The 72,089-nt window shown below is 38.1% G+C and overlaps 1 protein-coding gene across 7 annotated transcripts; it reads left to right on the top strand.

Annotated features, from left to right (window-relative positions):
* Window positions 1-17,348: 17,348 nt before the first annotated feature.
* On the top strand, window positions 17,349-42,615 carry LOC111023227 (uncharacterized). 7 transcript variants are annotated; one of them, XR_015793029.1, is made up of 9 exons: window positions 17,384-20,371; window positions 36,193-36,274; window positions 39,906-40,009; window positions 40,087-40,331; window positions 40,417-40,626; window positions 40,694-40,786; window positions 40,857-40,958; window positions 41,038-41,340; window positions 42,396-42,615. XR_015793029.1 is itself a non-coding variant. In XM_088128023.1 (8 exons), exons 2-7 carry the CDS (start codon window positions 36,071-36,073, stop codon window positions 40,585-40,587), a joined length of 726 nt encoding a protein of 241 aa, XP_087984149.1. In that variant the 5' UTR covers window positions 17,349-20,371; window positions 36,033-36,070; the 3' UTR covers window positions 40,588-40,626; window positions 40,694-40,786. The 7 variants fall into 7 exon arrangements, 5 of the variants coding, with proteins under 5 accessions (XP_087984149.1, XP_087984148.1, XP_087984152.1 ...); XR_015793030.1 differs by having other exon boundaries at window positions 17,386-18,639; XM_088128023.1 differs by lacking the exons at window positions 40,857-40,958; window positions 41,038-41,340; window positions 42,396-42,615 and adding exons at window positions 36,033-36,107; window positions 39,285-39,371 and having other exon boundaries at window positions 17,349-20,371.
* The last annotated feature ends 29,474 nt before the right edge of the window (window positions 42,616-72,089 follow it).

Below are 72,089 nucleotides of genomic sequence, written 5' to 3'. Positions count from 1 at the left end.
GCTTTCCTAATGAGTTAGAGTATCACCAACTTTATGTTCAGTTTCTAACTCATCCTATTATGCAACGTATAATTCAATATTAATGATATACGGAAAATGAAATTATATAGATCACTATTTAAAAAACAAACAACTTACAAATTTTCTTGCAACATCTAGGGTCACATCACCATGATAATAATTTATTATTCTATTCAGACGTGCATGTTTCAATAAACTTGCACGATTTGTTGACTTACTAGATTGTTTCTATTTGGCAAAAATAATTGAGTACATTTGCATAACCTTTACATGATAACAAATGTAGTAAATAACATAAACAAAAGCTTGAAAGACTTACCAACTCCTTTACTAAATTTGCATACATTTCCGTGATATATGATGATGATATTTGTTGTAAGCTCTCTTTTCTTACTGTGCATAATTGAGATTCTGCACAATAATGAAAATCACATTTTTATATAAATATAGTTGATAAACTTATACTTACATTCAATCGAATTGAATTACCTTAATTCTTTTGTCAATCTAGCTCGAATAAAAGCATCCCAATGAACCTGCTCGATATGATGATATTTTTGCCGATGGATTGGTGGATCAATGTGGATGATCTTTATATGGAAGAGTAAATTTTTGAGTTAGTGCATTTTTCAAAGTTCTATATTTTCTCTCAACAAGCATACGGTTAATTGTTAGTGCATTTTTCAAAGTTCTATATTTTCTCTCAACAAGCATACGGTTAATTGTTCCAACAAGCATACGTAATAGAAATTCGGTTCCTCGTACAAACCCCCATATAATTATATAACATCGTATCTTCTTACTATTCTCTCCAATATGTTGACGTTCGCATTACAACAATGCCACTATTCGCTCCCCTTCATCCATATTGCATGCTAATTCAAGCACGGTTGTGGAACCCCTATACACCCACACGCTTGAAGAATCACACACAAAGATGTTCTTTTCCTCAATCGGTTAATTTTCGCTAAAATTGTTTGTTGAATCCATTAATGAATAAATCTACACATAAATATAGAATTCTACATTAGGTGTAATTCTTAGGAAGAAATAAATTTATACATAAAAATAATAAAAGATATGGATACGTAAACAAAATAAAAACAAAACATACACCCGTTTAGAAAATCAATTGTCAATTCATGTAGCATCACAATCATTTCTTGCATATATATATATCTTCATCCATGTCATTAAGTGTATCAATATTAGACATTGATTTCAATAACCTGTAGTAATCCATTATTGTATCTCCCAATCCATTATCATTAGATTCATCTTTAGGATCTCGTTGAGGAGGTGTGAACACTACTGACCAACATGGATTCATAGGATTGCTAACATAAAACACTTGTGTGTTGACTGCGATGCAAGAATAAAAGGATCAGAAATGTATCCAATTCTATTCAGGTTCGTGATTGTAAAACCAAGCTCATCTATCTTATAACCCTTGTTCTCAACCCAATCATATTTCAATAATACAAACCTAAAATCATAGTAACCAAGCTCCCATATTTCTTGAATTACACCATAAAATGTCATGTCTGAAATAACAAGACACTTATGTTTTATGCTAGCAACTTGCATAGTCTTAGCAACTAACTTAACACCACTATTTTGGACATTTCTTATTTAGTCACATTTTTCGTGTGATAGCGACAACCCCATCAACCATATATCCAACATATGTGGGAATGTCTTGACGAGGACCATTAGATAACCATCTTAAGTATATGAGATAGAGTTGTTTGGGATCTCAAGTACAAGTGCAACCTATATAAACAGTTTAAAATTAAAGCCTAGATAAAATAAATTCATACCTTTTAAAATATATTAACAAAATGTTACCTGCTCATGTAGTCAAAAGATAAGTGTACGATTGTGCTCATCTTGTAAAAATTTCGTATTCTTCGATATCGTTTGATCAACTGTTTTAAAAAATTTCATGTGTTGCCTATTCCAAATGACGTGTGACCAATTTATCATTCAAATAAATAAACACAACTTAATTCAATTTTAAAAAATGAATACAAGTTTATATGTACTCGATAAATGGAAACACATCAGATATATTCTCTAGAACATAGAAGTGAGATAGATCCTGTTCATGCAAGGATATGCACAACAGTGTATTTCAGATTGCAGCTCGAACTCGGCCTCCGGACCGATCTGAATGCTTGGACGGACCTGCACAAAAAGGTGAGCACTCTGACGATCAAGTCAGTATAGGTCGGATTCCCAGTTTAGTTCGAGGTCAGAAATCATCGTACCTGATCGTGGGGTGAAGTCCTCTACTTATGGGTGGTAGTTCCGCTAATCTCGCGACGGTTACACCCGGTAATCTCGGGACCGACGGTTACACCCGATAATCACGCCGCTGACAGTAGCTCACATCGGCCCCCACCGAGCTTCCCGGTAGGTCGGACCTCGGCTAGGTTCACCTCAGCCCTTATACTTAGCATCTGTCAACGCTAGTGGTGGTGATCTCGGCGGTCCGAGCTGGGGCATGACTCATGGGTCACCCTGGAGCACCAATGACTGTCCTCCACGTGTCCAGGATATTTTTTCCCCCAAACATTGGCCCCCTCTCTGTCTGGTCCGATCTCGACCTGGCAGAGAAGTTCATTCGATTCGCTTCGGACACGTGGCGACTTCTTATTCATGGGAAAACATAACCGTTGCGGTGGATTTATCATCGGAATATTCAAATATTCCGACGCTTCGGATCTTCGGGAGGATCCTAGCCGCTCGTTGATTACACGTGTACGGTGGGGAAATTTTCCGACGAGCTATAAATACCCCCAACCCTTCAGGTCATACCTTACGTTTCCTGAATTCTTGGAGTTCGATCTGAAGGCAGCTCGAACCCTTAGTAGGTCGGTCTCTTCTCTCACTTTCTCATTCGAACGTAGTTGCCATGTCGTCCTCTTTTAGCAGCGACTTAGGATCCGATGAGGATTTAGCTCGTAGGTTAGAGTCCGAGCTCGAGGAGATAGAAAACTTTAGGTTCTCCGATGACGGGGAGGATAGTGATGCCTCCACCTCAGGTCAGGGTTTGGAATACCCTTCTAGGATACCTGAGCACTACCTCAGATCGCTTCGTAGAGGGTTCGCTATCCCTGAGAACATCCTCCTTAGGATTCCGGAGGAGGGGGAGAGAGCTGACAATCCTCCAGAGGGATGGGTCAGTCTCTACTTCAAAATGTTTGAGTACGGCCTCAGACTTCCCCTTCACCCTTTCGTCCAAGAGTTTCTTTTCCGAACTGGGCTGGCTCCGGCTCAAGTGGCCCTCAATGGGTGGGGTGTCATTTTCGCTTTGGCCATCCTCTTTTGGCTACGAGCTCGGGATAGTGAAGAGGCTGAGCTGTTGGACGTAGACCAGCTCCTCGCGTGCTTCGAAGCGAAAAGGATAGCTAAGAAGCCTGGTCGGTTCTATATGTGCGCAAGGAAAGGCGCAGGCGGTATAGTTAAGGGGCCGACCTCCATCAAGGGATGGGTGAGGAAGTGGTTCTACGCTTTTGGGGAATGGCTTGCAAAGAACGAGTCAGGTCGTTCCTTCTTTGACGTTCCCACTAGGTTTGGGAACCTAGGTACGGAGTAGTTCTTACTTTTTGTGATTTTCTTTCCTGTCATTCAGGTCTAACTCGGATTTTGTCTTTGTGCGGTTTCAATCTGACCAGTCCCCGAGCTTACGCAAGCCTCCTTCGACACGTTGAAATATTACAAGAAGCATTTTCCGAGGGGTAGGAAGGTCGGAACCTTGGTGACCGACAAGCTGCTGCTTGAGTCCGGGCTGCTAGATTACAACCCTGCAGTTCGTCCCATTGAATCTTCAAGGCCGAACTCCGAATTAGGTATGCCGAGCTTGCTACCCCCTCTTTTTCCTCTAGCTTTGTGCTGATTTCTTTCCTTTGTTTTGCAGCCATGGTTTGCGGGTTTGCGAGTAACGTGAAACACAAGTCCAAGGGCCGAGCCCATGCTCTTGAGGCCGCCCAGAGTTCGAAACCTGCCACTCCTGTTGTGGTAGGGCCAGCCTCGGAAGATCCAGCCCCAGTGATCGAGCTGGAGTCTTCTGGGGGTCCTTCGAGGGAGAAGCGCCCCAGGGATCAGACCGAGGCGGTGGACGTCTCGCCTTTGGGCGAGGAGATGAGGGAGGAAGTCCCTCTGAAGCGAAGAAGGAAGAAGAAGAAGACCACCTCCCCCTTGGAGGTCGGAGCTCGTGGGGTCTTGCCTGCGAGCTTCGCAGATCGGGTGGACGATACTGAGGCCAGGATGGGCGGGACGTCCGACGTGACTACACGGTTCAGAATCGAGCCGTCAAGTTCTGGGGTGAGGGACCAGGTGTCCCGCATCTCGGCTGCAAGTTTGGACCGCTGCCTCAGAAGAGCGTCCAAATTTGTAAGTGACCCGGGGTCCGTCCTGCAGAGGACCATCTACTACGCCGCTGAGGTAAGATTGGTGTCGTCATTTTTGCTTAATTTATCTAACAGGTAGCTCGGTCGAACTTTCTTCTTTGTACTTTTTCTCAGGCATTTGTTGCTTCCATTCAATCGGCTCTGGCCGTGAAGGCCGAGCTGGATGGGAGGGAAGCTCTGGCAGCGAGGGAGAAAGGGGAGTTCTCTACTGCCTTGGAGGCTGCTTCCTCCACCATGAAGGATGAGCTGCTGAAGGTTCACTCTTAGGTGGAAATTTTGAAGGCCGAGGTGGAGACCAAGGCCGAGCTGCTGAAGAAGGAAGAGGACAGACGCAAGGCCCAGCTCCGAGCTGCCCATGCTATCACCAGAGGCTTGGAGAAGGAGAAGTTCCAACTCCTGAAGGAGAAGGACGACATGCTCCAGGCGCTTGAAGCGAAGGATGAGGAGCTGAAGCATGCGACTGCCGAGCTGGAGACGGCGAAGGAGCGTCTCAGCAATGGAGTCTTATTGGAGGAATCGTTTAGGCAACATCCTGACTTCGATGGATTTGCCAAAGACTTCTCTGACGCGGGCTTCAAGTTCCTCATGAAGGGCATTGCTTCCAACATGCCTGACCTTCAGATCGATCTTAGTGGTCTGAAAAAGAGGTATGCCGAGCAGTGGGTGTCTGGGCCTGGCGGCACCCCTGGCCCCCAAGCGTTGGTGGATAAGTATGTCAGAGATCTGGACTCTGACTACTCCGATCTCGAAGAGGACCAGGTCGGCACCACTCAGGAGGGCGCTCCTCAGGCAGACTCTTAGGCGATCATCCTTCATGAGGCCTTTCTCTGCCTTTCTTCTCTTCTCCTTTGTTTGTAAGTGTCAGGGCAGAGCTGCAAGGTCTATAAGCCTTGACTCTGCTCTCCATTTAATAAAGAAGCTCCCATTTGTTTTTACTTTGTTGCCTTCCTTTTTTTGCTTTTTCTTTAAGCTAAAGCCAATGTCACCTCGCACCTCGTACTTTTGAGGTCGCGCCTTCAATTAAAATAATTGAGAGTTTGAATTTGAATCTCTGTCTAGTGTTCAATGCATTGCACCAACTCTGGATTTTTTAACATCGCACCCTTAACTTAAAAACGTTAAAAGGCTAAAATCCTAAGTCCGTAGCTGTTCTTCATATCGTACATCGTACCCTCAGGTTCAAAGGCTTGATCATTTTGAACTTTTCACATCGTCCATTTACCTTGAAGGTTTGAATTTTAAGTTCATCAGTGGTTTTGGCATCGCACCTCGTACCCTTAGGTTTTGGAGGATTGAATTTGAACCGACTGCTGGAATGTGATCGTGTGGGAGTCCGTGGCCCCCATTTAATTTCTGGTCGAACTCGGAATCATGAAATTAAATCATCACATTTCCGATTGAAACAGTGTGTACAGATCCATTGAAAACCATTTCGGCATTTCAAGGATAATAACGCTTCAGGTGCTCCGCGTTCCATGGGTGCGCGAAGACGTCTCCTTTCAGATCGGCCAACATGTACGTCCAAGGTCGGACTATTCCCTTGACTTCAAACGGCCCCTCCCAGGTCAGGTCAAGGGCACCCACATGGGTTTGGACCCTCCTTAAGACCAGATGTCCGACCTGGAAGGTCCGAGGTCGAACGCGGGTGTTGTAATGTCTGGCCATTCTGCCCTGATATTCCGCCAGGCGTAGCTGGGCCATTGCTCTTCTTTCTTCCAACAAGTCGAGGTTGAGGAGCAGCTCTTCCTCATTTGCTGTAGGCTCGTAATGCTCTACTCTGTCAGATGGCATGCCGATCTCAACCAGGACTACAGCTTCGGAGCCGAAGGCCAGGGAGAACGGGGTCTCACCCGTCGATTCTCTTTGGGTGGTCCGGTACGACCATAGAACCTCTGGTAGCTCCTCGGCCCACCTGCCTTTCTTGGAGTCCAGTCTAAGCTTGATGCCTCGCTTGATGATCTTGTTCACTGCCTCCACCTGCCCATTTGCCTGCGGATGTGCGGGGGACGAGCTAAGGTGACTTATGCCAAGCTTGCTGCAAAAGTCTTTGAACTTGGCGTTGTCAAACTGCTTGCCATTGTCTGTCACAATGGCCTGCGGTATACCAAAGCGACATATGATATTTGTCCATACGAAGGACGTGACTCTGGATTCCGTTATGTGGGAGAGCGCCTCGGCCTCGGCCCACTTTGTGAAGTAATCCACAGCAACCACAGCGAACTTGGTTTGACCCTTGCCCAAAGGGAAAGGACCAATGATATCTACCCCCCACTGCGCGAATGGCCACGGGGCCGAGATGGGGGTGAACAGCTCGGGAGGTTGGTGGATTATGGTTCCGTAGCGTTGGCAATTGTCGCAGGTTCTAACGAACTTCTTGGCGTCCTGGCTGAGGGTCGGCCAATAGTATCCTTATCGGATCACTTTGGCTGACAGCGACCGGGCGCCTGAGTGATTGCCGCACACTCCTTCGTGGATTTCTCTGAGGACGTACAGGCCCTCTTTAGGGGTTAGGCATCTCAATAGAGGCAGGGAAAAGTCGCGTCGGTACAATGCTCCACCTCGGACCACAAACCGAGCTGCTCGCCTTGCCAACTTTCTACGCTCCTTGGGGTCTTGTGGTGAATTGCCCCTAATAAAGTCCGCAATCGAATCCATCCTTGAGGACTCTGGAGCGCCGATCTCCATCAGATCTAGCTCTGAGATGGAGGGATTGTCTAAGATCTCGACGGGGACCGACATGGCCAGGTCGGTCTCGTACGTCGATGCTAACTTGGCCAAGGCGTCAGCATTAGAATTTTCTGCTCGGGGAACCCGGCTTACTTCGTAAGTTCGAAACTGGGCGAGGTACGATCTGACCTTGCCCAAATACTTCTCCATTCGGGAGTCTTTGGCTTGGTACTCTTCCTTGATCTGGCTCACAACCAGTTGGGAGTCGCTGAAGATCTTAACACAAGAGGCCCCCAATGCTCTAGCGATTCGCAGACCGGCAATAAATGCTTCATACTCAGCCTCGTTGTTAGAAGTCCGGAAGCCGAACCGCAAGGTATACTCAAATCGCTCGCCTCCTGGTCCGAGCAAGAGGACCCCGGCCCTGCACTCCTTCTCATTGGAGGATCCGTCGACATAGATTGTCCACGGTAGGTCGGACTCGCTCAGCTCGGAAGGTGGTGTGAGCTCGGCTATGAAATCTGCCGCTGCTTGTCCTTTCAACGCAGTTCTGGGTTCGAACTGGATGTCGTACTCACTTAGCTCCATTGCCCACTTCATCAGGCGTCCAGAAGCTTCTGGCTTATGGAAGATGTTTTTTAGGGGCAAGTTAGTGAGCACCACCACAGTATGGGCTTGGAAGTATGGTCTAAGCCGTCGGGCCGAGGTGACTAAAGCGAGAGCCAACTTTTCCATCTGAGGGTATCTGGTCTCGGCTTCGGTCATAGCCTTGCTTGTGTAGTAGACCGGGTTTTGCCGCACTTTCTCTTGCCTGATTAGGGCCGAGCTGACGGCACTGTCAGACACTGCTAAGTACAACTGGAGCTTGTCCCCTGGCAGAGGTTTGGCGAGCAAAGGTGCCGAGCAGAGGTAACTTTTCAACTGCTGAAATGCTTGCTCGCACTCCGCTGTCCATTCAAACGGCCCTTTCTTTCGCAGGACTTTGAAGAAAGGGAGGCACTTATCTGTCGATCTTGAAACAAACCGGTTCAGGACCGCAATCCTGCCATTGAGGCACTGAAGCTGCTTCAGCGTCTTAGGTGCCTCCATCTCGAGCACGACTTTAATCTTTTCGAGGTTGGCCTCGATTCCCCGGTTGTTCACCATGAAGCCAAGGAATTTTCCCGAAGAGACTCCAAAGGCACATTTAGCTGGGTTGAGCTTCATTTGATATGTCCTCAGAACCTCGAAGGCTTCGGTCAGATCGGAGAGATGCGACTTAGACTGCTTGCTCTTCAAAAGCATGTCGTCCACATACACTTCCATATTCCGGCCGATCTGCTTGGCGAACATTTTGTTCACCATTCTCTGGTAGGTCGCTCCTGCGTTCTTTAAACCGAAGGGCATGACCTTGTAACAGTACAGACCTTGGTCTGTTCTGAATGCGGTATGATCTTGATCTGGGACATGCATCTTGATTTGGTTGTACCCAGAGTAGGCGTCCATGAAGGTGAGCAGTTCGTGCCCGGCTGTGGCGTCCACGAGCTGATCAATCCTTGGCAGTGGGAAGCAATCTTTCGGGCATGCCTTATTTAAGTTCGAAAATCTACGCACATTCTCCACTTTCCGTTAGATTTTTTAACTAATACAACATTGGAGAGCCACTCGGGATACAAAATTTCTCTTATGTATTCAGCTTTCAAAAGTTTCCTAACTTCCTCAACAATTACATCACTCCGCTCTTTGTTTATAGGTCTTCTTTTTTGCTTTACAGGTCGGAATGACGGATCTATGCTGAGGCGATGCGTCATAATTTTCGGGTCAATGCCAGGCGTGTCCTCATGGGACCACGCAAAGACATCCGAGTTGGATCTGAGGAAGTGGATTAGCTCCTCTCTGTCGGTGGCCCTCAGCTTGGTTCCTATGCTTACTTGCTTCTCGGGACTAAGCAAAGGAACAAGCTCGAGCTCCTCAGTGGGTGCGGCAAACTCCCTCCTCGGCAGGTCGGCCTCGAACTCGAGCGTCCCATCCCTACCGGCGAGAGTTTCGAGGGCGCAGACCGATGAGCCTTTGAGTGCGGAGGCATAACACTCCCTCGAAGCGGTCTGTTCTCCTCGGACCGTGCCCACGCCATTGGGGGTGAAATACTTCAAAACTTGATGAAGTGTCGAGGGAATGGCCCGAAATGAGTGGATGATGGGTCTCCCAAAGATGGCGTTATAGGCCGATCTACCGTCAATTACCACGAACTCGGCCATTTGGGTGACCTGAGTTTGGTCCTGCCCAAGTGTGACCGGCAAGTCGATGCAACCCTCTGGGATGACCGATTCTCCAGAGAAACCAACCAGCGGTGTCGGGCTTTTCGTCAACTGCGACCTCGTCCATCCCAGGGCGAGGTAGGTCGGTAAGGACAGGATGTTAGCAGATGCGCCTCCGTCTACCAGCACCCTCCTGACCACCACATGATCAATCAAGGGAGCGATCACAAGTGCATCATTGTGGGGCAGGTGGACCTCCTCCAAGTCTGCACCGTCGAAGGTGATTGGGCAGGTCGGCCTCTGCTCCCTGATGATGCACACCTCGCGCCTGGCTGCACGAGCTAACTTCTTTCTTTTATGTCCGGACTGACCCCCGCTTGGCCCTCCGAAAATGGTATTGATGACCGCAGGTCGGTCAGTGCACCGGGGCGGCGTCCTCGAACGCTTCCGCTCTTCCTTTTTTTCTACCGAGCTGGTCCTGGGCTTTCCCACAAATTTCTTGAAGTAGCCATCTTGAATTAGATCCTCAATTTGGCGCTTCAACTCCCAGCAGTCCGACGTGTTATGACCGTGCTTCCGATGGAAGCGGCAATACTTGTCCTTGCTGCGCCTCTCCGGGGCTCCCCGAAGCTTCTCAGGACGCTTGAGTAGTCTTTCCATTCCAGACTCCTCGATGTTCGTTAGGATCTCGGAAATTGGAATCGTGGTCGGGGTGAAGCGTTCGTAAGGTCGGCTCCTGGTAGGTCCGTTCTCCGCCCTTCGATACTCAGCTCGGCCGCTGGAAAAGGATCCCTTGTCCTTGGACTTGGGATCTACCTTTTCTATATCTTTTCCACTTCTCCCCCGACCGATCTTTCGTTCTGGTCGGCCGGTTTTGGTTCGGAGGAGCTCTTGTCCATCGATGACTTTCTTCGCCTTCTGAAGCACCTCGGCGAGGTGGCCGGGGCCTCCTCTCCAAGTTTCACCGTGAGGGCTTCGTCGGCTAGACCGGTGAGAAAATAGCACATGGCCGAGTCATCGGAGCAGTGTGCGACCTTCAATTGCTCCTCATGAAATCTGGTGACATATTCTCGCAGCGTCTCACCCTCCTTCTGTCTGATGGTGGCGAGATGGGTCGCTGTCTTTTTGTCATAATGCCGAGAAGAGAACTGGGCGAGGAACTCCCTTCTCAGCTGAGAGTAGGTCGAGATCGACCTGGCTGGCAGTCTCCGATACCACAATCGCGCGCTGCCAGTAAGCGCGATCTGAAAGGCGCGACATTTGATTGCGTCTGATGCTGCTTGGAAATCCATGAGGCCTTCAAAGACCTCAACATAATCCTTGGGGTCCTTCGACCCATCATAAGGCTTCACGGTAGGAGCTTTGAACTTCGGAGGGATCGGTGCTTCCAAAATGTCCGAGGTGAAAGGCGATTCTCCCAAGTCGCCATCGTTCAGTGAACCTTCTTTCTGCTCGCATTTGACCTTTAAGGCCTCCACCTGAGCGTCGAGCTGGCCCCTCAGCTGATCAAACTCCTCCCTTGTAATCACTCTTGCAGGAGTTGCTGGGTTGCGAGAGGATTCCTGCTGGTTGGAGCTCCTGTGTGAGCGGGATGGTGACTGTCCTTTTCGGAGAGATGAGCCTCTCTTTCTGTTGAGATGCTCACGGAGGTCTCCCCTCTGGTGAGTGTGTCCCTCGCTCTCGTTGCCTTCGGGATGTTCCTCCTCGACTGGGCCGAGGTGGGAACCCCTTTGCTCGCGTATGTCAATGCGCGTCATTCGATTTTCAGATCGGGACCCTGCGCCCGCAGCTAGTATCATCTCGTTATACATTTCCTCCATGGACCGCATTTGTGTGCGCATTGCCTCCATTTCTCTCTAGAGTGCGTCAAAGTTCTCGCTTGATGGAGCCGAGGCTGGACCCCGGGCGCCCTTCTTAGAGGTCCCACCTCGACCACGGGTGGCCTTGGATGTCCTTGGGTGCGCAGGTGGTAGGACAGGCGCGGTGATTCGTGCCGACCTGCGGAGGGGTTCTGTTGCTAGGCCGTCGTGACCTTGCCCCTCTACCACTGCTGCTCCGACCTCCCTCTGGTGGGCATCGCTGGCAGCTAGAGTCCTTCGATCTGCTGTATTGGTCGAGTTTGCTGGTTGAACCATGTTCGCTCGCGTATTGGTTTAAAAGGATTGGGATGACTTAGATTGTCGTCCCCACAGACGGCGCCAAATGTTCATGCAAGGATATGCACAACAGTGTATTTCAGATTGCAGCTCGAACTCGGCCTCCAGACCGATCTGAATGCTTGGGCGGACCTGCACAAAAAGGTGAGCACTCCGACGATCAAGTCAGTATAGGTCGGATTCCCAGTTTAGTTCGAGGTCAGAAATCATCGTACCTGATCGTGGAGTGAAGTCCTCTACTTATGGGTGGTAGTCCCGCTAATCTCGCGACGGTTACACCCGGTAATCTCGGGACAGACGGTTACACCCGATAATCACGTCGCTGACAGTAGCTCACATTGGCCCCCACCGAGCTTCCCGGTAGGTCGGACCTCGGCCAGGTTCACCTTGGCCCTTATACTTAGCATCTGTCAACGCTAGTGGTGGTGATCTCGGCGGTCCGAGCTGGGGCATGACTCATGGGTCACCCTGGAGCACTAATGGCTGTCCTTCATGTGTCCAGGGTATTCTTTCCCCCAAACAGATCCTATTGTTGTTTTCCTAGTCTAATATGAGACATGACTGATAGCGACATAATTGATAACGACATTGTTTTCGGACCTTTACTTTTTTTCATTTGAACCCAATTTGATTGGATCTATCCCAAATAAAAATTTAGAACAAAATTCCACATCTTCTTTTGCTATTCACCACTCCGGTCAATTTCGGTTTCTCACGTAACCTTTTAAAACTTTTATGTATCGTTCAAAAAGATACATCCATCGTAAATAGATAGGCCGACACAGGTGTACTTCTCTTACTAGATGCATGGTAAGAAGAACCATGATGGCGAAGAATGATGGTGGAATATATTTTTCCAACAAACATAAAGTGACCACTATTTCATCTTGCAATTCCTGAAGCTTGGAGGAATTGATCACATTATTACATATAGCATTGAAGAAAAAACATAATCGAATGATAGCATATCTCACATATTTTTGTAACACCTCGCGAATTACCACGGTAGCAACTGTTGCATAAAAACATGATTGTTATGAGATTTGATACCCTAAAACTTTAAGTCTATGAGTAACACAAGATTTTTTACATTAGATGAGTATCCATCAAGGACCTTAATTTCAGCTATTGATACACACTCAATCTCTTCAAGCATGATAACGAATAATATGCTGCAGGTATGAAAGTTCGTTTTTCACTAACTTGCGGGGCCAATTCTAACCTTAGTTTTAGTTCCATCGAATCTGGCCAAATCTTCAATTCATCTTTCGTTTTTCTAGGAATATCAAGTAGTGTGCCAATGATATTTGTGTACACATTTTTTTTCGATGTTCATTACATTTAAATAATGTTTTACATGAAGATTTTTTCAATAATCTAAATCAAAAAAATTGTCAAGGATCTTTTAATTTCTTCCATTTTTATTACTTGTACCTAATATGGTTTCAAATTCACTTGTTTGCCAAAATTTTCTCTCCATCTAATGTCTCCGGTTCTAGTTCAAATTCTTTTTCACCGTTGAAAGTCTTCTTCTCATTTCTATATGGATGATATCGGAGTGAAAAGTGATGATGTTCAAGGTATGCTATCTTCTTTCCATGTTTCAATCGAATGAAGGACATTATTTCTCAACAAATTAGACATGCATGATATCCTTTTACACTGAAACCTCATAAATTTCCATATGCTAGAAAATCATTTATGGTCCACTTTCAGATAACTTTTAAGATAAAACTTTGATCTCGATACACGTTATAACATGCAACCCATTGATCAATCCAATGTTTTTTTAGATCATCGATCAATGGACCAAGGTATAAATCTATATCATTTCCAAACTGTTTAGGACCAGATATATTAACGTAGTTTACATCATATAATTTCATTTTTTGCACAACCATGATGAGAACCAACAATAACTACTACTAAGATCACCATGTGGATTAAATTCATCGGTAAATAAAGCTAAATAGAGATTTCTTGGCTCAGAACCAAACTATGGCCAAAGATTGTTAACGCCCCATGTTTTTTAGACTTTGGTATTCTCCTTATGGATTTTCTAATTTTGGAGTTCTAATTTTGGGTTAATTAGAATTTAAGTTTGAATTTGTTAGTTTAGATAAATTAAGTTTTTGAATTTTGGAAGAGATCTTTAATTAAATCAAAAATTAAAAGTCTTGAAATTTTAATTTTCCCTTCCTCATTTTTTCTTTAGGTTTCAAATTCATGTAATCTATTTTCTAGATCTTTCTGAGTCCTTTTAAAAGTGGGTTTTCTTTTTGGAAAAGAATTATGAAAACCCCCTTTATTTATAAGGTCATTAACCTTATTTTGGTATATTCACTACTTTTTAGAAATGAAAAATAGAAAGTAAAAGAAAGAAGAAGAAACTCTAAGATCTTTCTCTTTTGTGTGAGTCGCCACCCCCTAGGCATCCCATCATTGGATGACGTTTAGCAGCAACGGCGATGGATTCGCACAGCAGCACGACACCCACGCACGATGGCACCTCAGCGGTGCATCTCCCTTTTGAACGGTAACGATACAACCCACAGCGGCATTCTCGGTTCTATAGCGACAAACCACTCCTGATCCAGGATCACTCGATGGCAACACGACCCCAACAGCAGCGGCATGCGTTTTCTCCCCAAACCTATGACGTTGCTTCTCCTATAAAGTGACCTAATGCACACATACCCTTATGGCGACCCAAATCCGTGATGCCTAGTCAGATATGTAGCGTTCTTCCTTCTAGCAACATTCGGTGTTGACCCACCATTGTTTGAACATAGATTTGAGTTACCCATCCCTTGTTGGCAACAGATTTGCAAGCCCGAACCTCGACCTCATATCTATAGTGTTAAACCTCTTCGACACTAATCTAGTCATAACCCAAGAGGTAACAGTTTGAGTCAGTAGGTAACGACTCCCTTACTGATAACTCTCCAAAAGAGAGTTATTTGTGTCTAAATTTCATATAAGATAGCTAAAGATAGTCTCATCTAGCCTCCATATTCACTGAGTTGTGCCTAAATTAGCAAATAAATTAAGGTTCTCCTATATAATGCTAGCACTTATATAAACAATCTAATTTTGAGCATTTTGCTGCAGCTTTGATGATGCTACAGCATCGGGTCCTAAAAGAGACAAAAAGCAGCAACCTGGCAGTGAAAAGACTTCTCAATGATTTTTACCACAGTAACTGAAGGTTTTACCTTTGAGTGAGAGGTGAGTCCCACAGGGCTTGTTTTGTTGCCCTAAAATCGGAGGGAAGTATAAAGGACACAAGAAAGAGAAGCCTCCACACATTCACGATTAATCCATCTCATTCTTGCAATCACTCAACCTTCACTTCAAGAAAACCTCCCCCAACCGTTTGAGGAAGTCAAGAGGAGAAGAAGACCAGGCATCAGTAGCTGAAAAGAAGCCGAGAACTCTTGTTGGGAGCTGATCTTCAACTCCCTCTCTTCATCTTTTAAGCTCTTTGTATTGTTTTTATTCCTATATTTTTTATTCCCCTTATGGCGCTGTCCAGCTAAACACCTAGTGTGAGGGGGAGATGTTGTGAATTCATTTCAAGGGCTGTAACTTTGTTGTTCGACATTAATGTTAGTACGTTTTGATTTGAAGTTGTTGTATCACTCTATTTTCAATGTGCTTGATCACCATATTGAAATAGATTCTTAATAACCTTTGGAAAAACGTATTATGGAGCGAAAAACTTCATCTCGAGTTAGAGTCTACTTGAGTTTAGTGTGTGGTAACTTAGGGATAAGCACCACCTAGCTTGGTTAAAAACGGTCGTTTGTCTAAGAACCATAATTGCAGAAAATCTAGGCTGTTTGGAAAAGCATCTTGTCTGTTTGACTACTGCATTCACTCCATTAATGTTGCAGCACGTTAGAGTAGCTAGAAAGAGTCGTTGTTCTCTCCCCCTTACACCTTTATTTTCATTAGAAGTTACTCGTTGTTTGTTATCTTTAGCGAAAATTTAAGTGTGTTTAAGAATATATTTAAACCGCCTACATTATTGTTTATTTTAGCATTTATTCAGACGAAAAATTTATTTAGTTTAATACACTGATTTCTTCGGTAAATAATGAGTGTTTAGGCACTTAGTCTCCGTCGATTCGAACTTTTAATTATTTCCTGCGACTATTGTGTATACTTGCACATATAAGAATTGGTAACATAATCCGAACCAACACTTACACCCGCCTTTCAATTCAATTAAGGTGTTTCAAGTTGGTTTCTAACCTTGAAGCATAACTTTTTTGTTTTAGGAACTTTTCGGTGAAGTTTAGGAGTCTTAGGACACTTTTGTTGTAAGAAGTTATTACTTGGAGGGATGTTTGTTGTGTGATGCGTTTTTGTTTGCTTGCTCTTGCTTGTGCTTTTATTACTAATTTTCAGATTCTAATGATGTATCGATAGTTATGCGAAAGTTATTGGTTGTTGATATAATTTTACACTATTTCATGTGGGCTATGATTATAGATTTATTTTGGATATATTGTTTGGTTGTATCGATGAAATGATATTGGAATATTTGTGAGAAGTCTTTTATGTTGTAAAACATACCATTAACTCTTTTTGTGATGTTTGACTTTTTGTGAGGTTTAAAAAACGTCACGAAACCCTTTTGTGACATTTTTTACGACGTCACCTATGCCCACATCAAGAAAGGTATTCGTGACATTTAAATAAACGTCACCAAAATGTGATTTTGTGACATTTAAAAAACATCACAAAAAGAGTTGTTTTTCATGACGGTTATAAAACGTCACAAAAAATGATTTCGTGACAATTAAAAAACGTCATGAAAAAAGTTAAACCATGACGTTTAATAAACGTCACGATAAAAGAAAAACTGTGACGGTTTTAGATTTCATGACGTTTATTTGACCGTCCCGAAAGACTGATTCCATGGTTAAAAAATGTCACAAAATACTTATTCACGAAAATGAATTTCGTGACGTTTAAAACACGCCAAGAAAGAATAGATTTCGTGACGGTTAAAAAATGTCACAAAAAATGAATTTAATGATGTTGAAAAATGTCACAGTAGACGAATTTAATGACATTAAAAAATGTCACAAAAAAAGTTAGAATAAGCAATATTTTACTGTTTATCAATGTCACAATAACACAAAATTATATAATGAAGTTCTATACAATAAAATCAAAGCGTTAATATACATATACGAACGAAGTATTGTACAATTTAATATACATATACGTTTACAGTATCCGGGCCTTGTAATGTGGGCTTGTAACTCATGTGAGGGCTTTAAAATGGCTGGAGTTTCGGCCCATGCTTGATGGGGGGTTTGGAGAACATTTGGCCCGCCCATTCCAAAAATAGAGCTGGGCCATGCGTTCTGGGCTTTGAGGCCCAGAATTGTCTGCCCTTGGATTGTGGAGGAATTCGCTGAGGTTGGCGATCAGTATCACCTTCAAGCTCCTGTCCTTGGAGAAGGATAACGGGCCGGTTCTCACAAGGGTCGTTCTCAACTTTACAGCCATTTTCTAAGAAAATTGTTGGGAATGTATCCTTACAAAACTTAATCTTCTAGCTATTTTTAAATTTGATAAACTTAGAATATGTTATTTTTAACTTTACTATTTTTAAACCACCAAAAATAACATACTGTTTCTATATAAATAAATACTTGTTTTTGTTTTGTAACACAGTGAAAAAATTCTTTTGAGCATGCTTATCGATTCCATTCGGCTCCAAGCGAGTGCACGCCTGCGTTCGAAGTTGTGTTAACATTGGGAAGCGATCGGCAAATATATGATATAGCACCGTAGTCGTGCCGTAATTGCTCTCAGGGTAGTGGCTTCGTCCACGGCACAACAAGACAATTTTGTTTTTTCATCTAAATTCTCCTTTTTATTTCCAACAATCTGAAAGCAATTAATTGGATGTAATTAGATGAAAAAGAAATCCATCGAGATACATAGTTAGTTACTGAACAAAGCATTTTTGCTACCGATGGAAAATTTGAGAACCACTCTGAATCTGCAATTTTTAAGTACTTATTTTTAATTTATTATTATTATTTTTATCTTCATCGAGTGTTGCATATCCATGCCAAGCTGCTTGTGCAGATAGACACCAGATCTGCTCATCATGCAGCAGCACAGATCAAGTTATTGCATAAGTCTGGCCGTCGCGCGTGGGTCGCCGGTTGCCAGATCTGTAAATGGAGTGATGGTTTACTCATGGGTTGCAGATCCACACCCAATCTGCTCGGTTATGCTGTGTCGACACTGATTTTGATATGATCGAATCGAAAAACCGTCGTACCATCGTTCATGTACAGATCTGGTCGGATCTAGGTGTCGGGCCGCTACTTATTGAGACGCCGGATGTAACGTGCCAGATCTTGTCATTTTGCCCGTGTCTGCTCGTGGATCGAGTTTGCCGCATCGATTGTGTGGGTTACCGCAGATCTGGGTCTACTCGTGGGTCGAGTTCGCTGGATCGATCATACCGCAAATCTGGGTCTGCTCATGGGTCGATTCGTAGATCTGTTCGCCATGGCCGCCCGTGGTACTCGGGTCTGTTTGCCGGTGGTCCCTCGTGGTGTTTGTGGTCGTATCGAAATACCCCACATGGTTGGACGCATGTCACTCGTGGGTCTGGTCTGGTCGCGGGACGCTGGCCGTCAGCCGCCACTGGTGTGGTTCGCCGGAGATGGGTTGGAACCATGATGTGGTGGCTGAAATGAGAGAGATGAAGATCTGGTTTGTGGCATCATAGATCTGGTCGGGTCACGATGCGCCGCTGTGCTCGTGGGCTGTAGAACGACACAGATCTGGTCGGGTCACGCCGTCGTTGTTGGTGGGTTGCAGATTAACACCGGATCCGACATGGGTTTTTTCTTGTTGGTCACCTTCACCACATGTGGGTTGTTCGTGGCTGCATCAGGTTCGTCTGCTATCTACTCGTGGCTGCCGATTAATGTTGTTCGTACAGATCGATGCTGGATTGTTGCTATTCGTGGTGTTGGGTTTGTCCGTAGAAGAGTCGTTGTCCGTTGCCGGACTTCGTGAAGGCCACCGTGGGTTTAATTGAGTCGCTGATCCTGTTTGAAAGAGATGGAGAGAATGACAAGCTTCGCCGAAGAACGATAAGTCATTTTCTGACCTAATATTATTATTATTTATTAATCAATTGGATTGTTTTTTTTTCTTCAAATTTTCCCCTGTCAGTTGCGCGTGCTTCTTGGCGTTTTTCCCCAGCAAATTGATTGCAAATTATCTCTCATTTATTTTGATTAAAATATGCATCTGGATTTGATTCTTAATCATTATATATATATATATATTTTAAGCGGATGATCCAAAATGCATCACAATTGTTTGTGAGAAGTGTTGTGTCATTTGGATACGCCAATAGCAATAAATGGTTTAATTATGGTCTTTTTGGTTCCATAAATTTGGAGAGTCTGTGTTAACTAGAAGAGATGAGAAAATTATATGGCAAAAACAAAGGAAAAGGTAGATTATGTTGATGTTTAATATATTCAATAAATGTTTCTTAACCATCATGACACTTTAACAACTATTGTTAAAGTTATTTTAATTTGGTGCAATTTTGTTCCAAAAAGTTGAGAAGTTTGTTTTGTTGGGTGTGTTGCCCTAAACTCGTAGTTTGTATTTTGTAAAAACAAATGTCTATTTAACAAGATGAAATTCACTCCTCCCCGACTTTAGAGGAGTAGATGAGTGTTCCCTTAAATGCTGACTCCGGGACTTGAACAAGGGGCCCCACCCTCTCATTGGCCGAGAGGGACTTCCGGTTATTGGTTGGACCATAATCGGGTTGTTCATTAGAGGAGTAGTGGTGTTTAAGGAGTAAGATGTAACTCTGGGGTAAAACGGTAATTTGACCCAACTTGAGTTACGAACACTCGTGAAGGATTGACTCGTCATTAATGGTCATATATCCACGGACACGAAAACTTTCTGCACTGAGAAGAGTGCAACTGCGGGTCTTTAGTGGAATGTCCCGTAGTTAATGAATCTAGATTAACTCGACCAATGAGTTTGACCGATTAATCTTGCATCGTTGGAGCTTCGAATCTGTAGGTTCATTAGGTCCCCTTGCTAGCTCATAACGGGTAAAACGAGGATCAAGTTTTTGGAAGAATTTGAATTGTTCAAATTACTTAAGGGATTATATGTATATTGATACATTATAATATATAGTTAATTGTAAATTAAAACTATATATTATGAGAGATATTATTTGAATGAGATTTAAATAAAATTAATATGAATAAGATTCATATTAAAACTATAGGTTAAAAATAATGTGCATAGGATGTACATTAGAACTATAGGTTATACGAGAGAAATGTTATAGAATATGATTCTATTTTTGTGATAAATAATTAAGTGTTAATTATTTATTTGATTTATATATATATATTAATTATTAATTGGATTAATAATTAATAATTATTTATTAATTAATATGATGAATTAATAAATTAATTTTATATTTTAATTATTATATATATATATACTATATATATATTAATTATTTATATAAATATATATATATTATTCATATTATTCATATTAATAATATTAAACTCCCCTGCAAAATTGCAGGGGAGTGGGAGGTTAGTGTCCCCACGTCACTGCTTTTGTTTTTTGGCAGTTCTGCAAAAGTTACAGAACACAAAACAAAGGTGTGGAATTCCCAGATCTCTCTGAAGGAAAAGCTCTCTCTCTCAAAATTCTCCCTTACGTTCCAAATTGACGCTCCCACAAGCACGATCCTGAAACCTAAGAGGATAGCCAGGAAGACATAGTGGTGGTGTTCGAGGGCAACTTACTGAAGAAACGTTCTTCAAAGGTTTGTTTTTCCCCTGTATTTTCCTTCTTTAAAATTCGATTTTGTATCCCGAAAATCAATAACGAAAATCCGTTTCCGCTCCGGGATTAACATCCCTTCATGTTTGACACCATAGCACCGTAGTCGTGCGGTAATTGCTTTCAGGGCAGTGGCTTCGTCCACGACACAACAAGACAATCGTTTTTCATCTAAATTCACCTTTTATTTCCAACAACATTTACATGTACATAATGAAACAAAGAAGCCTATAGATCAATTACTTGCATTCATAGTTCTCTGACATCCTGAAGTTTGTACAAGACCTAACGAAAAAAAAAATACCTAATTAGATAAATCAATAAGCAAGAAATAGATAAAAGAAAAAAAACTCACTTCTAAATGCATCCCATAAGGTATTGTAGGTAGGGGTGTTCACGGTTCAATTCGGTTTAGTTTGAGGATCGAACCAAAATCGAAACAGATTTAAAAAAAAAAATTCCAGAACCAAACGGAATCGAAGTACATGGCTAATGGTTCGGTTCGGTTCGATTCTTGTGGTTTGGCCTCTAGGTCTGCTACTGTGGGCCTGGGCTTCTGGGATTAGGATCTCCAATTTGTTTATGTGTTGTTTGTTTTTTTTTTCTTATTTTGTTAATTATGATAGATTTGTACATTTATTTTTAATTTTTTTAGGTAATAGTTTAATAATTATTAATTTCAAAATTCATTACTTCTAAAAGGTTTAAATATTTAATATAAAATGTAGATATTTTATTTCAAACAAATATGTTTCAATTCCAACATTAAATGTTAAAAGTACAATTTCAATCCTAACATTCATTCAAATTTAAAAATACAATCGACGAGTTCTGAATAAGTCGCTAGCCACAAGTTCTAAATTAACAATTCAAGATAACAAAAAAAAAAAAAAAAACACACACACACACAAATTGTAAAGATGGAAGTTGGAAGGTTCTAAACGTTAATAAAATACATATTAATCATTCTCCTTCTCTTTCTCCTTTGCGGTTTCTTCTAATTTAGTTTTGAAGTCTACAAAATAATAATACTAATAATAATAAATAAATAAATAAAATGGTAGTTACAACCACAGTTTACTAGCAAGCATTGAAAGCAGATGCCATAATGACTCTTTGAATTGAACGACATAACAAAGGAACTAGCAGCCATTAAGACTGAACGAGATGAGGATCAAAGAAAGTCGAAGTAACTGTGATAAGCAGGTTCATTTTACCATAAAAGTAGAAAGAAGGAAAGAAAAGGGAATCCACTTTTTTTTTCTCTTTCAAAACCTTTCTTTTTTCGGTATGCCGCTCCAAAAGTAAGGAGTGCCACGCACCAGCGGAGCGAAAACAAAGCCAAAGCAGGGGGCAACGCTTCCTTGCTCATGACCAATCCCTCAAAGCAATGAATGCAAAAAGCATGCCATAGAACAAGAAAAAGTTTCTGCATGGCGAAATACAGCATTGAACGGTGGTACGTAAGGCTTAGAGTCAAGGCATTCATAGGTCTCCTGTCGGAGCTCTACGGAAGTGATAGCAGAAAAGGCAAGTCTTCCTGGGTCTACTTGTTGTCCTCAAAAGCTCTTTGACACTTTTCCGATCAGTGAAATGCCATGATCGGTCCGTACGTCCTTCTTTAGTTTAGGATATTTTTTAGTTGAGTAGCCATCTTCGAGTAACTTACCATGAATCTTTGGTAATAGTTCACGAGCCCTAAAAGTGATATTAGCTCACTCAACAACTCGAGTTTTGCTTCGCATCAAACAACTGGTATTATGCATTCATCTTCCAAGTGTCATTCTCAATGGTTTTTTTACATTTACACTGGGCCCGAGCTCGTTCTTCTATTTTGAGATCTTTAGATTCATAAGATCATGATAGAGTCCCCTTTACTTTGATATTCAATTATTAAAGCTCGCCAGTGCCTTTCTTTTACGGCCTAAATTCCTATTTGTCACTTGTGGGAGTTAGTTCCTTTCTCTAAAAGATGAGGAGAACAACGTCGAAAGGGTTGGACTTGGCCTGCCTTCAACCAAAGCGTTAGAAGCCTTTACCTTAATTAAGGAGACCTTTAGTAGATTGGGAGTGTTCCTAGCTTGATTCTTTCTTATCTAGTAGCAGCTTTAAGAATGCATCTGGTTCCCTCTTTCTTTCGTTAGTTACCCACCTTTTTCTAAAAGGGATTGTAGTAATTCCAGCATTCCTTCACTGGAAACTTGTCGACCTTCTCGATAATCGGAGTGAAAAGCCTTAAAGAGAAAGCTTTAGCAACGGTAGGAGTTACTATTGGAAAAATGGTAAGATTAAATAAAAGATTGTTGTACCGTGGACAAAACCACTGCCTCAAAAGCAATTTCGGCATGGCCTCGGTGCTATATCGTATACTCGCCGGTTGCTTCCCAAGGTTAACACAACTTCGAACCCAAAAGTGCACTCGTCGGGGCCAAATGGAATCGATAAACGTGCTCAGAAACATATTCTTGTTTTCTAAAACAAAAACAAGTCTTTATTTATATAGAGATAGTATGCTATTTTTGGAAAAATAGTAAAGTTAAAAATAACATAGTCTAAATTTATAGTAAAGTTAAAAATAACATATTCTAAATATATCAACTTTAAAAATAGCTGTAAGACTAAGTCTTTTAAGGACGAATTAGTCATTCCCAACAATCCTCCACGAGTGACTAACTAGTTCTTAAAATATACAATTCAGAGCAGTGAAGGAAAATAAACTTAAACATTACTATCTTACGATTTGAGTTAATGCATAGTGAAGTGAGACAACAACCTAAATAATGAAAGTGAGTTACCTCTTGAACTTCCAATAATTATGGTTGAGACCCCCACAACACATTTTATTCCCTGTTTTCGATCCCGCAATATAAATCAAGTGCTATTAATGGTTATGCAAATAAACCTTGGGTCATCGTGAAAGCTCTAGAAAGATACTTTTTAACTCTTTCATAGAAGGCGACCTACCTTCATAATTACATTATTGCTTCATCAAGTCTATCACAGATAAACCACTCAAAATTGAGTTATGAATACTTCATATATCATCCATTAAGTCCATAAAGACCATCTAAATAAAAGGCTATGGATTCTCATAGTACATTACAACTATTATTCATCAAGTCTGTACATACTACCCAAATAAAAGGCTATGGATTCTCATAGTACATTACAACTATTATCCATCAAGTCTATATAGACCACCCAAATATAGAGCTATGGATTTAAAGCTTCAACAAAATCATCGATTAAGTCGTAGCTAGGACCACCCAAAATATAGAGATATGGATTCTTAGCTTCATTACTAAATAAGTCTTATTAATTTCTACTTGTTTTCAACCAAAAAGGTGGTTAAGAGAATTTAATTTCATAGGATTATAATCATAATATCTTAAATTAATTATTCTACCAATAACTAATTTAAATTCATATAATCATGTTAATAAACCTCACCAAAAAGATAATTTTCAACAGTTTACTAAATAATTTAAATAGCAACATTTCATCGTTAATTGACATTAGATGTAATTATTTTATATATTTAATCAAAATAAGACTATATATTCGACTACAGTCAAGCGAGATCTCAAATCACCCATAAATTAAGATAAACTTAAATTGAGATATTTCATTACCTTAAGAAACTTGCTTTAACTCATACATAAAATTGTCAATAAATATCTTGCTCAATTTATGACAACGATATGAATTGAAAATTGTTAAAAACCTCGTCAGAAAATTAAAAGATTTAAAAAATTTACGCCATAATATAGGAAAAACCAGCCTATATAAAACTTAAATATGTAGTGAGAATAATAACAATCCAACTATTTCCAACTTAATTTTGACATAAATAATCAACATATTTATGCCAAATCATTTATGCATGAGAAAATTATATTATCATTATATCATTGCACAAGTCTCACTAGAGCACGGAATTCACCTGCTCAGCTTCCCTTTTTCCAACTTTCAAAATTTTCCCGGCGGCCTTCCCCACAATTGTGGCATTTGCGCATAATCCATTCTTGAATGCTAAGATTTCTCCTCAACCGTGTTGGGCCAATCAACAATTCTGAAGGAAAAATTGAAAGTAGGGAGATTATAAAATGTAAAGAAAATCTCACACATATAAACCACGAGTAGTACTGAATTATAGTATGTCGGTCTGGTTTGCGATTTTTTCTTTTAAATGAATTTTTCTCTCTTTGATAAGACAAAAGAGATGACCCATTTTCTCTCTCTTCATCTTCTCTCCACACTTATATTGTCCGTTTTTTCATTACAATCTTCACTTTTTTTTTTCCCTTCATTCATTCATCTCTCTCTCTCTCTCTTTTCTTTTTCCTTTATTCCTTTCCCTTTCTTTTGGAAAGAAACCCATTTCTCCTTCTCTCTTTTCAATCTCGGAAGCCAACACCCAAAAGCCAAAATGCTTTCCGCTTTCACCACAGCCCCTCGCCAAAGGCCTCTGCGACTACCTCCTCTCTCCATCGATCTCGTATCATCCGCAGCCTATCATTTCCAGCAACACACGTACGTCTCCTATACCGGTGACCACAAGCAGATCCGACTGCGCAACCCAGCAGTGACCACGAACAGCAAATCTACAACCAACTGTTCAGATCCGGCGCAACCTATCGGTTTGAAGCTTCTGTAGTCCACGAACGGCGGCTTCGACTAATGGGTGCAAACCATGTTCAGATCCGACCAGCAGACGACGACCCACGTGCAAATCCGCTTGGTGACTCGAGTGGCAACGTCTCCTTCATAAATAGCGAATCGGATCTGCAGAACCATACACGCCGGCGACACGAACCACTGATCCATGAGCAGACTCGTGACGGGAATTTTGTTCCATCCAGATCTACGATGCGGCATGACTCCATGATGAACCTCGACCCCCGAACACCCGAAGCCCTAACCAAATCTGCAGCGTTATACACACGAACCACCGATTCCAGTTTCCAATTTTGAAAGGATCAGAATTGCTGTAGGTGCAGATCCTCCATTGAACGATACGAGATGTGGCCTGTAATGTGTATGCTGAATCGCTCATCCTAGCGAATGCGAGGGTTGCTCTGGTTTCATTGTTACAATCAAAGATGCTGTCTAAGAAGTGCTCTACGAACTTTTCCAGATTTTCGAGTTCTACAGATGTTACTCATAAACGTATGCACAGCAGAACCATGAAATTGAAAACACCAATAATCTCGAAATTGCTTTAAAATTGTTGGAAAAATAGTAAGATTAAATAAAAGAGTGTTGTGCCGTGGACGAAACCGCTGCCTTGAAAGCAATTTCGGCATGACCTTGGTGCTATATTGTATACTCGCCGGTTGCTTCCCAAGGTTAACACAACTTTGAACCCAGACGTGCACTCGCCGGGGCCAAATGGAATCGATAAACGTGCTTAGAAAAGTATTATTGTTTTCTAAAACAAAAACAAGTCTTTATTTATATAGAAACAATATGCTATTGTTGGAAAAATAGCAAAGTTAAAAATAACATACTCTAAATTTATCAACTTTAAAAATAGCTGTAAGATTAAGTCTTTTAAGGACAAATTAGTCATTTCCAACCGTTACTACTTACCAGAAGTGTGCTAAGTTAGTTACAGGGAAACCTAAAATTTCTTTCAAACTTCTGACTCTATAAACTTGGATGGCTTGCTTGTTTAACTTGTCCCCTCTTTGAATGTGTACAGTTCGAGCAAGCAAATGGCTAGCAGGGCCGTCGTCACTCATCACCAATGCGGAAGGATGCCGCCGAAAAGAATGGAACGCTGCTTCGCTCTGCTGGATAAACCATTATAAAATATAATCATGTGAAATAATAAGTAAAAGTATGGTTTCTAACCTTCTTCGACGGAGGAAACATCTTCCAAATATGTAAGAAGATCAACATGATTTCATGAGAACGTAACCAATTTTGTGTACATACAAGTGCCTTGACGGTGGTTGGAGCCAATGTAGAGTGGAAATGATCGATTATTCTCCCGCTAGTACTGAATGCATACTCAGAAGCAACTGTTGGTAATGGAATAACTAAAATATCTCGTGCAATTTTACTAAGAATCTTGTATCTAGAAGAATTGTCATTCCACTAATTTAAGATATCAAAATTCTCCTCACGTTTTACACGAGGCTCTAATAAATAAATATCCACCTTTGTATCCACACTTTGAGTATCATCATCCATATCATCAATACGACGAAAAATATATGAAGCAGACAAACATGATGAAGTACTCCTTGAAGCAGACAAAGAAGATGATGAACTACTACTTGAAGCAAACAAGCTATATTCCTCAAATAATCCTCTCAAAAAACATCTTCCACCTTCTTCAATATGACACTTGCCACATCACCCTCTAGTATTGATTCAAACAGTAAACCAAGGATTTCATCTTATAATGAGGGTCTAAAACAAAAGCAACATACAATAAGTTATTCGATTTTTCACCACTCCTCCAATACTTATCATATTTGATTTGCATTTTTGCCGCCATTTCACGAAGAAGTGCATTTTCATTTCCACTCTCACGTGAACACTGTCTTATGCAATTTTGAATAACAGTAATCTCATAGAAGACAGCATTGGAGGTAACATAAAGAGACCCTGAAAGCCTAAAAGTCACTTCATAAAATACAGATACAAATTTGATAAATATTCGAGCAACCTCCCAATCTTTTTTATCCGGTTTATCCTCAATCATGTATGCTATGTCATAGTCTTCTAACCTCTCAAATGTCTTTTCAAACTTTTCAGCTACATCAAGCATCAAATATGTAGAGTTCCATTGAGTTGGAATGTCGAGACATAAAAAACTCTTACTAGTTATGTTCTCCTCTTCAATACACTTCTTAAATTTACTAAGTCGAGTAGGAGTAGATCTAACAAACCTAACAACATTTCAAATTTTAGCAACCGACTCTTGCACATCTTTCATTCCATCACATACAATCAAACTCAAGATATGTGCACAACACCTAACATGTAACAAGTCACCCTTCAACACCAACCCATGATTAAAACACTTAACTAGATAGGCAATGGCAGTATCATTTGATGAAGCATTATCAACTGTCAATGCCAAACCTTTTAAATCCCCCATTGTTTCAAACGTTTCTCAACTTCCCTTCCTACAGCCTCCCCTTTATGATTCTCAATCTGAGAAAAAATTAATAATTCTTTTATGCAACTTCCAATTATTATCAATGAAGTGTGCAGTCAGAACCATATACTTAATATTCTAAATTGATGTCCAAGTATCGGTTGTAAGTGAGACCCTATACCCTTGTTCCACAAAAGTGTCCTTCAAACTTTGTTTCATGGTAGATATATACCCAAAATATCCCTAGCAATGGTAGTTCGAGAAGGAAGAACAAAATTTTGTTCTACCAAGCACAAAGTCTCTTCCACAAACCTCATAAATCCTTCACTCTCCAGAAATTTAAAAGACAATTCATCAATTATAATCATATCAATTATAATCATCTCAGCTAGTCTTCGAGCACTTTCAATAGTGAACATCTCACAAGTAAGTGTTGAATTAGAATGCTCCCCTGAACTTGAAGTATCATTATTCTTAAATACCAATTTGGTTTGAGTTGCATCTATCCTATTTTTCTTACTTTGATAAGCATTTCTTTTCCAATAATAGTCAAGATGCACTTTCATTGTCCATGTCCCATTTCTCCTAGTGTGACATGCATATAACATACCACAATAATTACATCTAGCATGTGCATCATCATCACTATATTCAGAATCAGTGCATTTAGTAAAATGATCCCATACCATAGACGTATTTATCCTCTTCCTTGCCGTTGAAACTGTATTACAGTAGTAGTAGGAGTTTGGGACGGTGTTGGTGCCGGTGCCGGTGGGGGAAGCATATCAGATCGCTCAACTACCGTATTCTTTCAAGTTATTTTGAATCGCTCATGGTGCCTATAAATAAAAATAAATTTGTTATGATAAATAAGTGTGATTAAAAATTAGTAGTAATATACTTCAGGTCAGAATCACACGAGATTCATTTTACCTTGTTTGATGTTGAAGTGCTTTCACCGACGTCGAAAGAGAGAGTAGAGACAATGGCAGTGACGGATCAGCAAAGGCAACGGTGGTCCGACGAAGGTAGCGGCATGGGTGGATGGTGCCAAGCGGTGGAAGTGGAATGGAGAAAGACGAGTTTGGAAGAGAAGAGGAAGCGAGTTTCAAACCCTAGTTTCACATTTTTCATAGTATTTCATTTTGTAAAAATATAAAATTTAAATAAAATATTATTAATTTTGTAAAAAAGAAACAAACAAATAGAAAGAAATCAAATCTAAAATTATATAATAATAATACTAAGATATTAATAAATCTCATATAAAATATTTGTATATAATATAATAGTAGATAGAAAAATATATATATAATTATCTTAATTTAGTTATAAAGATTAATTACAAATATCATTTAAAATTTGAAATTTGAAAGATTATTTAAATTTAAAAAAAATATAAAAAAAATGGTAAACTAAATGGTGGGAGCTAGGGGTGAGCAAATAACTCTGAAAAACCAACCCTACCAACATTGGTCGGTCGATTTGATGAAGAGTTCGGTTGGAGTCGGTTTTTTAATTATAAAACTGATGTGTTAGTTGGTTGATTTATTCGGAAAACTTCCGATCGAACCGACCGACATTTATTTTGTTATATATAAAAAAAAACAGATTGTATTAAATGCAGTTAGCCCATGCGTGTTGTTGTAACTGTAGCAACGCATTGAAAACTTGGCCGTTGGTTTCAAGGTACCTTTAATAAAAAAAAATAAATTATTTTTTATCTTTATTCAAATTTATTACCTCTCCCTTAAATCTCTTTTATTTATCTTTTTCTTTTCCTCTCATCCTTCATCTTTCATTATTCACCTTCCCACCAAACACTTTCTTTTTCATCTTCTTCTTTCGACCTTCTTGTTCCTTCTTCCTAATCTTCTTCTTCATTTTTCTTTTTTCTGTCTCTCGAATCGCAAAAAAGCTTCCCTACATGTCAAAAAAAAAAAGAAAAGAAGTGTTACAAAAACCAACGAAAGCGACCAACCGAACCGATTAGTTGGTCGGTTGGTTCAAGTTGTCCTAAGAGAAAAGTCGGTTTTCATAATAGGAAACCGACTAGGTCGGTTTTCGACGTCGGGGTCAGTCAAAAACCGACCCCGACCAACCGATGCTCGCCCCTAATGGGAGCTGGCGTGCACTCTGCATTGGTGTGCACTGCCAGCCACAGGCCACAGCCACAAGGTCTGTCTGTCGCAGCAAGTGTGCAGTGCAACTTTTTATCTTTTTTTAAGTACTGAGAACATATATATAATTAAATAAAACAATAGATAATCGGTTCGGTTCGGTTTATGAAGTGGTTTTGCTTATGAAAATCAAAATCGAACTGATTTTTTCGATTTTACTTTTCTGCTTAATTGAATCGAATTGCCAAACAGAAAATTCGGCTCGGTTTCGATTTGGTTTTTCGATTTTGTCGGTTTCTTCGGTTTCATTGTCCACCCCTAATTGTAGGTCGAGAGGATCCCCAATATGCATGAGACAAAGAAGTGTCATCAAGTATTCTCCAAAATGACATAAGTGAAGTCATATCCCCACCCCATAAAAGTGTCTACTTAACTTGGATTATTCCATATAAAAGTATCTAGCAGGGGTGCACAACGAAACCGGAGAAACTGACAAAATCGAAAGACCAAATCGAAACCAAACCAAATTTCTGGTTTGACGGTTTGGCAGTTTGATTCGGTTAAGCAGAAAAGCAGAATTGAAATAATCGATTCGGTTTCGATTTTCAAAAGCAAAACCGCTTAAGAAATCGAATCGAACCGATTACCTATAATTTTATTTAATATGTATAATATATATAGATGTTAATATCAATAACATAAAAAGATAATAATAAAATACAAATCTGCACTGCACTGTCTGCGGCGGCAGCAACAGGTTTGGTGGGCTGGGAGCAGTGCACATTGTCCAATGGTGGTAGTGGTTGAGTCATGAGTGCACGCCAGCCCACCTTGCTCCTTGCTATATTATTATTATTTTTAGTTTGTTCAATCCTTTTCAAAAGCAAAACTGCAGGAATCGGTTCGGTTCTACTGTGTATTTCAGTTTGACTCAGTTTTGAATTTTTTTTAAAAATCGGTTTCGATTTCGGTTCGGCTTTCAAACCGAACCGAACCGAACCGTGAACACCCCTAGTATCTAGCATAATAATTAAACAACAACCACTGTAATAGTTTTTTATTTAAAAAAAAGAGCAAAGGAAAGAAGGAGACCGATAAATTGATGTAGAGAGAGAGTTGAAATCCAATATGCTTCTATAGGCAAAAAACATACATACTTACAGAAAAAATATAATAAAGTAATATGTCATTCCAGAATTAAAACCATGAAAAATTCGAAAAAACAAACATTAAGAGACATAACTCCTAAAAAAAGTGAGCTTTAAAATATGAAAACTATAACAAAACTTTCAAATTACTAGGTCATTTACAACAAACTCCAAAAATTCATCATCATCTATGGTTTCAATATTAACGTAGGACTGAAATGACTCCACATCTTTTCATGCACAATCTTACCTAAATTCCTATATAGTATTACATGATCGCATCAAACAGAATATCAAGTTTTGTACTAAAAATGAAGAATATATTAGTTCTCAAAGATTCTAAAGAAATACAAGTTAATTAAGAATATAGAAGTTAGGTAAAATTATTATAACAAAGATTTTAATAATCCAATCACAAAAGGTTTAAATTCATGCATGACAAGCCTACGGATATTGACAACAAACAAAGAGACGTGACAAACATTGCTCAAAATGTTCAGTAAAAAGTTGATCATGCAAACACGAAAAAAGTCTTTCAGGATTCTCCCAAATTGGACATATAAATAATAACATTAAAACAAAATTTGCACACATTTCATGTGGGGGGTTTGAATACAAATACGATTACTTATTATACATGTAGACATATTGTTATGATTTTAAGCTCAAACAACATAATAGAAAATGAAAGAGTAAGAACCACAGATAAGCAAGATGGGAGGGGGGGGGGGATTTGAATGGAAATACGATTGCTTATTATACATGTAGACATATTGTTATGATTTTAAGCTCAAACAACAGAATAGAAAATGAAAGAGTAGGAACCACACATAAGCAAGATTTTAATTTCACCTTAGTTTCGTTCTCTCTGCAAATTTTCAGCCCACTCTTCTATTTCTCCGTTTTCTCGATTCTTCTTTTTAGTTAGGTGTAAGTCTAGAACCTTTAGGATAACAAGAATCTGCCACCTCACTCTAATACAACATGTGAGTTTACCTAGTTACCCCTAACAACCAGCTGGACATATTTACCACATATATACTTCATGTGTACATGGGGAATACATTTTCGAAGAGGTTTATAATTTTCACCTCGTTACACATATAATTCAAATGGAAACATAATATGGTACCTCGAATGCATTGAATACGAATCCAATAGTTTGATACCTTTGCAATCGTGGTTTCGTACTACTTTAGCATTTCAAGATTTGTAGAATGCAGAATAGCATAGTACTCGTAGCCACACACTCTTTTCGGACTTTGCATCTAGAAAAAATGGCAGAAATGAAGGACTTCAACATATAGAAGTAAACATAGCATTTGGAAAGATCTCAATAAATGGAAAGACAAGAATTTCATGCTCTACCAATTGTTGTCACTGCTATCAATGCATTGTTGCTGCTATGGTTTTGAATACTTGACCAATTTTACCCAATGGTTCCCTCGAAAACTGTTTTACTAGCAACTACACTAATAAAATAATTGAAAATACTGCTAGCATGATATGTTGAGGTTAAATACATGGAAGAATAATGAATCAAATGGGTCGTTACCACTGGCTAAAAAATTTGATGGGTGTTGGTTGGGTCGATGTCAAATACGAACAAAAATAGATTTGTAGGCTGGGTCACTGCTGAAAGGCATCGAGGTCACAAATTTAGCATTGACGAAGGAACTGCTACAGGTTGCTACAGAAATAGCCAGAGGGACATGGTGTCGCGGATTTGGCTATGTCCAACTGCTGTAGGGCATCGATTTTGTAGTTGCTTAGTGCCACCACCAGCGTCGCTTTGCGTGGTGGTGTCAGGCTACAACAAAATTGTCGGAGAATGATGGGTCTGCTGTTGAAAACTGTCGTAGGTGTCGTCGGAGTCGCAAATGCTGCACTGTCGAAGCCCGCCTCTTGTCGTGGCGAGTCGTCGGAGAGACGCCAGTTTGTGGATCCATTGGAGGGGCTGTTGGTTTCACGAAAAAACAAGGAGGAGTGCTGGTTTGGAGGAGGGGGAAAAGAAAAGAAGAGCTAAGGTTTACTTTCTTGTTCTTAATTCAAATGAACAATTTCTCCTTTCTTTTAAAGAAAATTCTAAGGGTTTTAAAATCGTAAAATTTACTTTTCAATAACAAATCTTATAGATTTTTCTTTTCTAGGAGATTTGGTGAAAAAATAAAACTAAGTTAAAAGATATCCTACATAAATAAAATAGAAAAAATATCTATCGAATAACCCAAAAACAAAAGCCCAAAAGAAAACAATCCTAAGAAAATAAGAAAAATCATAAGAAAAACACACAACAAAGTAAAGAAAATAAAATTCAAAACGAAAATCTCAAGAATTAATATTAATCTAACCTTTTAAAAATGCACGGTGACATTTTATGTCACTTTTCATATGACATTGTATCGAAATATTCAGTGAAAGTTAGGAACCGACATCAAAAATCCGACATTATAGAGTACAATTACCAATTTATTAATGTTATATTTGATGTTGTTTTCAATCGACATTGTACCTCAACTCTTTCTCATTTTTTATTTATTTATTTTTTGACATTCGAGATCACTTGGCAACCGATATCTTATCTCCATATTTGATGTCAATTAAAAACTGACATTAATGATCCGCCTTTTTTAAAATTGACGTTATAGCCTAAACCGTCATTCTTTACAAGGTACCAATTGACATTGAAGGTGACAACTGTTGTAGTGAACACTGTTATGCTGCCGTTGCCCATCGAGTATCCAGAGGAATGCGTTGCTCGGAGAAGACTGCCAAATGTTGAGGGTAGTAGATCTAGGCTGTTGCTCGACCTAAATGTCGTGGGTCTTTGCTCCTTACCGTGGTTCGTGGGTTGACGGATATTGAAAGAGATGGTGAGAGGTTTTTCAAAAGAGAGAAGGGGGTGGGTGTACTCGACTGAAAACACAAGGGTGGGAGAGAGATAAGATTTTTTCCCCACAATTTTACTTATTTTTCATTATACAATTTTTTAATTTATAAACTCCAATGTATTAAAAAAATTATAAATCAACAAAATTTCTAGTTTTAAAGAAAAAAATTTTATTTTTCCTTTTTTTTTAGTATAAAAAGTAAGATATGTGGGAAAATATTTGATTTCAAGGAAAAAAGAACTAAATTTTGAATTTTAAATTTAATCAAAAATTTATTTTTTTTTTCAAAATAAAAAATTTAATTCTACTATTTTTAATTTTATGTTTTTAAAAAGTTAAAAATTTGAGAATATATATTAGAGAGATAAAATTCTATATAGAGTATAGATGATAAATAGTGTTGGGCGAGAGCGAAGATGCTGAAACTATCGAAGGTCCTATCAGAAGCTCAACCTATAAATAGAGACCTACTTTCTCGTTTTTAGGCATGCAAAACTATATCTTTCACTTGCATTCGACTAAGCTCGTCCTTAGAGTCAATTCATCGTTGTTGACCTTCACATACTTGTTCAAATTCTTCATGAAACAATAGTTTTAATAAACGCCCACTTCATCCACAAACAGGAAGATGAAAATGGAAAATAGACGTGTGAAACCTTTCATGACGTTTTTAGTTTCATGAAATCTCGAAATTTTATGACTTTTCCTAATGTTGAAAAATCGTCATGAAGTACCAAAAATCATGCATCTGCTAAAATCTGCTATTTCATTCTTGTTCAATATTTTACAACATTTTTTTAAATAGATTAACAATTTGAAATTACATATTCACTTTTCGTGACAAAAATTTCATAATCATGAAAAAATCGTGAACACAAATAAAGATACATTTTCTTGCTAAAAAACACAGTTCACCATTTCATAACGTTTAAAAAATGTCACAGATGATAGCAAATTCGTTAGTCTTCATGTTTTCCTGCAAAAAATATCGCTCCACTATTTCATGACATTTTTTAGACATCGCAAAAAGGAAAATTTCTGGCGAGGTAGGCATTTCATGCTTTAAAACGCCGCACACCCTTTCGTGACGTTTTATAATCGTCACTAAAAATTACTACAAGAAACGGAGCTTTCAGCGACATAGTTTTAGTGACACATTAACAATAATGTCATTAAAATATGTTTTCAACGACATAGTCAATATACAGTGTCGCTGAATATTATTTTCAACGATGTGATGAACTATATGTCGTTGAAAGTGAATTTTCAGTGACACCGTCAACTAAATGTCGCTGAAAATGCACTTTCAGCGACACATAAGTTGTATATGTCGCTTAAAATCCCAGATTTTATCCTCAATCTTCCCCATTCGGGATTTTGCGAAACCTCGTCGCTTGGAGCAATTTCTTCTCCCGTCCGTCGCCGCGTCGCCGATTTCAGCACCTCCCGTCGCCGTTCGTCTCCTCCGGTTGCCGGTATCGAGGTGTGGTGGTTGTCATTGCATTTAGTCGCCGGATTCGAGTGGGTAGCGTCAGATTCTAGTGGGTAGTCGCGAATTCGAGTGGGTAGTTGCCGGATTCGAGTGGATATTCTTTAATCTCTCCCTTAAGTTGTATTTTAACTTTTGGATGGTTTAGGATTTGATTTTGGAATGGGATAAAATGTGGGTTGTTTCGATTTATGAATCCTATTTTAAATAGAAATTTATGTGGGGTGTTTTGATTTGGTATGTTTTGATTTATGTCCAAAGCCTCGCATTTAGCTAGCTCCGCTTTTTCTTCACTCTGGAGTAAGTAATCACTCTTGGTTAGATTATGATTTTAGGGGATGGGTTCTTTTTTTCTTTGCATGTGTAAAATGTGTGATCTTTGCTTCTATAGGACTGCATTATATTTTGTTTTGTTGGTGATTTTCTGCCTTCTCTTAGTACTTGGTTTTTGGGTCGTTGGAAATGATGATGAGAGCAGGGTGTTAGTGAACTTTTTTCTTTGGAATGTCCATTTTGATGGGTATATAGCATGTTGATCCTGGAGTATTCAAGTCTTAAGAAGGGGAGCTTTGGGTGGTAGTCTTTTCCCAAATGTTATTATTTGCCTATTTGTTGGTATGTGCAAGTCATTGAGCTAATAGAAGTAGAGTTCTTGTTTTGCCTTTGAAAGGCTTTTATGATTCTAATTATGTTTTTTATTCATCAACATTCTATGGGAGGTAAGGACCGTATAATTCATGTTGGATATGGATTCTCTAGTTTCGTATTTTGAAGTTTATGTTGACTATGGATTGTAAAGTTTATATATTTGATTTTGATGATTATGTTAGATATGAGTTATTTGGATTTTATTTGATGCTTTGAAGTGTGATTTTGAAATAGAGTTTGGTGATATATTTTAAAGTTCGGCTGTGGGAAGAATGGGGTTTTTTTTGTTCCCTTTCAATCTTACAAAAAGTAAGCTTCTTCTCCTCCTCAAATGAATGTTTTTGTCAAAATACTGCTTGATTAAGTTTATGATTCATATAATTTCTCATTTCAGTTTTGGTTCGTCGTGCCTTGCTCCGTGAGTTTTGTGGCTACTGTCCATCCGTGCCGGCTGTTGTAAGCATCACCATCTCGAGGTTCGCTTTAAAATTATCGATGTTTTCAACATTGTTTTTAGAAATATACATTATGGATCTGAATTGGAATTTAGTAATGAAGTGTTTGTGTACTGATTAGGACGTCAATTGAATGTTTGTTGTATTCGGATGTTGTTAAAGTTGATTTTGATGTAGTTTGTGGGAGTAAAAATGGAATGGGAGGGAGTTGGGTTGAGTGAAGATGTATATAAGGGAGTTGACGTTGATTTTTGTTGTTTTTTTTTTGTGAATGTTAATTAATAACTTTGAAAGATCGGAGATCTAGTCAATATTCTAATGGCGTTAGTAATTTTATTGAAGTCGCTAAGAATTATTTGGATGAAGAAGGAAAAACAAGATGTCTTTGTTCGAATTGTTTAAATGTCCTAAGGAATAATTTGAATGATGTAGAGCGTCACTTATTCAAATATGGTATGTCTCCGACATATAGTAGATGGACATTCCATGGAGAAAAGGTAGATCTTTCTTCATTCTTAAGACCTCGATTAAGGTTTTTTGGAGCAACATTTTCAGATTCTGTTAGAAATAATAGACCAGATGGTGGGAATCGTATGGATCAAGTGACAACTGTGGTCAATGATAATGAGATACTCCAAATGATGAATGATTTAAATGGTCCAATGTTTGAAGACATTTCTGGAGAATCCAGTGAGTAGCAGGAGACTAATAATATTTTTTCTGAAATGTTTCGCGATGTTAACGAAGAGTTGTATCCAGGATGCTCAAAGTATACATCGTTTAATATTTTAGTGAAACTTATGCATACTAAAGTTCTTAATCATTGGAGTGATAAATCATTTGATATGTTACTCCAATTATTGAACGATGCATTTCCAGATGGTGTAGAGCTTCCTAAATCAAATTATGAGTCTAAGAAAAAATTACGTGATCTAGGGATGGGATACGAATCAATTCACGTGTGTAAGTATGATTGTGTTTTATTTTGGAAAGAATATGCATCTCTTGACAATTGTCCTCAGTGTGGAGAGTCGAGGTATAAATTGAATAAATCAAAAGGAAAAAAAAAATTCCCCATAAGGTCCTGAGATATTTTCCATTGAAGGGAAGGTTACAAAAATTATATGTTTCAAAATATACTGCTGAGAATATGAGGTGGCATAAAGATAAAAGGTGTGAAACTGAAGGAATACTTCGACATCCTGCTGATGCTAAGGGTTGGAAACACTTTGATAGAAAGTATCATCTTTTTGTTGCAGATGCTCGTAATGTGAGATTGGCGCTTTCTTCAGATGGTTTTAACCCTTTTGGAAATATGAGTTTATCGTACAGTATATGGCCAGTTATGCTCATTCCATATAATTTGCCTCTTTGGAAGTGCATGAAAGAATCATCTATTTTTCTATCTCTACTCATCCCTAGGCCAAGGTCTCCTGGTAAAAAGATTGATGTTTTTTTACAACCCTTGATAGATGAGTTGAATGAGTTGTGGGTGAATGGTATTCGCACCTAGTTTTAGTGCATCTTTCTTCCAGCTTCATGCAGCTCTATTATGGATGATTAATGATTTTCCAGCTTACGGTTATTTGTCTGGTTGGAGGACGAAAGGAACTAAGGCATGTCCAATTTGCAACGATGATTCGAGTTCAATGAGATTTAAAAGCAAAATTTGTTTCATGGGACATCGTCAATATTTACCTCAAACACATACATGGCGTAGGAGTAGGCAACACGATGAGAAACAAGAATTTATATTAGCCCCGAAGATGTTAACTGGACAAGATATTATAAATCAATTGAATTCATTGAGTTTCCCTACGTTGAGCAAGCATCCTACAATAGTATCTGATAACAAACGTAAGCGATTAGCTAACAAGCACAATTGGAGTAAAAGAAGTATATTCTTTGATCTTCCATATTGGAAAAATCTTATGTTACGTCATAAACTTGATGTGATGCATATTGAGAAAAACATTTGTGATAATTTGGTTGGTACTATACTTAATATTGATGGGAAGACTAAAGATACCATTAAAGCTCGTGAGGATTTAGCAAACTTGAAAATTAGAAAACAACTTCATATATAAGATATTGGAGGCAGGCGTGTGAAGCCTCATGCATCGTTCACATTAACTGGAGTGAAAAAGTTAGCTTCTGTACATTTTTAAAATCTGTGAAGTTTCCAGATGGTTTTGCTTCGAATATATCTCAGTGTGTGAACGTGAATGAAGGCAAAATCAGCGGTTTGAAAAGTCATGATTGTCACGTTTTATTACAAAGACTTCTTCCAATTAATATTCAGCCATATATACCCAAAGACATTGCTACAACTATATCAAAATTGTCAAACTTCTTTCATGATTTATGTGCAAAAACTCTGCGCATATTAGAATTAGAAAGAATGTAGACTGACATAGTGTTCATCCTGTGTAAGTTGGAAAAGATCTTTCCACCAGCATTTTTTGACGTTATGGTTTACTTAGCTCTTCATTTGCCGTGGAAAGCAACGATCGTTGGTCCAATGGGTTATAGTTGGATGTACCCAATTGAAACGTATGAAAATGTATCATTCTCCGTTCGTTCCATTTTTTTTCCTATGATTGATTTTAAGTCCTGAGTCATTCTTCACGATTTTTGTATTAGGAGTCTGCGATATTTGAAGCAATATGTTAGAAACAAAGCTCGACCTGAAGGTTCAATTGCATAAGCTTACATCATAAATGAATCTTTAACTTTTTGTTCTATGTATTTACATGGGATTGAAACAAGATTCAATAGGAGTGAGCGTAATTATGATAACGTCGAGGATGTGGAGAACAATAGTGAGCTATCGGTTTTTTCTGGACGTGTACGACTATTGGGTGGTAACCAATTTAAACGCTTGACTTCTGATGAGTTAGAAAAAGCACATTGGTATATACTAAACAACTGTGTTGAAGTGGAACCTTACCTTGAGTGCGTATCTATTCTAGTACAACTCTAATACTAGATTTTGACATTATGATGAAATTAAAATATGTTTAATGTTTAGGGAGCATATGAGTCTTCTCCAATCAAACGGTCATGGTGATTTGCACATGAGACAACAATTAGAATTTCCTATTTGGTTTAAAAAAAAGTAAGTTGGTACTTTTTAGAATGACAACTCTATTCTCTCAATTATTTTAACTATAAATTAAACTCTTTGACTAGGCTCAAGTATTGTATCGTGAAAAAGGGATTTCTGATGCATTATATGTCCTAGCAATTGGCCTGAACGACTGTGTTCGATCTTACACTGGGTGTATAGCCAATGGAATTCGATTCCATTCAAAAGAGCGTGATAGTGGTCGAGTTACACAAAATAGTGGCGTGATGGTGCCTGGAGATGATGAATCGGACAAATAAATTTTTATGGCGTGTTGCATGAAGTAATTAGGTTATAATATATTCATCTAAAGTCAGTGATTCTTTTGAAATGTGAATGATATGATACAAGTTCAAGAAAAGGTAGAATTAATGTATTTGATGGTTATACATCGATTAATATTCGTTATAGATGGTACAAAGACGAAATATTACATGCATATTTATAGATGGTTATAGATGGTACACTGTTTTTCTATTTCGACCTATTATTAATTACAGTTTGATTTTGTCCATTATTATGCAGGATGTCGTCTTCAAATCTTGGACCAGGAAACCGACAAAGTTACACAAGCAATGTCGATAGAATAGAAAACACTCAACCAGGAGAGGCTAGTCAAACAACACAGAGTATGATATTTAAATAGAAATCTTTTTTTATTCCAAGTTAAACTTAAATATGTAAATATATGATATCTTTCGTGTAGGTTCTGGCACGACTAAAAGAAAAGGTAGACATAACACTGAAGGGCTGAATGTTGATAAACATGTCCAAGATCATGGTCTGATAGAAATTAATATCGAAGAAGAAGATGACAAGCCAGTTTGTAGCCATAGTTTGAAATTGGTCTCTCAAATTGGGGTATGGGTTCGGTCGATCGTTTCTCTGAATTGTGAACATTGGTCAGATGTCAACCAAGACGATAAAAACAGTATCATAAATAGACTTAGCGTAAGTTTCATTTAGTGACACTTTTTAAAATGTTGTTATATTGTGATTATCATTAACACATCGTCTTTTTGTTGTTTATTGTTAGAACCAATTCATTCTCAATCTAAATGATCCAATTGTTTATCGTTATCTGGAGCATGAGATGAGTAGTAGGCATATAGATTTCCGATACAGGTTGCATAAGCATTACATGCAATATTCCCCAAAAGAAGCACGACATCACAAACACAAAGATGTTGCACGAGGTGAAGATTGACATCACTTATGCGATCGTTGGGAAACAGAGAAGTTTAAGGTATGTATTATAGATATGAATTAGTTTATTCTAAGTATTTTACTACTAACTATTATATATATGTCAGAAAATTTCTGAAATAAACACTAGAGCTCGAGCGTCTGTACCGTACGGTCATACAGAGGGAACGATCGCGTTTTTACGTCACAGAGAAAATATTGTATGTATCTCTTTTCTTGTTATAACTTCAAAAATATTTCACTACTCATAACCTTGTTTGAATTATGTAGAAAAACAAAGAGGGATGAGAGGTAGATGACATTGAACTGTTTGAAGTAACACATAAAAGGATGAATGACGAGTGGATGAGTCCAGTGGCTGGTCAAAAACATGTAGGTAAAATTACTTTTTTAATTTTTGTATTATTTTAGACATTGTAGGAACAAATGGTTGAACTGAAAAATGCACCAGTGGAAGAAGGTGCAGAACCTCCTTCAGCTTGACAAATCAGTGTTCAAGTACTAGGTAGGCGAGGTGCACTTGGATGGGGACCACTGATTGCGACGACTCAAAATGAACGAAGTTCTCAAAGAAATAGAGAGTCAAGAAATCAAATTGCTCAATTGCAACCCGTTGTACAGACGCAACAAAGCCTGCTTGAATCAACAATGGCTCAATTGAGTTAGTTACAAGAAATTGTAAACAGGCTAAGCAATGCTGGAGAAGGATCGTCACAACGAGGCAATTCTCAACCGTCAAATGATGCTTAAAAAGGTACCCATACATATTGTCCATAGTAGATGAGTATTTAAGTAGATGATACTTTATAATAGATATTGGACTTGATGTGTTTTGAAGTGTTGTGACTATCCTGCAGTTATGGTAGTCAAGACTTATGTTATATCGATATGAATTTGTTATTATATTCACATGTTAGGAGCATTTGAGTTGTTCATGATGTTAATAGAAGTGTAGCTACATATTTGATGCATGTACTTATGAAATACTGGTTTTGACGTAGCTAAGTGTTGTGGCTATCCTGCAGTTATGGTAGTCATAGCTTACATTATGTCTAATATAGGTTTATGGTAGTCATAGTATATATTATGTCTAATATAAGTTTGTTAGTAAATTCAAGTGTTAGGAGCATTTGAGTTGCTCATGATGTTAATAGAAGTGTAGCTACATATTTGATGCATGTACTTATGAAATATTGGTTTTGACGTAGCTTAATTTTGACGTAGATAAGTGTTGTGGCTATCCTGCAGTTATGGTAGTCATAGCTTATATTATGTCTAATATAAGTTTGTTAGTAAATTCAAGTGCTAGGAGCATTTGAGTTGTTTATGATGTTAATAGAAGCATAACAACGATTGTTTGATGCATATACTTATAAATACTTGCTTTGATGTAGTTGAAATGTCGTGATGATCTTGCAGTTATGGTAGTCATCACTTGTGTTGTATATATATACAAATGAGTTTATTAGTATTTTATGAAGTTATGAGCATTTTGGGTTGTTTATAGTGTTGATATAACATGGCTAGATCTATATTGGTTTTGATGTCGTGACTATTTCTCTTGTAGTGTTTCAATTTTGTTTGTTTTAGAAATGATTTAATAGTTGTTTGGATTATAAACTATGATTTTGGAGTTCTAATAGATTACTTTTTGTTGATTGGTTTAGTGTTGTTCACTACGTTTTTCATTATTTAGTAAGTTGGTGTGGATATATATATATATATATATATATATATGGTTTAGTAGGCCAAAAAATTCTTTTGATTATATTTTCATGTTAAATAAGTTGTGTTGCTAATTTTTTACAGGATATACTATGTCATCAAAAGCGGTTATGCTGGATCATTCAGAAGAAGAAGTTCGTGCACAAAACAACATGTTTTCTTTTGTTATGTAACTGAATCACTTATAAGACAAATTGTTATTTGTAGATCGAAAGTACTTTTTTGTTATAATAGGATGTTACACATTTGGAGAATCTACCTTACGTATTTTTTAATATTAAAAATACTTTTCAGTGACGTTTTATATATGTGTCATTTTAAAGCACATAAATTGAGTAAAATTGAAGGCGAAATTGGAAGGAAAACACGATATGGCCTATTATGGAACTGGTTTTCAGTGACAATCAATTTTGTCGCTGAAAATATTATATAGCGACATTTAAGGATGTCGCTGAAACTAATTTTCATCGACAAAGGAAGATGTCGTAGAAAATGTGTTTCAGCGACATCTAAGCCTGTCGCTAAAACTAATGTTCAGCGACATCTTCCTTTGTCGCTGCAAATTAGTTTTAGCGACAGGCTTAGATGTCGTTGAAACTTTAAATGACGAGTTATCTGCGATGTCCATAGCGACGAACTAGGTCTCATCGCTGAAACTTTTAGTGACAAAATTGGATTTTCAGCGACATTTTTTACGTGCCTCTAAAACTCATTTCTCTTGCAGTGAACGTAGTTTTCCCACTTATCGTGACGTTTAGAAAACATAAAAAAAACGACCCACCTTTTTATGATGTTTCGTAAATGTCACGATAAGTTTAGATTTCCAGCTTTTCGTGACGTTTTTTAAACGTCATGGAAAAGCTGGAAATCCGAAGAACTTCACCTTTTCTCTCCAAAAACGTGCCTCTCCATTTCATGACGTTTATTAAACGTCACGGACAACGTATTTTCTTTAAACTTTTTTGTGACGGTTAGAAAAAGGTCACGAAAAATAAAAAATTTGGGACACTCCGTCATTTCCCACCAAAAACGCGCCTTACCCTTTCGTGATGTTCAAAAAACGTCATGAAAAATAAATTTTTTTGCCAAACTTTTTGTTACGGTTAAAAAATGCAACAAAAGGTCAAAAATCAGGAAATCTCCATTTTTTTCCCTCCAAAAATGCATTTCTTACCTTTCGTGACGATTTTATTGAAATTTCAACCGGTTTTACTGTTCATTAATGTCAGAAAAGACCCAAAATGCTAGCATATATGGTTGTGATTATAGCATGTTCAGTTTTGTGAGTTGAATGTTGCATGGCTTAAAAAGCATGTTATAAGACTTATGTGTGAGAGTTGTATTTGTTATGAAGAGGGTTGATACGTCACTATATATTCAAGTATTGAGGCTTTGGATAAATGGTTAAGGGTCGATATGCAAACTTTGGATAAGATGAGTTTCAAGGCTTCACGGTAATGGTCAAGGGTAAAAACTCTTTTTTTTTTATTTTACTTTTTTCATTTTTACATTTTCCTTAATCCTTTTTTACTGAAACGTCCTTCTTCTCTATAGGTTTTCTCTTATCTCGTGGGATTCCTTGGGTCTTTTCATCGTTGCTGTCATGTTGTTGTAGTGTTGTAGGTTTGCGTGGGTCTATTCACCATGTATGTTGTGAGTAGTATTCACCACTTACTCCTAATGTGGGACCAATTTCTATTTCACTATCCCTAATTTCATTATCAACTCCTGCAATTAATCTCTCATCTAGATCAAAAGTCATAAAAAAAATTATGTATAATGGAACATGCTACAACTATATCGATTTGTGTCTCAAAAATATAATGTGGCTTAGTCCCATTAGCTATGGTTGGAAACCTCTTCTTTAATACTCTATATGCTCTTTCAATTGCTATTTATTAAAGATGCATGTATATGATTAAATAACTCTTTTTGGGATTGGAGGGTGCAGGTTGAATACTCTTTTAGATGGTATCTTGTCTTAGGATAAGGTGTAATAAACCCAATATAAACCTTGCATCAACAAGATAATATTTTCCTATAAACAACAATCATAAAATAATTTTTAGAATTATAAATTATGCTTAATTATGTTAAATATCTCTAGAAACATTATATATATACTAATTATGTGTGTACACATACACACACACACATATATACACATACATATACCTGAAGGAATTCTTATACTATCTTCTCTTGATAATGCATCTTCTAGAATTCAAGAATTCGAAGCAAATCCTTCCCACCCAGGTAACATACAAGTGAACCTTAAATAAAATGTGCATGCTGCCAAAACAATTTGTGTGGGAAAATCTTTTCTTCCCCTAAATCTTGATACATTTTTTTTTATTCTTTTACACACAAATGTGTTCCATGAATGACCCCAACACAATCCTATATAATAGATATTTAATAGTTAGTATGAATTACGTTTTAAAAAATTTTGAGACATTTAGCTTAGAATATTTACCTTAAAATATGGAAGAAATCTTGTGCTATTCTGAATTTCGGGAGGAATTGAAGTTCTGTTTGATTGAACTTGATATTCTTCTTCCAAGGATATAATTGTCTTTAAGACTTGATGAAAATGTCGACTCACTGTTTCACTTGATCGACGAAAGAAAAAGCCAATTGTTTTGTTTGTCATATTATGAGCTAAAATATGCAAAATCTTGACTACTCGTTTTCTATAGAACTATATTGGCTATCTTTAATGTATCTTGTACCCTTAAGTATGCCAACTAATATTCTAAGGGATGAGTACACAAATAGCTCATTTGGGAATTCAAATTTCAAAAATAGCTTAACTATTAACAATTTACACTATTGTCAAAAGATTAGCCCATTATGAATGAGACCCATAAAAAATTACCTGTTGGCCTTTTGAAATATATATTCAATAAACATAAAAACAAAACATAAAAAATGGAATAAAGTTAAAATTTGAATGGTTTCGTTCAAATCCCTAAAATTTGGGGCCTCATTTATCCATTCATTCGAATCACCCAAAATAAAAAATGGAATAAAATTAAAATTTGGGTGGATTCATTCAAATCCCTAAAATTTTGGTGTTGATTTTCCCATTCAATCGAACCACCCATGAGGACTGATTTTCTTGAAACCTCAAATCCCCTACCTTCAACACCCACGACAACTTGGAGTAAGGAGTTCGTTCTTGGCATTTTTTGGCAAGAATCGTTGTATATCTCACCAGCAATTTCTAAACACACGCTCCTTCGATGGAAACCATGGCGAACCTACATCACCCTTCTTCGGTGGCAGCGCAACCTGGACGACTTTAGTGGTAATGAGCCATGACGGTTCTTCCCTTACAACGACGACCCACGAATGACGGCAAGTGAACACCTCTATAGTAGCAACGGAGACTCGTGGCAGTGCATTCCAAGCAGATTCAAAGAGCAACTGCGGCGGCACGACGCTAATGGTAGTGGGTGAGAGAGAAAAAGTGAAGAGATTTTTTAGCCTTTAGCCTTCCTTTAGGGTTCAGCTTACTGTTATATTTATAGAGAGGGAAAATATTAGGATATCTTATCCTTTTGGATATAAGATATGATCTTTTCCTGAATTTAGGGGAAATTCTAAGACCATGAGGATATCTTATTCTTTTTATTTAATTAATAAATATTAATTAAATTAATAATTAATTAATTTAAATCCAAATATTAATTAAATAAATAAATAATTAACAATTAATTATTTAACTTTTAATTAAATATCACGTATTTAATTAAAACTATATATTTGAATCATATTCAAATGCATCTCTCTGGTATAATCTATAGTTTTAATATGAATCCAATTCATATTAATTATTTGAATCCTATTCAAATATTTCTCTCATAACATATAGTTTAATTATCGAATCTTTATTAAAAAATAAGCTATATATATAATGTATCATAATATACATTCCTTGATATATAATTTGAACATTTCAAATTCTCTCAAAATTTTGATCATTGTTTTACCCGTTGTGAGCTAGAAAGGGGACCTAATGGACCTACAGATCAAAAGCTCTAACGATACGAAATTAATCAGTCAAACTCATTAACCGAGTTAATCAACATTCGTTAATTGTGGGTCACTCCACTAAAGACCCGCAACTGCACTCTTCTCACTACAAAATATTTTCGTGTCCACGGATGTACAACCATTAATGACAAGTCAATCCTTCACGAGTGTGCTTGTAACTCTACCTCGGTCAAATTACTATTTTACTCCTGAGTTACATCTTGCTCCTTAAATACCACTGCTCTTCTAATGAATAACCCAGTTATGATCCGACAAATAACCGGAAATCCCTCTTGGCCTAGTGAGAGGGTGGAGGCCCCTTGTTCAAGTCCCAGAGTCAGCATGTAAAGGAATACTCATCTACTTCCCTAAAGTCGGGAAGGAGTGAATTCCATCTTGCGTAGTTATATTCCTATTTCCCCACTCAGTCTCATCTCCAAAATGGTAGGATTGTTGAATCAGCAACCCAGGCCACTATCACCCATTCAAATAAAAGGATTATCCCTTATAGGCAAGAGTCCATAACTCGTTTAAGATTAAGATCGAATTACCTGATCATCCTATGAGATAAAAATCTATTGACTAACGGTGTTAGAGTCAATGATTAATTATTTCGCAGTCCGATCTTATACAAACTCATTGTATAGGATACCTCTACTTGCATGTCTCTACATAAACGACTTGGATAAAGTCGTTTGTAATTATTACAAAGCGAGCCATATTCATAGTGTTACCAAGATAAGGTACTCAACTTTATCCTTGTACTATAGACCATTTAGGTTATCTTTGTACTATATATTGTATATCAAATATATACATTGTATATTAAATATATACTCTATATCAAATATATATTGTTTCAGTTATATTAAATAACCTTGGATATTGGTTTATTGGAATACGAGTAATGCAAAGAAATAATAAGATAACTCTTTATTGAATAAATAATTTGTTCATAAATTACAAATACACGAGCTAAGAACACCAAACCCAACAATCTCTCACTTGTCCAAAAGCGAGTGGGATGTACAAGTATTACAATGAACTAGGGCATACAATATACCTAATAACATCTCCCATTTGCCCTAGACTAAATGGCAAATGTTTCGTAAACCTAGATTCTCTAGATGACCCTCAAACACTTTAGTCATAAGAACCTTTGTAAACAGATAAGCAATATTGTGCTTCTCCCAAATCTTTCATTTGGAATTGTGTTGCTAGCCAGTTTTTTTTTAACCTCAGTGAGAGAACCTACATTATTCCCAATGAGTAGGATGTTATCAACGTATGAAACTAGGAAAGCTACAGTATTGTTGACAACCTTCTTGTAAAGACAAGGTTCGTCAACGCTTTGGTCAAAGCCATAAGATTTGACCATAGTGTCAAACCTTATGTTTCAAGATCTCAAAGCTTGTTTCAATCCATAAATGGATCTCTTAAGCTTGCAAACTTTTTGCTATTGACCATGTTTTATGAATCCTTCTCGTTGAGTCATATAAATACTCTCATCAAGATAGTCATTTAAAAAAAAAATTGTCTTGACATTCATTTGTCATATCTCTTAGTCATAATATGTGGCAATGGATAAGAGAATGCGAATAGACTTCAACATGGCAACAAGGGAGAAAGTTTCATCATAATCAACTCCCTCCTACTGGGTATAACCCTTTGCCACGAGTCTAGCCTTAAAGATCTGAACCTTTTCATTAGCATCTCTCTTCCGCTTGTAGATCTATTTGCAACCTACAGGTTTTAATCCATCAGGTTGATCCACAAGCTCCCAGTAGAAATTGGAGTACATAGACTCCATTTCCTGATCTATAGCTTTGACCCATTCATCTTTGTCAACATCTTTCATTGCCTATTTATAAGACAACGGGTCCTCAACACCATCATCAGGTATCACGACCTGGGATTCTGTTAATCCCACATAACTGTTCGGTTGAGTTACAACCATCCCACTACGTCGATGCCCTCTCAAATATTGTGAAGTTTGATGTTGACTTGATGTACTGGCTCTGTCAACAACCTTTGTTGATGGTCCAGCAATATCAACAACTCTTGCTGTCGTACTGATAGATTCATTGGAAATTTCATTTAACACTATTTTATTACGTGGTTTATGATCTTTTACGTGGTCTTCTTCTAGGAAAGTAGCATTTGTCAATATAAATACTTTATTTTCCTTAGGATCAAAGAAGTAACCACCTCTCGTTTCTTTGGGAGAACCTACAAATAGACATGCCTTTGAACGAGGTTCCAATTTATTTGGGTTCGTCACAAGCACATGTTCTGGACAACCCCAAACTTGGAAGTGTCTTCAACTAGGTTTACAACCTCTCCAAAGTTCAAAAGCTGTTTCGAAAATACTCTTTGATGGAACAGTGTTCAGGATATAAACTGCAGTCTCCATAGCTCATCATTGACCGAATCATGTCTAGCAGGATTCTGTTTCTCCTTTCTGACACACCATTTTGTTGTGGTGTACCAGGTGCTGAGAGTTGGAAAGCGATTCCATGTAACGCCCCGCGTTACTCAGGTTAGTTTACCCTCGAGTCTCGGGGCCTCCTTTCTTAGAAATTTCTTTTTATTTAATTTAATTGTTCCATTTCATTTTATTTCGAGCTGCTGCGGTAATTGTTATGAGTGTTGACGTGTACTTACGTATCTAATTATGGTTTAACGAGGAAATTGTTTTCTCTACAATTGTTCTGGTTCGTTGGGCCCAAATTAAGTATCTAGGTAAGTAGGCCTTTCTTGTTTTAAAACAAGAGGGAAAAGGAAAAACCCTAGCCCAAGTGGGTCTCTTCTTTGTAAAAACAAAAGAAAGGTAAGGAGAAAACCCTAGCCCCCAAAACCCTCTCATTCGTGAAGCACCTCCCCCTCCCCCCCGTTTTAGTTTTCGTTTTTTTTCTCCTACCGGCGCCTCAACCCTCCCCGAAGCACTCGACGGACGGCGACCTCTGACGTAGCGGCTTACCTTCTCCGGTTGACAGCAGCAGGCGGCGCGGCTGGCAGCGGCGGTGGACGACTCCGGGCAGCGGCGGTGCGCGGCGTCGGGCAGCAACGGGTGCACGGTTTTCCGGCAGCAGCAGGCGTGCGCGGGTGTCGGGCAGCAGCGGTGCCCGGGCGTCGGGCAGCAGCGGTGGTGCGCGGGTGTCAGGCAGCAGCGGTGGTGCGCGGATTCCGGTAGCAGCGAGTCGTGGCGCGGGTCATTGCTGCACACAGCGTCGTGGGTATCGTTTTGGTAAGTTTTTACTGCTAAAATAGTCCGGACAGCAGCATTTTCCGATCTCGGTGCCTACCCATAACCATTAGAGGCTCGATATACGCAATCCACATTTATTCGAGTTAGGCTTGAGTTACCCGCACCTATACGAAGTCGATTTTTGCGGTAATGGACATTACAAGATCTCTTAGAATGAATTTATACGGCTGGAAATTTTGTATTAATTATTTCGTTTGTCTATTGTTGATTAGGTGGTGAATTGACGCAAGATATAGGAGCATAGCAGTGGGTAAGTAGCACCAGGGGGCGAGTGCGTGCGTTATTTAGTGATAACGGAGTAGTCTTGTGCTGATTTTTTTTAATTAAAATAATTTATTTCATGCATGTAGGAATTGTTAGTCGTGGTTTTGAGGGCTTCTAGCGATTGTGTCGAGTTTCGTGCTACTACTTTCATTGTTAGACATTATAAAAATGCATGACTTGTTATCGTTGGAGGGGACTGGTCTTTGGAAGTAATTGGCCTATGACGTTTGTGCACAGGTCGAAGACGAAATACGCGTGCTGAAGGCCTGTTATATAGTTTTTATTGTTTTGTTATCTTGTTGGGAGCTGTCGTGTTATTGATTTTGTTTGGTATAATGAAAAGCATGCTGGTAAATTGTGCTGTGAATGAAGTACACGTGCTGAAAGCCTGTTACATAGTTTTATTGTTTTGTTATATTTTGTTGGAAGCTGTTGTGTTAGTGATTTTGTTTGGTATAATGAAAAGCATGCTGGTAAATTGTGCTGTAAATTTAAGGGTGGAAGACGTGCTTGTGGGATTGTCTTGGAAGTATTAGTGGAAATTGCCAGGTGTGATGTGCTGGGTTAGTGGTTCGTTAACCTGGGGTCCTTTGAAGAGAGATTGTACATTAATCGCTGGTTACGCAAAGCCTTGAGCAAGGCCTTGGGAATAAATGGCAAGGCCGAAGCTCAGTTTTTGTATAGGAGTATTGGGGTCTTGGGGATAAATCTCAAGGACCAATACGCCGGGCAGTCATCGGTACCTTGGGAATAAAATGTCAAGGACTGGTGCACAGTTCAAGGCCTTGGGGATAAATGGCAAGGCCGAACGTCAAGCTTCTGTAGAGAAGTATTGGTATCTTGGGGATCAATGTCAAGGGCCAATACAACTCGAAGAGTTAGACTTGGGGGACTAACGTAAGGTGATGCTTATGGGTGATAATTCAAGGCCTTGGGAATAAATGGCAAGGTCGAGCACCAAGCGTGGTAGAGGAAGGTCGGTATCTTGGGGATAAATATCAAGCGCCGATACGCCTCGAAGAGTTTGACCTGGGGTACCAACATAGGGGGGGTAGAGCGAGTGCTAGCTTAAGTGGGGCAGTGGCTAGTGAGTCGTGGGGTTGGAGTCCCGGCAATCCCGACGTTAGGCCGCTTGTACGGTAAGGTTAATCTGCTGTTATCATTCCTTGTTGCCTATCTGTTGTTTCTGCTATTGTTTTGAGGTGGTTGTGATTACGAGCATGCTGTTGTGTTTAGTTAGGGAGGGCTACTTACGAAGAAGTATTTTATGTACTCATCCCCTCTCCCCTCTACCTTATTTGTTTCAGGTGTGAACAGGGCCGACCGTGGTGATGACGTGGAGGAGGTTTGACTGAGGAGGGATCACTAGCTGTGATTGTTAGGATAGTGAATAATGTCGTGCATTGCAGACATCGTTAAAATCTTATTGCTATGAAATAACAGGGGAATTAGACATTGGGTTAACTCATAGGACACTTTCTTTTTTATTGTTTCACGGATATTTTTACTATCGAACTACTTATGTATTTTGGATTACTAGACAAAACGATTATTTTCTTTTGATTGGATTCCTGACCACTGAGGCGGGTATTATTTTCTGGACATTTCATTATTGTGTACCTCTATTTTGTATGTTGCATTAAGGGAACATTACATTTTCGTTACCTTAAATAGGAGGGTTCAGTAAGCGTTATAGGGCTGTTACCTCGTTAAACGTATCAGAAATTCGGGTCTTTACATTCCATGTGCTATTAAACTATGTTTTATGCTTGCTTGTTTCACGGTGGCTGTTGGGAATAAGCATGTTTGGGTATCTCGGGAGAGAGCCATGTCTGTTTGGGCATTTAACAATTTAAGTTTACTAGAGCATATCTAGACGTGAGTGAGAGCATTAGAGTGATTCCTCCTTGATTTGCCTTCATATCACATCATATATCTCGTTTCAGTTTGTTCTCTATTTCAGATGCTCCAACACATAATCGTATAACATTTATGTTCTTGCTCATTTACTGTTAAAATATTCATAATTCTTAATCATCTTATTTTTCTTTTTCTTTTGGGTATTATGTTTTACTACTTTAAAGTATAGTCTTAGTCCTTGTGGATACGATATTGTTTTAAACTACAATTGATTATTTTGGTTTATACTTGCACCGGTTGTCAGGTAAGTCGTGGATAACCGAACACCTACCCATGGATCACAACTAAAAAATACAACCTTCAAAGATGCCTTCCTTTTCTTCTTAATCCCTAACCATTAAAAGAAAATCATATAACATAAACAAAATTTGAAAAATATTTAGGTCTACTGAGTACTGTCAACTCTGCTACTGGTAAGAAACCAATTGGAAGAGGATCAATAGACGATTCACCCTTGCCCAAATGTAACATTCAACTATGAAATGGTACTTATGAGACCACCCCGTCCCTCCACAAACTACATTCAGCAACATCGTCCAACAGTTCTATATATGTAATATAATTGTATGGGACCATACATCCCTCCACAGCTATATTTAACAAACATATCCAACACTTCAAAATATTTCAGTTTGCTAAATTTAGAAGGCTTTTAGGGTGGAAATAATATGAAAAGAATTACAAAATAAGGTTTCATATTGAATTTCATGTCTTGATACACAATATATCATCTTACTTATAATAGAATGATTCCAAATCATAATAGAAATAAAACATCTAAATCAAAATAATATCTAAAATTAAATGCTAAATCCAAAATCATATCAAATCATTTCCTAAATCATATTAATCTCATAACATCCTCCCTCAAGTAAGAGCATGCAAGTCATAAATGCCCCACTTGCAAAGTAAGGAGAAGATCAAATCGCTTGCACGACAATCTCAAACTTGTTTTTCTGGCACTCCTAGCATTTTTTTTAGACGTTTCACCCTCCCTCAAGTGGCACGAGAGACCAAATACTCGTTTTTCTGGCACGAGAGACCACAAACTCGATTTTCTGGCACGAGAGACCATGAACTCAGTTTTTTGGCATGAGAGACCACGAATATCACCGACATGTGCAGATAACAAACTTATTCAAAATAGAAATCTCTAAATTTGTTATAAGAATTCTGATTGAAATCCCTTCCCGACGAACACCAGATAGTGCCCACAAACTTTAGTTAAGAAAAAACACTCTAATGGCCATAGGAAAATACTAATGCTCTTATACCATGCTAAATTTAGAAGGCTTTTAGGGAGAAAATAATATGAAAAGAATTACAAAATAAGGTTTCATATTTAATTTCATGTGTTGATACACAAAATATCATCCTACTTATAACATAAGGATTCCAAATAATAGAAATAAAACATCTAAATCAAAACAATTGTTGGGTGTGTTGCCCTAAACTCGTAGTTTGTATTTTTGTAAAAACAAATGTCTATTTAATAAAGTTTTATTCAATAAATTTGTTGTTGAATCATAGCTTTGCATTGTCCAAAATCCAATAAACTAAACATCCAAGGTTATTTTTTATGTAATCGGGACAATATATATACTGGGTATATAGTTAATATACGGGGTATATATTTGATATACCCCTGATATATGAATGGATAATGTCCCGTGAATAACCTAAAGGGTCTATAGTATATGGATAAGGCTGGGTACCTTATCCTGGCAACACTATGGATACGGCCTGCTCTGTAAAGATTACAGACGACTCAATCCAGGTCGTTCGTGTAGAGACATGCGAGTGGGGGTATCCTATACAATGAGTTTGTATAAGACCAGACCGCGAAATAAGCAATCTTTAGATGTAACACCGTTAACTAATAGATTGTCATTTCTTAGGATGACCAGGCAACTCATTCTCAATCCTGAGTGAGTTATGGACTCCTGCCCGTGAGGGCTCGTTCTTTGATCTGTATGGGTGAGAGTGGCCCGAGTCGCCGACTCAACATTCCTACCATTTTGGGGACGAGACCGAGTGGGGAGCTGGGAACATAACTTCACAAGATGGAATTCACTCCTCCCCGACTTTAGGGGAGTAGATGAGTGTTCCCTTAAATGCTGACTCCGGAACTTGAACAAGGGGCCCCACCCTCTCATTGGCCGAGAGGGACTTCCGGTTATTGGTTGGACCATAACCGGGTTGTTCATTAGAGAAGCAGTGGTGTTTAAGGAGTAAGATGTAACTCAGGGGTAAAACGATAATTTGACACAACTTGAGTTACGAACACTCGTGAAGGATTGACTCATCATTAATGGTCGTATATCCTTGGACACGAAAACATTCTGCAGTGAGAAGAGTGCAACTGCGGGTCTTTATCGGAATGACCCGTAGTTAACGAATCTAGATTAACTCGGTCAATGAGTTTGACCGATTAATCTTGCATCGTTGGAGCTTCGGATCTGTAGATCCATTAGGTCCCCCTTGCTAGCTCATAACAGGTAAAACGAGGATCAAATTTTTTTGGAAGAATTTGAATTGTTCAAATTACTTAAGGGATTATATGTATATTGATACATTATAATATATATAGTTAATTGTAAATTAAAACTATATATTATGAGAGATATTATTTGAATGAGATTCAAATAAAATTAATACGAATGAGATTCATATTAAAACTATAGGTTAAAAATAATGTGCATAAGATGTACATTAAAACTATAGGTTATACGAGAGAAATGTTTTAGAATATGATTCTAATTTTATAATAAATAATTAAGTGTTAATTATTTATGTATATATATATTTATTAATTATTAATTGGATTAATAATTAATTATATTAATTAATTATATATATATATATTATATATATTTTAATTATTATTATATATTATATATATATATATTAATATTAACTCCCCTGCAAAATTGCACGGGAGTGGGAGGTGTTGTGACGTGGGGAGTTATCCCACATCACCCTCCTTCTTCTCCAAGTGTTGGAGAAGGTGAAGAACAGTTGTTACAGAACAGAAGAAAAAAAAAACTCCCAATGATTTCTCTCAAAATTCTCTCAATTTCTCCCTCTCTTCAATCAAAGTGCTACCACAAGCACGATCCCGAGACCCAAGAGGATAGCGAGGAAGATCCGGTGGTGGTGTTCGAGGGAATTCACTGAAGAAACGTTCTTCAAAGGTTTGGAATTTCCCCTGTATTTTCTTCTTTAAAACTCGTTTTTGTATCCCGAAAATCAGAAACGAAAATCCGTTTCCGCTCCGGGATTCACATCCCTTCAACAATATCATGCTAAATCGCAAATCATATCAAATCATTTCCTAAATCATATCATGCTAAATTTTGAGAGACTTTTAGGGAAGATATAAAGCAGAGAGAATTACAAATTAAGATTTCATATTCGATTCAATTTATTAATCTCCATACAAACGTATCATCCTATTTATAATAGGATAATTCTTAATCATAATAGGAATAAAACATCTCAATTAAAATAATATCTAAAATTAAATGCTAAATGCTAAATCACATCAAATCATTTCCTGAATCATATGAATCTCATAACACAATTCTACTCAGACAAAAATTAAAGTAACTCAACTATTTAATTCATTTTTTTCCGTGAAACAAAGGTAACCTGCCAACAAAAAATTAAAGAAGCCGTGGTATTCAAAAGAAGCGCCTACCTCTATTTCAAAACCACTAAGCCTTAAAAAACAATTTGCAAACAAAATTTACATAGAGAGAATGAAAATATGGTTATTGAAGACTTTCCTTTTCTATTTTCCCTAGATTTTTCCTTCTTCCTATCTTCCTTATTTTTTAGCTTCTAATTTTTGAAATGTAAATTAAAGATCACATATAAATATCTAATTATCTGCTACTTTCTTATCCTTTCTATTTCTTTCCTTCTTCCTGGTGTGGGTGGCAGCATAGAATTTCAAATTTTCCATTATCATTTTACTCTTTGTTTTACACTAGTGTTTGGATAGCATCACTTTAAATGTTTAATTTAAGAGAATGTTTGGAACATCACTTTAAATGTTTACTCTATAACAAATTCGACTTTTAATGATGGACATTGCCCGTCATTAAAAGAGAACGATGACAGTCAGGTGACCGTCATCTATTCGAGTGTCCTTGTTTCTTTTTCAATGATGGACATTTTTAATGACGAGCAATGTCTGTCATGAAATGTACATTTTCAGGACGGGTGTTATCTGTCATGAAAGGTAACCATGACGGGCAATGACCGACATCTTTACGAGTGTCCTCTTTCATGACGGTTGTCACCCGTCATTATATGTACGTCATTGTTTGTGTGTTATTGTATTTGCATCATCAATTGTACGTCATTGTATGTGCATCATCAATTGTATGTCATTGTATGTGCGTCATTGTTTGTACGTCATTATTTGTACGTCATCGTTTGTATGTCATTGTTTGTAAACTACATTCAACAACAAGTCACAATTCTATGTATAAACTTCCATATAATTAACACCATTATATACATAAACATGGACCACACATCTCTCCACAAACTACATTCACAGCAACAATCCAACATTGGCAAAAAAAATGTATCTAAGTAATAAAAATGAAATCGACATATTCAAGTCTGAATACTATATGTAACACATATCGGTCTTCTAATCCCTCCATAAACCATATCTAACTTACAAGGGAAACATAAATGTATCTAATTTATTTAAGAGAATTTTTAATTTAAGGGAAACATAAATGAATGAATTAGTATTGATAAAGTCGGAAGAAAAGGTCGGTCAAATAATTAAAAAATGGTAATTGCTAATATAAAACTGTCATTAATCATATAAGGTATATCAAAGATATATCAGAGACTCAATAATATATCAATAGTATATTAGAATACATATATATTAGTAATTAAATAAGGTATAATGGTAAATCATAGACTAAATGGTATGACTATAAGGTACATCAATGACATATAAGAAACTAAATGGGATAACTATTAGGTATAAGAAACTAAATGGTATATATAAGTCAAACTAAATATTATCGTATACTTCATTGTAAATAGATTATATACTTTACATATCTAATATAAAGTATATCCTAGATATATTCGATATTAGGTATGTCACAACAAGAGTTTTTCTTTTTTTTTTTAATTGTCCATTTCATGGGTATAACTGACTTTTCCATGCTGGATCTCCAGTTTTTTTTTCTATATTTGCAAATCATCAAAGTAGTTGCTATGTTTGTAATTTTAACTATTAATTTTTGTTATATTTACAAGTCGCACTAGTTGGGAAGGTAATCAATCAGTGGGACTTACCTTAAATTTGAGAATCACTCCTTAAAAATGGTAATCTCTACAAAACTCATCAATCTCATTTATAATTCTTATTTTATGGGACCGACATCTTTTCAATAGTTACTTAATATTTTCTCATACCGTTATCATTAGAGTTTTCCATATAAGTACATTTATATAAACTTTGGCCATAGTCCTAATAGCCTAGTTAGGTCTCTAAAATAATCATAGGAATTAAAGATTCATTAATTATTTTGTTAGCTCCAATTCAACATTAACAAACCCAATTTGTTATTAAAAGTCATATTAAGCATTCTATTCAAGGAGAAGTTCGAATCCGTTTAATTAATTCTAATTTTAATGAGCACAATTATTCAATTTTCTGCCGACCTATTGTTCGTTGAAGAGGTCAACGAGTTAGTATCGGAACCTAATGGAGCTACAGCTTTGAGCTCAGTATAAGAAATATAGTTTTTTTTTTTTTTATAGAATTTTAGAAAATAGGCTATGAAAGAATAAATAAAAAAGCCCGAAAAAATGTTAAAATGAAAATTTTAGCTACGTGCACAAATTTTTGAAGTGTCCATGTGAGAAGCCGTAGTGTCACCCTCGCCGCGTGAAACCCTTATTTTCTTCCTCGTTTATCGTCTTTTATCCTTGTCTATTACAATCACTTCACCACCAAACCAAAAACCAAATCCAATTTAGGTATTCCTTGTCTATTTCTCTCTGCCCTATTATCCTCCGTATCAATATATTCTCATTTGTTCCCCATCCTAACTCATTATAGGAAAATAGTTAGAATTAGACAACATAAACAATAGTCACGGTTAAAAATTTTCATAATCTTCATTCTAATAGAAATTAAAAAAAAAAAAACAAAGAAATCAAGAACTTTTTTGTAACTATAGGTTTGAGAAAATAAAAGCACGGTTAAAAATGTTAATCAAACCAAAGTTCACAAGATGTTTATTAGATAAAACAAGAGACAATGAGAGAAACATCTGTTATAACCCTGTTGTCTCCAAACAAACTTTTCAAACCTTAAATTTAACAAGAATAGCTTAAGCAAAGAATCGAGGAAGTCTTCCTAAATTGGCAATTACCTAAAAATGCTACAACAATGGAAATACACAAGTATCCATAAAAAGCGTGAACAAACGGCAAACAAACCTATAATTTGTTAAAAGCTGTCTGTCTAACCTCCTTTGAAATGGCTTTAGCAAGCAAGTTGCTAGTATGGCTAAGAATATCATTACTTTTGAAATTTTTGTTCTCAGTAAAGAAGTAATTTGTTCTGTGTAGTAGATCACAATTTCTTCCAAGTATTTTGTAGTTGATAAATTTCTTCAATACTTCAGCAGAATAAGTATTAAATGATCAAAAGTTGAGGAATAAAGAGTTTGAGGTTGATAAAAGTCACATTCAAACTTAGCATGGTAGGAAAAAAGTGGTTGCTAAGAATAATCGACTTGAACGTGACGTTAACCCAACATAAAACAGAAAGCTATATTATAATAATCATTTTACTAATGATTTTAAATTAAAACAGAACCAAAAAATGAGCATACTTCAACATCTCTAACCATAGTACCATTTGCAAGGATTGCATAGATTCTTCACACAATCTGAATGACGATCAAATGCGCAATACTTCATACCATTCCTTAGATGTCAAGAAAAAAAATTGTCAAAGGAAATCCACTCTTGACTCTATATTAACTGGAAAGTAACTAGTAGTTGTTTGTTTTCCTTTTAGTCAAGTAACAATGATCTTATCTAATAGAGGATTTCTACTGGCAATCCGTTTGGTCTTTGAATTTAAATGCAGAGTAAATGAAGAAAGTTGAATAATGATGGATCTGTAGTTCATGGAGTTAATATCATTCAAAATTCCGATAATTGACTTAGTATTCAGTCATTCAGAAAATATAAATAGTCAAACGTCATATGATTTTGTAGTTGAGGCCCTGATTTCATTATGAGTAACAATTACGTACCATGGAGCGTGACCGCCAACTACACCACCATGAGTAACAATCATCTGAACTTATGTCAAAAGAAATCAAAACTAATATAAGAAAAAACCATGAGTAACAATTACGTACCATGGCCACAAGGACAACTACACCACCATTCTCTTTTATCTTCTTCTCTGCAATTTTGGAGACGAGCTTTCGCTTTCACAATGACGGGTTGGTTCTCTGGCAGACACACGTTTGCCTAGAAATTTGAAATATCCGGTGTAATGCCCCAGGATTTTCAGCATTCAAACAGGGAACGTTACTAAAAACCACATAAAAAGTATCACTCGTACTAGAGAACTAAACCACTAGAAATACAAGTTTTGACAATTCTCACCACGCTTCTACTGCGCTACTCTGATTAATAACACTTACATAAGCTGGCACTAAACAAAACAAACAATGCCAAAGTTCTAACGAACTCAAATCCTTCTGAGTTAATAATTTAGTAACAATCCAACCTTATAGAAACTTTTCACTGCAATCTTCACTAATCAAAAACAATCCACTACACAAAACTAACTTTCTCGAATAGCAGCAAAGAGAAGGCTAATTCAAGTTCAGCTTGAACAAATGTATTCTCCTGATAAATATCCTCAATAGATCACATCGTCAAAGTTCAAGTAGCTAAGTAAAATGTATGTTCTCCAAAAGAATAGTGCACTGTCAGCCCTATCACATCCTTTAAAAAAATTGGAACTTAACAACCCAATTTAATAATCTCAAAACATACTCAGTTACAAATAAACAACTATAACTATCCTATCCAAATAGAAACTTAACGACGCATCGTTAAATGGTCTCTCTAGTCAAGTCTCCTCCTCGCCATCACCATCGCAGGAGCTAGCTCGATACCTGCAAAACTGGAGGGGAAAAAGAGGGATGAGTACAACCACAGTACTCAGTAAGCAGCCCTTATCTGAGGGCCACGCACAAACAACATGCTTATCAAGGATACAACGTGTCATGCTTATCAAAGGATCAAAAGATCAACACATCATGTTTATCATTAATCTCGAGCCTTAAATAAAAGAAACATATTTCAAGAAGCAGTTTATGTATAATTTTAACTAAAAATGTACCATACATATCAAACTCAGCCTCACATCTTAACTCACTAGTGCTCTTTCTTGATTCTTCCAAGACTTACCCTTCGAGTCGTACCGACCCCTGACCTCGCGTAGCTAAAGCATCGTCACTTCTCTACGGTGCTCGGTATTGGACCTTGACATTTATCCCCAAAGCCTCAACTACTACTCAACGTATTGGTCCTTGGCCTCCAAAAAACTCCTAACCTATCACACTATGTTAGTCCTCCAAGTCTAACTCCTCGAATCGTACCAGCCCTTACCATTTATCCCCAAGGCCCGACACTCATCTACAGAGGCCTGGCGTTCGACCTTGCCATTTATCCCCAAGGCTTCAAACTGTGCATCACATTATATTAGTCCTCCAAGTCTAACTCCTCGAATCGTATCGGCCCTTGCCATTTATCCCCAAGGCCCGACATTAATCTACAGAGGCTTAGCATTCGACCTTGCCATTTATCCCCAAGGCTTGAACTGTGCATCGACCCTTGACATTTATCCCCAAGGTATCGACGACTACTCAACGTATTGGTCCTTGACCGCCACCACATCAAGACCCAATACTAATTCAACAAAATAGAATCACCGCGCCAACCCCCGACCCTTTGTACCCGGAGCCTCGACACTCATCTCTACCAAGTTGAGGTATCGATCCTCGACCTTTACACCTGGAGCCTCGATACCCAACTAGTGATGTGCCAGCCTTTTTGGCCTTGTTTGTTCTCCATTTACTTTATTACATCCCAGAACTCTCACCAGAGTCCTACTACATACTTTCTATGCCATGACCAATGCAGAAATTATCTCACAACAATGAAACATACGTTATACACAAAACCTATGTCACTATCATCTAGACATGGCCATCCAATATCACGAGGACACCCTTCTCTCAACACTCAGCATGCTTTACACACCACAACGCAGATAATTCACAAAAGAGAAGTAACCGACATATATCCATATACGCATCCAACACTCTAAAAATTTCATAGCAATCAGAACACGACTAACCCATTCACTTCATTAAGGACCAAACTCTCACCAGAGTACTACTACATACTTTCTAGGCCATGACCCATGCAACACTCAACTCACAATAAAACCAGTATGCTTCCAGAACCAAAGACAGTAAGCTAAAAATGAAATCACATGTCCAACATGCATGCGCAACACAACAGATTTCTCCCACATTATTTCAGTATGCTTTTATGAACACAACCATACAACGATAAAACCATTCATAATCCATAATCCTTCCAGAAATACCACTAAAGCATCAAATCCAACAACAAATCAATTATAAACAACCAGAACCAACATGATTTCTGATTACGCTTGTTTACATGCGTAAAAAGAAGGTTTTAGATGCTGTTTTTACTATGTTTTAACTTTGTTTCGGACTTTTTCTCGGTCGTTTGAGTTCCAATTCATGCAAAATTCATATATGATGGTTTGTGGTTGGCTTATATTATATTTATGACATTTTAGGACCATTTGGGAGTGGAAATTAATCAAAAGAAGCAAAAAGACGGAAAAGTACCTCAGGAGGCGCCAGGCGCCTGCGTGCCTGCAGAAAAACTGGTTTTCTTCCAACTTTGCCTTAATGAAACGCGTCTTCCAATGCGTTTTGGTGGTTCCAACCGATGCATACGTGTAGAAGAAGTGTTCCACTATCAGTTTAAGCACGATTTAGTCAGTCAAAGATGTTGGAAATGGGTGATTCACCATCGTTTTAGGACCTACCTAACCAATTCTACACAGCTATAAATTCTAGCAGCTTCTCCACCAAAGTCATCAAGCCTTGCTTCCTTCTCTTGATCATTTTTAGTGTTTCTTTGTTGCTTTCTAAGTACTTTTGAGTTGCTTTCATTAGTTGCTTTTGGTTTTTAAATCCCGAGCACTTTACATTCCTTTATTGAGCTTTGTTTTGTTTCCGTTTGTACTTAGTTATTGTCTACTTATTCAAATTTATAAAAATCCAGCACTTTGTTTATCTTCCCCTTTGCCTTTACTTTATTTTTAGTTAAGAGAGTTGTGTTTTTGGAGGAAAGAGCATGTGACACTCCCCCTTGCTTGAAAGAGAAAGGCGAAGCTCTCAATCCTGAGCAAAACTCTCCGTTAGTTAACTTTTGTTTTTCACACATGCATTTCAATTTCAACCACTTTACTTGCTGTATTTTCTTCAATATGTCTTTCTAAATTCCCGTCTGTAGCCCGGTTATGGATAGTTAGCCTTTTATTTCTAATAAGGGTTGCTAAGAAGTAGTGTTTTTGCTTTCCATTCATTGCTCAACATGTTTTCCCAAAAACTTAGGATTTAGAGAAGGCCACTGTAAGTCTTAACAAGTCAATACTGAAAAGGTTGCTTATTTGCATTGTTGAGTGGTTAAACCGAGGAGAGGAGCGCCTTAGACATAAGGGTTCCGCTTAAGTAGCCTAGACATAGGACCTTAACCCGAGGTTACGACTATTTCCATCCTAAAACTAATCTCTCATAATAGACATATTAGGGAATGTCTTAGGACTTTGAACTTGCTTAGACATAAGTCAAGTGAAAAGCGTAGTCGTTGATTCCTAAAGTAAAATGCATATCGTCCTTAGCATATCCTTGATTTTTTGTTGGCTAACTTGAAGTAATTCGGGCTAGGTTTTATCATTATAAGTCCAAATCTCAAATCCAAAACCATTATTTGTGACCACTTCCCATTTTACAAGAATCACTCATTTCAACATTCACTATTCTTTAAAACTTTTGAGTTTGGAAATTATTTAGAAGTCCTTGAGGATCGATACTTGGATACTCCATCCATTTTATATTACTTTGATAGGTGTGCGCTTGCATCAATATAATTGTTACCACGCTTAGTGCGTGCGTTCAGCATAACCACCAGTCAATTTTATTCAACTACTTATAATCATTAGCCAATATTCAGAAAGACACAATCAACTTATATATTAATAATAATAAACACACCGAAAGCACCAAACAACTCATACATATTCATACAACAAACATCCCCCAAGTAAGAACTACTTACCCAAGGTCCTAGAGCTTCTAAACTTCATCGAAGGCTCCCTAAATCGAAAGAGACCAAGCTTGGGGTTAGAATCCCACTCAAAAACACTTAACTTGCATCGAAACTAAGTTGAGGTGATTTGTTACCTACTAACTCACCCTAAAACCTCATGGGTTAGGAGTGGGTCGTCGCTGACGATGTTCGGGCTCCCAAAACGAAAATCGATGGCCTTAGGCTTGCTGTCCCGATGCCTAAAACTGATAAGTAACACAGATTTGGGTCTGATTACAGGTGGGTCAATGCCGAACCAATACCGAAAAGAGTGGGTATCATGAATCAAGCTCCGGTTATGTGTGGGTAATTGTCTAACATTGCCGAAAAGGTTCAAACGCCACAAATCAGAGTTGTTCGTGGTCATTGGAACACACACGGCCGTGGGTCGCCTGAGAAGCAGAAACGTCGAAACAGAACCATCAGAACTGCCGCAATCCGCCGCTGCCCGAGAGGAGAACGCTGCCGTGGTGGGCTGGGTCACGCGGATCTGCTGCCGCCTCTGCTGGTTTGAGGAGACGTCGCTGCTGCTTGTTTGGCGAGACGCCGCCGCTGCCGGTTTGGGGAGATGCCGCCGCTGGGTTTCTTGTTCGTTGAAGAAGCGGCACTGAAGAGACGCCGCACACTGTACGTGGGGTCGTGCCTCGCGGTTTTTGCTGATGAGAGCGTCATCAGGTCAAGATCTGCTCGTGTCGCGCCGCCGTCGATCCGGAAATGCCGTCGCTCGTCGAGGCCACCAACGACGCTGCAGTCGCCAGAGGAGGGGAGGTGTTGGCGGTGGAAATGAAAATCGGAGGGGGAAGGTGGCGGCTCAACAAGGGCAGGAAGAAGAAGAAATGAGAAAAATAAAAGATTTAGGGTTTTCTTTTTCTTTTAATTTGTTTTAATCCCTTTTTCTTTAATTCACTTATAGCCCAAACCCCAATTCTTAAAGGAGATCCAAAAAGATAACACAATGGCCCAAAATTTCACTTTAGAAATCAAATAAACTCACATCAACCCAAAATAAAATATTTAACTTAAATTCTAAAACCCAAGAATAATAATCCAAAAAGTAGAATTTAGGAAAACTCCTAAAAACCGTGAAATTAAGATTTAACTAAAAATCTCGTGCACACGTCGAGAACTTAAATTATCTTATTCCAATGAAATTAAACTTAATTCTACCTTAGCCAAAAATTAGAATTTCAAAATTAGGAAGTCCAAGAATTAAAGTTATCAGCTTAGGGAAAAATCCAAAGACACTATTTATCTCTTTAAAAAAACGAGTCAGAGAACGCGGGGCGTTACATCCGGACTGGGTAACATCAATGAAACGAACATTATCCTTTGAAACTTTGTCCTAAACATCTTGAAGTGGATCGCGATTTTGTCTGCAACTAGTGGAGAATTAGGTTTCGAAGATTGGAGGAAGCAGCATTACAAACAAAAATCATGTTCCAAAAATTGAAAATAGTGACGATAATAGTTTTCAAAGAAAACTATGGACCAAAGAAGTAGGTTGATGGAAAAAAAAGATGCATACAAGCGGCTCAAATATGAAAATAAGTAGATCTGCCACCAAACAACTTCCATGACTTCAAATCTTATACCCATTGTCGCTATAAGTTTGCGACGTGGAGCGGCCGACTTTCTACTCGTGCGTAGAAAAATTGAGTTGCCACAAGAATTATTATAGGGCGTGATTGACCACCCAAATGTATGTATAAGTTGATATGCACAAAAAAGATTTAGGTTCAGGGGTCTTTTATGTATGGGGAAGATATTAGCACCCCAGAACACTCGTTCAATCAAAGATAATTTAATTTTTCATATTATTTCATAAAAAATTGCCTTTAAAGGGAAAAAAATAATTTTTTAAAAATGTCTCATATTTTATTGATCATTATTTTTAAGCTAAATAAATGTAATTTTTTTCTTAAACTATCATTGCAAACAAATTTGTACCGCTTGTAATCTACATATAATCTACGCAAGAACATAAATGGATAGAACAAATACAAAATGTGACTAAATATAAACATCATATGATACAAATAAATAAACGTAAAACATTAGACTAAACCATATACATAAGAACTCAATATGCCAATACTTATTTCATGCCACAATATAGAAGTAATAGTAGCAATCAAACCAAAGAAAATAAATTCTATATTGACTAAAATAACAGGTAAAAAGAAATCAACGTAAACAAGGCAAGGATTAATGAAACAAGAAATAAAATAAATTTAAGTATAAATATTCATGATTAAAACTAATGAATTTTAAACCTATAATTTTGAGCATTCAAAGCATAACAAATCAATTTCAATACCATAAATTTAAAACCAAAAACCCACAATGTTTAACCATAGGATCAACAAATATCCTTGTAATTTCACCACACAAATAAGCTAATATTCATTTATAACAATACGAAACAGTCCACATAATCACATATTTTAGCAATAGAATTTTTGTAATCCGAGTACTCTCACGCCGTTACTCACATGCATTTACTCGTCAAGTAGTGGTATTGTCGTGAATCAGAATGTGCTGAAACGGGATCCTTTATAACTGCTCGATGAACAAGTAGTCTGCGAGAGGAGGTTACAAGTCTGTCATCGAAGGTCGTGGAGGAATTTTCTGAGATGGGTATCCCTAAACTAAATCTTAGTCACCAAAGAGGTACATACTATTGCTGTTTTGAGGATGGATATGGGTTAATAACAAGAAAATCATGGTTACCAGAAAATCGATGCTATGGGATATGAGGTGACTCGGTTTCTTTGTAAAAATTAATCCTCCCTTTCTCTTTTTTCTAAAGCCTTACCAAATAGCAAACCAAAATCCAATCATTTAAGGAAAATATCAAACCTTTAAACAAAATAACAAAGATAAACAATTTTTTTATTTAATACACAAATCTTGAGAAGAAAAAGAAATAATATAAATAATTAATTAAAAGATTAAATTTGTACCAAATTTGCCAAATAAAATAAAAAAGTTTTTCCAAACATGAAAGATTTTATTTTTTTAATCAAATTTGCCAGATCAAATTAAAAAGTTTTTCAAAAAAGAAAGATTTTATTTTATGGAAACAAGGGAATCTGTAGAACCATAAATTTTGGGTCAATCATAAACGGTCACGTCATTATCTATTTTATTTAGGGATTAATTATATATTAACCTTAAATTAAAATTAAAGATAAATTGAGATTTAAAATATGTAATTGGGTCATATGACAATTGGACTTGGAATCAATTTGGTTCACAAACTTGGCCCAAAACCCAAATTACCATGAGACCAGGTGGATTAATATTTCCACTTAAAGAGTTGGGCTGGGTTCGAAATTACTCAAGCCACTAAGCCTGTAGAAACCTCTATAAATAGAGGGTCTCATTCATTTTGAGGAGTCAGAATTTCATGATTATTAAAAGAATTCACACAAAATTAAAAACTCTCTAAAGACTTGAAGATTCGAAGACCAACTTGAAGACTTGAAGACTTGAAGACTTTCGAAGAACATAGAACTTCGATCTAAATTCAAGAACAAGCATCTCAATCTTCACATCAAGTTTGAGAGAATGAATCAGCGGATAAAGATTAGAGATTGAATCCACTATACAATACATACAAAAAATATAAAAGTTGAACTCCACGAAATATAATTTCTCGAAAATGTCGTCTAAACAAATTGGCACGTCCAATGGGACAATCTCTACATCTCATTTCCTTCTCAAGACTTAAAGTTTTCCAAGAAAAGCAATGGAATTTACAAGGGCTTCTACAACAATTGTTATCATGAGTGACCTTCATACGGGTTATATCACCCATGGTTACCCTGATGAATTCCAACTACGGGAAAATCAAACTCTTCCTATTGCTGCAAACAAAGTAATGATGTTGCAAGAAACATCTATTGAAAATGAGTTTCTTGTTAATCATAACCCCTTATTTGAGCCTAATCCTGACACAGTCTCTGTTATGATGACTGATGCAAGCACTATGGATGAAAAATGGCAGAAATAGAGAGGAAAATCAGAAATTTGATGGAGACCATCAAAGAAAAAGATTCTTAAATCACCTCTCTAAAGAATCAGATTGAAAGTCGGGATGTTGCTTAGTCGAGTCAAATCCTTACTCTCAAGATAAATGATAAGAGAAAGATTATCGCTCAAGAAACCAATCACAAAATTCTACTTCGATTGTTTCACTTTCTGTTCAACAACTCCAAGACATGATAACAAATTTCATCAGAGCTCAATACGACAGATCCTCTCAAAGTACTCTCTTGTATTCAAAACCATATTCCAAGATAATTAACAACTTGAGAATGCATGTTGGGTACCAACCACCAAAGTTTCAGCATTTTGATGGAAAAGATAATCTCAAACAACATATTGCTCACTTCGTCGAAACTTGTGAAAATGCTGGTACGAGAGGCGATCAACTGGTGAAGCAGTTTGTCTGAACGTTGAAGGGAAACACTTTTGACTTGTATATAGATCTCGAGCCTGAAACGATCGAGAGTTAGGAACATCTTAAAAGAGAATTTGTAAATCGCTTTTACAGTACGAAGAGAACCGTCAGCATGATGGAGCTCACGAACTCCGAACAAATAAAAGGCGAATCGGTTGTCGAATATATCAACCGATGGAGAGCTCTAAGTCTTGATTGCAAAGATAGGCCTACTGAACTATCTGCTGTCGAATTATGCACTCAAGGTATGCACTGGGGACTTCATTACATTCTTCAAGGTATAAAACCTCGCACATTTAAAGAGCTAGCAACTCGTGCTCATGATATGGAGCTAAGCATTGCTAGTCGAGGAAGTAAGGATTTCTTAGTGTCGGACTTAGAGAAAGAAAGCAAAAGGGTCAAGAGAACTTCAAATGAATCTTCTTTTGGTGTAAACACGACCTCTCCCAAGTTGTCTTCAAGAATAAAATGAAAGAGAATTGGGAAGCAACAAGGAAATGAGAAAAGACGGCTAAGCTTGAAAGAAAGGCAAGAAAAAGTCTATCCTTCTCCTGATTCCGACAGCCCTTATATGTTAGAACAATTATTGGAAACATGATTGATTGTACTTCCAGAGTGTAAACGACCAGAAGAAATGGGTAAAGTTGATGATCCCAAATATTGCAAGTACCACCGAGTTATCAGTCATACAGTGCAAAAATGTTTTGTCCTAAAATAGCGTATCTTAAATTTAGCTTAAGAAGGAAAGATTAAGCTGGATTTCAACGAAATAGCTCAATCAAATCACGCTACAGTAACAACAAATATCAGCAGTCAAACACCTCAAAGTCTATTCTACAATAAGGGGATAGACTTGATCCAATTTGGAACGTTGAAGCCTATATCTATTCACTCTCAACGGAAGACTTCAAGAAATACCATTAAAGATGTTGTCAAATTCATCAATCAGGGAGAGGAAGACTGGGCTATTGTGACTCGTCGGAAGAAACAAAAAACAAAGTTTTGCTAAGAAGAAATCACCTATGCTCAGCAAAGAGCATGAACACCAAGGAAGGAAGAATACAAGGATGCCTAAATCAGAGGGGAAAGAAAATAAAGACTCCTCTCAACCTCATATATCGGTGACCTTAAACGAGTTTTTTCCGATAAAATTTTTCCATGTCAAAAAGGAAAAAGAAAATCTTGCAAGTTCGTATTACATAAATGTGGAAGAAGTTGATGACTCCAAAGTAATTGTGCAAAGGACTTCTATCTTCGATCGCATCAAGCCTTCAACTACTCGACCTTCAGTCTTTCAGAGGATGAGTATGGCCACAGTAAAAGAATAAAATCAATGTTTTACTTTCATCTCCATTCGACCTTCAGTCTTTCAAAGGCTAAGCATATCCACGTCAAAGAAAAATTAATCTTCTACATCTGCTTTTGATTGTCCAGAAGTGATGGGCGATCAATATGAAAGAACGATGAAGACCGTGAAGGCGAAATCATTTGGTGAAGTGAATGATGATAAGAAAATTCACAGCATTGTTCCTTCCTGTATGAAGAGAAAATTCTCCCTTCTCATAAATACAGAAGGTTCTTTAAAAGTAAAACAAAAGCTCATCATCTCAACTAATCCTAAAAATGGAGGATGTGATGAAAGTTGTGATGAAAATGAGAGCATATTAAATATAAATACTCCTCATCGTAAGAGTCTAAACTGCATGATACTCCTGACCCGCATGAATTTAAAAGGTGAGTGGCCGAAAAAAAATCTTGTATCTGAACTACGTTATAACTTGATCCCTTTCTTTAAAAAGGTACATAGTCAACTTAAAGAAAACTTCAAGTTCAGTCCAAGTTTAAAAAATATATATATACTGGCCACAGTGACGCTACAAGACGCATATATACTACTTTACCAAGGGTGATGATATAATGGTCAACCCTTTTTTAAGGCTAGATGTGTAGTAAAATAGAGGATTGTTACTGAGGGCATAAACCATCAAATTAGGTTTTTGTTCCCCATGATAGGTGTCATCCTCCAAACTTGTAACGCCCTAGGCCCAGGATTCGAGTCCTTCCAACATGCTTTGTCCTTCTTATGATTGAGCAACCGAAAAGAAAAGTGCATCTTGTTAGTATAGGTAGTGATTATCAATTCTTTTAAGCCTTTTCTTGACCATTCTTCCATGATCTCAGGATCGCTCTAATTCGGATGTGGTATCGGTTTATTCACCCCTCCTCTCTAGTCGGGCGTCACATGCCCACCAGCTTCTGCCTTGGTTCATCCCCAAACCACATCTTACTGGGAGAAGTTCTGCTCTGATACCATCTGTAACGCCCCAGGCCCAGGATTCGGAATCCGGATTCGGCACCTCTATGCCCCGGTATTCCCCTACGACCTAGCTGCGCCACCGTCAACTCTAAGCCACCTTCCAGCATACTTTGTCCTTACTCACATGCTTCCTAGTAAAGCAACTAGGAGGTAACCCAACCCAAATTGCTTCCAAGTCAAATACGCTTAACTTTGAAGTTCTTATGATTGAGTCACCGAAAAGGAAGGTGCACATTGTTGGTATAGGTAGTGACTATCAATTCTTTTAAGCCTTTTCCTGACCATTCTTCCATGATCTCAAGATCGCTCTCATTTGGATGTGGTATCGGTTCATTCATGTACCCCTCCTCTCTAGTTGGGCGTCACAAAACTGGATCTTCACATGATCGTTGGCGAAGAAGTTACAGTCGTTTGATCGTTGACAAAGAAGGTTTGATCATTGCAGAAGAAGCTGTAGTTGCATGATTGTTAGCAAAGAAGTTGCAGCTTGGCGAAAAAAATTGCAGTTGCTTGATCGTTAGTGAAGAAGGCTTGATTGTTGGGGAAGAGGCTGTAACTGCATGATCGTTAGCAAAAAAGTTGCAGTTTGGAGAAAAAAATTGCAGCTGCTTGATCATTGGTGAAGAAATTGTAGCCACTTGGATAATACCCTCATATAGGCGTCATCCACGAAAGGATGGTAACCGTGGGGGATACTTCACCAAATTAGGTGGTCTTGTCCCGCTAGGTTGCGTAAGCCGAATGTTATCCCCATATAGGCGTTATCCTTAAAAGGGTGGTAACCGTGGAGGATCCTTCACAAAATTAGGTGGCTTTGTTCTGCGAGGATGCGTAAGTCATATGATATCCCTATATAGGCGTCATCCTCGAAAGGATGGTAACCGTAAGGGATACTTCACCAAATTAGGTGGCCTTGTTTTACGATGAGCCATAATTCAGATGATATACCTATATAGGCATCATCCTCGAAAGGATGGTAACCGTGAGGGATACTTCACCAAATTAGGTGGCCTTGTTCGGCGAGGATGCGTAAGTTAGATGATATCCCTATATAGGCGTCATCCTCGAAAGGATGGTAACCGTGAGGGATACTTCACCAAATTAGGTGGCCTTGTTCCGCGAGGATGCGTAAGTTGGATGATATCCCTATATTGGCGTCATCCTCGAAAGGATGGTAACCGTGAGGGATACTACACCAAATTAGGTGGTCTTGTCCTGCTAGGTTGTGTAAGTCAGAAGTTATCCCCATATAAGCGTTATCCTCGAAAGGATGGTAACCGTGGGGATACTTCACCAAATTAGGTGGTCTTGTTCCACGAGGATGGGTAAGCCGTTGATATCCCTATATAGGCATCATCCTCGAACGGATGGCAACCGTGAAGGATACTTCACCAAATTAGGTGGTCTTGTTCCGCGAGGATGCGTAAGTCGAATGATATCCCTATATAGGCGTCATCCTCGAAAGGATGGTAACCGTGGGGGATACTTCACCAAATTAGGTGGTATTGTCCCGCTAGGTTGCGTAAGCCGGATGTTATCCTCATATAGCCGTTATCCTCGAAAGGATGGTAACCTTGTGGGATACTTCACCAAATTAGGTGGCCTTGTTCCGCTAGGATGCGTAAGCTGTTGATATCCCTATATAGGCGTCATCCTCGAAAGGATGGTAACCGTGACGGATACTTTACCAAATTAGTTGGCCTTGTCCCGAGAGGATGCGTAAGCCGGATATTATCCCTATATAGGTGTCATCCTTGAAAGGATGGTAATTGTGAGGGATACTTCACCAAATTAAGTGGTCTTGTCTCGCAAGGATGCCTAAGCCGGATGATATCCCCCATATATGTCTCATCACCGAAAGGATGGTAACCGTGAGGGATACTTCACCAAATTAGGTGGCCTTGTCCCAAGAGGATGCGTAAGCCAAATGATATCCCTATATAGGCATCATTCCCGAAAGGATGGTAACCATGAGGGATATTTCACCAAATTAGGTGATCTTGTCAA

This window comes from Momordica charantia, assembly GCF_013281855.1.
Source record: "Momordica charantia cultivar OHB3-1 chromosome 8 unlocalized genomic scaffold, Mcharantia_2.0 BLBB01000008.1, whole genome shotgun sequence".
NCBI lineage: Eukaryota > Viridiplantae > Streptophyta > Magnoliopsida > Cucurbitales > Cucurbitaceae > Momordica > Momordica charantia.
This window is presented reverse-complemented; position numbering and strand designations above follow the sequence as displayed.

Excerpts from the sequence above, each read along its gene's own strand:
- LOC111023227 (XM_088128023.1), top strand. The coding sequence starts at position 36,071 with ATGGGGTTTTTTTTGTTCCCTTTCAATCTTACAAAAA. Across the intron at positions 39,372-39,905 it reads CCTATTTGGTTTAAAAAAAA|GATGTCGTCTTCAAATCTTG; the intron begins GTAAGTTGGTAC and ends ATTATTATGCAG. Across the intron at positions 40,332-40,416 it reads GTATCATAAATAGACTTAGC|AACCAATTCATTCTCAATCT; the intron begins GTAAGTTTCATT and ends GTTTATTGTTAG.